A 72089-nucleotide genomic window follows, 5' to 3' on the forward strand; every position below is an offset into this window, starting at 1 on the left:
CATCAATCTCTGTGGGCAAAGGTGGTTTGATATTGGTCCAGTTGATGAAAAAACACGATCGAGTCAGCTTTCATTTAAGCAATGGTTTGACATTTCAATAACTCTGATGCCTTTTGAGGGTGGAGGGGGGAGGGGGCAAATAGAAGAACCAACAAAAACAGCCAATCTGGATTAAAGTGACAAATTTCACTTCTGACACTTCCTGCAGAGTGTACATTTGTGTATATATATGAAGATATAGAACAGTAATCTGAAACTTATCATTTACTAGAGCAAACCAGGACACGTCTAACTGCACACGAGTTGACTTCATACACAACAATCTCTAAACAACACTATAGGTGTATAAAAAGATTCAGTTTTTCAGTATGCCAAGTATTTTCTATTTCCAATGCTCGAACCTCATCATAATTTTAATTAGTTTCCATTTACTGTACAAGTGAGCTGTATTCCTAAATTAGCCAGGAAACAGCCTCCAGACTACCTTATATAACAGATCCTGATACATAAGGTTGTTTAATTAGGTGATTAATTTGATATGTCAAAAGTTAAGCTCAGATATCGGGACTCCCTGACAGGTGTACCCAAGGGAAATGATACAGAGTCCCTTAGAGAGATGGACAGGTGACGAGACAGCTATTAAAGTCCCACCACTGGGTAACACATGAATCTGACAGGCATCGGTTTGCATGAGCAGAAGCAGAAAAACGGCCTTCATCATCTTTAACGGTGTGATTCATGTCGAAAGAAAACTGCCGACAAAAATCTTGCGGTGAGGTGAGGAGTTCTTAAATCGCGGTGACTCTTTTTTGGTGTATCGTGGCCTGGAAAACCTCTGAGCATCATGTCAGAAGGGAGCAAGAGGATGAGCTGGCTGCCGTATCTCTGAGTCTACTCAAAGAGTGAAGAGTTTCTCACTTAGTGTGCTAGAAGTGAAAAATCTGTTCCTCTTCCCCATCTTAAAATAACATCAGAACGACCGTCTGAAAGAGAAACTACCAGTTCTGCCCAGAGCGGTTTACCCTTTTCAGAGTCTGTGATTAAGACATGCTTTTTCTGGTTTTGATTAGTCTATGACTCAACCCGTGTAGATTTCCGCCGGAGACGAGACCACCTCAACTGACGCAACAGCAGCCTTTGTGTGTTGATCCATAATACGCATAATACACTCGACTAGACTGCTCATCTCATGAGAACACTCTTTTCTGTATGCCTATTAAAATGTTACATTTCCTCGGTTCCCAACTCACAAATAAATGTTCAGGTCGATTAATTACGTGTACAATTAAGCGAGGGTCTTTAAATGGATCATTATGCTGCGATGGATGCTGTTTCATTTATGTGTGGATGGGTTAAAGCTGGGGGGGGGGGAGAGAGAGAAAGAGACTATTGACAGCAACACAAGCACACTTGTAGCTCTGTTGTTTTAATGTCTTTGTTGTGCAGCAGCTCTGCTCGCAGGTTTTAAAGTCTAGATGCATCATGTTGTTATGAAGAGCGTGAAGGAAGCATCAGTAATATTATGGGGTGCAAAATGAACCAAACTGCATGAATCACAATCTGACACTGTGAAAGAGTCCCACAGGCGCTAGAAACAGAACAATAACAACACCGCTCAACCTGTTTTATGACAGCGGGTTCCACAAAGGCTGTAATGTGATGTTATAAGTCAGCATCTCACGCCTGCAGTGCAGTCTAGGTGTACATATGCCAATAACGTTATTGATTAGGACTCTAGCCGCTGGCTCAGGAAAGTAGATTCACAGCCAGTCCACATCCAATGCCAGTAGAAATACGTGAATTACCTAGAACCGAGTCAAAATATAAATGGAGTGAAAAATATCAAATAAATCAGACATTTTTCAACCACCACCTTTACAAAAGAACTAAACTATGTTGATAATCTTAATGTTCAAATCAATGTGCAGCTTTAGATTAAACTAAAGTTGTAGCCAGAGTAATCAATTTTTTAAGTCAATTTCCAAGCTGCAACATCGAGATATTTTTTTGTCTGTTAGACTTTTTTGCAAAATGAAATATACCAAATTTGACTCTGGAACACTTTTCCACACTTCTCCTGCATTTTGAAGATCAAATGATGATTTGATTTTTCGTGAAATTCACCGGTCAGTTAACACATGATGGGACAAATCAAAGACATCTGTGGAATTGCTCACCATCTGATTCTAAATGTTCTGTTAGACTCTTGATTTCTCAACTTCAGCAGACACGAACACATCGAACAAGAACTCTTCACACACTAGAAACCTCTCAGCTGTTTAACTGCTTTTCATAAGGTTGATGGTTATCATGGGGTTTTTTTTTGAGTAAGTTAAACCATTTTAACCCAGACTTTAGGAAAATGAAGTCTTATATTACAAATTTTCATTTACTTGTTATGAGTGAGTTATAAAGGTTACAGGCGACTGAGGATATTATTCCTGCTATAAATGCCAACTTGGAGAGAAAATAGAATGGACACCTCATTTTAGGAGGTGAGAAGAATTTGTCATAGTAAAAGAATAACTTGGTTTACTCCTCAACAGAGTCCACAGATTCAGCATAAATTCTGTCACCTTGCACTGACTTTACCGTGTGTTTGTTTTGTGTTCTATTTTAATTTCCAAGCAACAGAAACTCAGATCCTGGTGGTTATAAAGCAGCAGCATCACTGTACTGTACTCTTTGCACAAACGTTTTCACATAATATATATCATGCAAGGGCAAAAGAAAGTCCCACTAACATTAGCACCTGGGAATAAGCGTATGCTTAAAAGTCATTTACGGAGTTGCTAGTCTGCTACCAAACAAGCTGTCCAGTGTCTGATCAAGTTGTCATATTAAATTGCAAATGTAGTTTCCAATGAGATAGCAGTATGAGGAGAAATGTGATGCAGGAAGTTGTGACACATGATGACGCCCCCACAGTGGCTGATCACTGCTGTGGAAGCGCTGATCCATCCCAGCAGTTACAGCAAAGTCTGTGGCCAGATTGTTAAATGAGCACAAGCAATTATTAGTTAGACAGTCAATTATTAATAATGGAGTATTAATCATCGTCTGCATGGCAGTGTTGACAAGATAGGGCATCCTGAGAGTGGAGGTCAGAGGAGAAGATGTTTTAATGGGAAGTTTATGAGGACCCATATAAATTTATAAATCTTACTATTAATCATTGTGTCACTCTCACTTTGGCCTGTGTTACCACTCCAAGAAGCCAGAATATATCTTGATGTACAGCAGTTTTGACAAGAAATTGGGAAGGAACAGGCTTGTAGGATACAGTCTGTGTAGCCTAAACCTGATATACAACTTTATCTCATTAGGCTGCTGTCTGCCAGGAAAGGGTATTAGTGTAGAACCAGAGTTTTAAGGAAGGAAAACACGATGGGTCATCAAGGTTAGACCTATTTCTATTTATTCTGAAGGAAAAAAACCTCACGGCAAGCCAGTCCCATGCATGCTTTGAATCAACAATAGTTGAGCAAGAAGAAAAGGCCGTCCTTATGATATGTTAGCAGAAGGATGCAAAAAGTATTTATCGATTTTAATGAAACTTGATGGAAGGGTCGGCAAAGGAATCCAGGAACACATGACGCAGATTAAATGGGTGGAATTGGATATTTTTATTAAACATTACAAAATTAGGTTTTTTGGACTGTCGCAGTCACTTACTGTCTAGACTAAAACCACAATTTGACTCAAAATCTAGACTAAAAAAACTCCAAATAAAACAAAAACATGGGACTTAGCTGATAAATCATGCTATTCACTTGCCAAAAAAAAGAGAGAGCAACATCAGGCACCAATCTAAAGGAGGAAGAAACAAATAATCTCAGCAGAAATAGTTGGAGGCTGGAATGTGAAACAATCAGGATGGGATAACATCCTGATGGGAGCAGGAAGTCTGGAACAGGAACACAGGTGTGCGACAAAAACAGAAAACACAGCCCCTAAAATAACTGGACTGGAAACTTGTCCTGTGATGCATGATGAGAAGTATAAATGATGCTGGGGTGATAGAGTCGGCACCTATTAGGGAACCACTGAATTTTGGAGTGGATCCAGATAAAGGGTTGAATGCAGAATATTTAAAAAAAACAACATTTTTAACATTTTGTAAAGCTCAAGGACAACTGTTTGGCTCAAAAATGTAGATAAATTGCATGAAACTTTTATCAAAGGTATGCATATAGGATGAGAGGAATCTGTGCAGCAGAACAGGCAATCCTGACTCATTCAGACCGATGACAAAGATTAAATTAGTAGCGTTTGTTTTCATGGTGAAAGAATCTAAACACAGGTGTTTTACATTGAGACGTTCTTGTCAGAAGCTGCTTTCTGTCTCATCGTGGGATTTGGTGTCAATGACAAATTCACATTAGAGCTGCAGACATCTCTTTCAAATGTGCCACAGTGAACAAGGATCCCTACGTCTCTATTAGCAGCGGTTTACCAGGCTGTTTATCTTTCAGGAAAATATACAGAGAGTATTCCAGTATTTATCTGTGGCAACACATGTTTATAAATCTAATTTGAAATTCAACAACTGGCCTGCGGTTTGGATTATGTCGTCAGAGAGCCTATTCATTTTTTAAAAAATTCTATCAGCATTCTCTCTGTGCAGATAGGTTCACGTGTTCTGATTTTATCACAAAATATTTTATTTTTCCTCCACTAACACAGACTATTGATTACAGCAGGTTAGGCAACATGGTTAGATTTATCTTGGCAAACAACAGTTGCCACAACACGAAGCCCGTTGCTGAGCCGATTTTACATTATTGCTGACAAGAAACAGATAAAGGAAATCAGTATAGGAGGCCAGAGGATACTGAATCACATTCCCAGTGTAAACCGAAATGTTTCAGTTAGGCGTGGCAGGAACATGAAATCTGCTTTGTTGGAGATGATGATGGCATAGCACTGTCATAAAACACAGCCACAAATGCCATCACGATGACAGACCAGAAAATATAAGAATAAACGTGTGCACTGATGCATTTTATTCAGAGAATGATGTCATGAGAGGACATAAAGGACATAAATCACAGCGAGTAAATATTACTTGGCCGATAAAGAACTAGATAACAGCAGATCTATATATCTATCTGTTCGTCCGTCCGTCCTTTCGTCCGTCTGTCTGTCTGTGTGTATGTGTGTGTGTGTGTGTGTGTGTGTGTGTGTGTGTGTGTGTGTGTGTGTGTGTGTGTGTGCATGCTGTTGTTCGTATCTACGAATATGTGCAATAGCAAGGCCCATCAAAATAAAGTAGATTGGCCTTGGTAGTAATTCAAGTTTTTCCCTGCAGGCTGAAATGAAAGGCCTTCACGGCACACAGCAGCTTGTTATTGTTCCCACGCCTTTGCCTCTGAAAAATCCATAGCCTTTATTGACAAGCTTCTTCTCCTGGTGGCCATAATCATTGTGAATTTTTAACAGATGGAGCAAACAGCACTAGCAACCAAATGAGCCCCATGCACCTCCTCAATATGAGCAGATGGACCACAGGGAGTTGGATGAGCTCACACGGAGTGAGGATGCAAGACACTGAAGAGGGAAGCTATCTGACTGCCTGCAAGGAGGCAGTTCAGTGATGAAAGGCGAGGGGATATTTGCAATTACAGTACATATTCAGAAGATGATTCGGTGACATTTATTGGAGATGCTCATCCAGAGTAAGAAAATATGCTGGTGCACTGAAGCGTTGCCAACGTAATTGCAGTGATGGAAAACATATTAGCGTTACGTTTGTGTCATCCACACCGTTATGTCCAATTTTGACTTAATCTTTCATGAAAACAGACCGTCCACATTTCTTGCAACACCTTCATCAAGTCAGCACATGATATTGGCAAAACAGCATTGAAATAAAGATATAAAAAATTCTAAAGTAATCTTGTTTTAAAAAAAAAATTCTCTCGTCCAACATTGTTTTTACCCTTAAACCACATGTGACGGAATATTCTTTTTCAATTAAATCTCCATGAGATAATAGTTTCAGTTAGTAGTACATCAAACTCTCATTTTTTCTCACCACATTGCTCCCTCCCCACATGATAGCCTCTGGTTCTGAGATTGTGGAAAAGTTTCCTCCCACTCGCATTCAAAAAAAACCTGCCTCTTATCGGAAACACAGCTCAGACGGAATAATGGCTGGAGTGCTATCAGCCTGACATGGTCATCACTCTGCAAGTGATCCTTAAATATGCATGGATGAATACAAAGTCTTTCACACAGACAGGAGGAAACCCTTTACTATTGGAGAGATGCTATTAATGAAGTTATTTCTGGAGCAAGCGTGGCCTACTTAGCATTTCCTCTCATACTGACATAACACAACTGTTGGACTTCCTGGAATGACCTGAGCTCATGTTATCGAGGTGGATCTGCTCTTTGCCAAATGTTATCATCCTATTTCTCTGCCCCACTCCCTCGCTCATTTTCCTCTACGTGAATCAGGCCCGGGGGGAAGGGGAGGGGGGGGGGTTCTATTTATGTGACAAGGCAGCTGTCAACAGGAAAGCATGGCAGACTGTAAAAGAGGGTGAAATGGGAAATGCTATTTCTGGGACTCCTCAGAGAACAAAAAAAGAAGAAAAAATGACGCCAATAAGTCATGGCACCGGCGAAACATGTAATGGATGTGTAATCAGGGTTAGCTGCTTGAGCCAGTCAGTTCTCACAGTCTTATTGTCATATTTGCTACAATTGAATGCCTCAAATAGAAATATGTATGCTAGTGTGTTCGTGAGAGAGACTGGGACGAAAGCCAAGGGGAAAAAAAGGGAGGGATGGGGGATATGATAGGGAGCAAAAGGAGAAGCGTCAGAGAGGGAGGACTGATATATAGTCACGACAGAAGGGAGCATGAGTCATGTTGAATGCTGACGTAGATAGAAGGGTCAGGTAAGTCGGACCCTCATCGTGTTTTAAGTGGCTCTGCTGCCACAGGCAGGGAGAGAATGTATGACGTTATTCAAGCAATAAAGATGCAAGAACCCCAGATCAATAACTGTTGTAACTTTTGGTGTCGTGTCAATTCACTGCATATTTGATGAAGCCGAACAGAATTTGTCTCTCTCATAAAATATTTACTCACTGGAGAAGAAACTCAAATATGAAATATGAATTTATGATGGAGAGTCTGAAATATAACTCATGTTGTTTTCACATTCCCATTTGTCAATTTTCATATATTTGTTGTTCCATATTCTTCTTGATATCAGGGCTTGTTAGGGTTGAGAGTTGACCACTTTATATCAGAAGTACATTTTTTGGGATGAACTTGAGCAGAGATTCAGATTCTGGCCTCATTGATCAAAGTCGGTGATGATCAATGATTTTGACAAATGCGCAAGTGGATAAACGGATAGAATCTCTGTATCCACACTTTAAAATATTGTGGAAAGCCCTCACAGAAGAGTCACAGCTACACATTCACAATACACTACGTGCAAGTTTTGTCATGAGTTTTATAAACTCCAGTGTGTCAGTTTTGATTATATTTACCAATTTTTTTTTTGCATTTGATTTGATCCTTGCAGCCTCAGATCTTCAAGATTAAGGAGTAATAGGTGACGGAGCGAAAATGGAAAAAGAAATTAGATTATAAAAACAGCTGCTGCCCTTGGCTCAACAACTATGGAGTTTATGATTGTGTTTTTCTGTGGAGAAATGACTGGTATGTACATTTCCTGTAGGCACATCAGATGAAACAGCAGTGGGTCTTGACATAGGGATGGTTATATAAATGTGAAAAGACAGAGTGCAGCAATCCTTTAATGTCCACAATAGTCAAAGGACTGGTTCCTCATCATCTGATTCTTTATGTGATGCAAATGATAAATACTGGCATGTAAAACATGAGGATATATTATTAGATAAGCTTATATGCATATATGTGATGTAATTATATGATGAAAAAGAATGATCCTAATTAAGATGATTAAAGGTATGTAATTGAATATTAATAAATGAAAATAAGTGATTAAAATCATAAAACATCAGATTTTTTTATGTCTTACATTTGATTTAGCGGTCATACAGCAGTTTTAAATTTTGTGTTTGTACAATTAGGCCATAGATGTGGATGAACTACTGCCCATATCTGTGTTTGCATGTTTGTGGGTGTGAGCAAATATTAGCGTTGCTTTATTATTGAATCAACAGGCAAGACAAAAGGCTCATGCACCCACACTGAATAGCAGATGGAGACAAAAGCCACTCACAGCAGCCTGAGAGCGACATTAGCAGAGATGATAAGCCCAATCAGATGGCCAATTACCATAAGGGACCTATTCCATAGTCTGTGACATCAAGATATTATAATGTTGGTTCACGTGTACAAAAGACTCAATACAGCAGACACATAATAACAATAATAATAATAATAATAATAATAATATTAATAATAATAATAATAAATAACCCAGGTCTAGGACGAACGTCTACTGTTTTTTCTGATCCATTTACCAGTGTCTCAAATCAGTAAATCCCATAAATAAAAGACAGTTTCTTTGAGAGTGTCACAGAGTCTTATTACAACTTAATAAAAAAAAAAAAATTGTCTCTTTGGAGGTGTAATATTTCAAAAACAGCTTCTTGCCAGAAGTACTTATGTCATGTCATTTTTTAACCTATAAAAATAAATTTCAATCTGTTTTTGCACAGACTAAAGGAATGAGATGTGAGTTACTGACCGAGTGAGTGTAAGATAGGCTGATGTTGTTCGTTATGGGTCTAGACAGGACATTTGTTGTACACTTCGTCCAACTTTATGTGATGTAAATGTATATATTTTATTAATCCCCATAGGGAAATTATTAGCACACTCTAAATCACAGCGTTAGCTTTAGTCACATGCATAATGCTTTGCAACCTTGGAATATTTTCCACCACATCTAATTTAATACCGCCTCAAGCATCCCACCCCCAAGGAAGAAACAAATGTAAGATTTCAGTGAGCCAGAAGCCTTCAGACGGATCCAAATACTGTAGACCCTACTTAGCCTTTTCGATCGATTGATTTTTTGTGACGATTGCCACAGGCAGTTTTTAGAGTTTACAAAGGGGTCAGCAGAGAAAGGGAGAGGTAGCCTCAACTGCAATCACAATTTTGGTCAAGTACAGTGTGCTAAAAAATAAATTTCTCTGCTACACAATAGTAGCATTTTCAAGATGAACACTGAAATCTGAATCAGGGATTGGGATAGGGATAATGAACCCTATCTGTTCACTATTCCAATCTGGCCCCACAGGTCAGAGGAGAGCTGATGTTGTTAATCCACCCTATTGATAGGGAGAGCTGTTGCCCAACATTGTGTGAATGTAGGGTTCTGTCTCACTATGTCACATTGAGCAGATGACTTCTGACAGAGCTAGGTCCATAAAAATATATCAGAGAAACTCCTATATTAAAATCTGTAAACATGAGTTCAGATCCCCAGTTTTGCAGCTCTTAATGGAGTTGCTTGCCGCCTGAAATGTCATAATGGGAATCTAGGGCAAGCCAGCAGCAACTGAGAGGAGGAGAGGAATCAGACACCGCCAGCTGCCTAACTTCAGGGCACACGGCTGAGGTCACGCCTTCCTCACAAGCTGCACTAGAGTGTTATTGAATAAAAAAGCTCGCTATATGCAGGGAATACCTCGATGTTCACCCCCCCCCCCTCAGAGTATTGGCATTTTTCAGCTATAGGTTTCCGCAGCAGCTTCCTGAAAGATCGAAAGCAAAATCAATTGCGACATGAGAAGCAAATAAGTGGAGGGGGTGCATAAAAGTGGTTGGTTAAATAAGAAACAATGCTATTTTGTTTTTAGACATTTCACTGCACCCTGTAATTATGTCCGTCATTGTAATTTCCAGTTGCCATAGCGATGGAGGCAATACAATCAATTACGATACGTGTGCTGTTCCACTGGAGACAAATGGTTCAATTACTCAGTGGATTAAAGGCAGGAAAAATATGCTTTTATAGCAAAGATAAGATTATATGGCGTTTTTGCGTTGGAAAGCTGACGTCTAATATCCTGAAAACGTGATTAATCCAATGTTGTATTTAATTTTGCTTTATATCATGAAAACGTGCCATTTTTGCTTGTTTTGCCTGAAAGTCTGACTCAAACTTTAATACAGACAACATATCCAGTTGATTCAGAGACACATGTCAACCTAGTCAGCGCCACCTTCTCCATTGTGAAGCTTCTCTACATTAGTGCATGTAGTGAAAGCAGGGAACACAATGTACTGGAAAGAAATCTGAATCTGAATCAGCGCATCACGCTCCCCAGTGCCTTGTGTCTTTATTTTCATGTTTGTGTGACACGTGTGTCTGCGTGCAGAGCTGGAAAACCAGAAGAGACCTCCGTCGTCATTGTCAGAGGACACGAAACGACCGCCGTGGAAACTAACCATGAGCACAGCGAAGACCTCCTACACACACACACACACACACACACACACACACACACACACACACACACACACAAACGCAGATCTGCACGCATTTAATCCAGTCGCGTGCTTACTGCATGCACAATCCTTGCCTCTGACTCTTTGCTCCTGATGGGTCTGTGTTGACACAAGACGCCCCTGATAACTCACCTCCAGATAAGTGATCAGACGGCCTTTTTGCCTCCCCTGAGGGCAAACCTCCTGATCTCCACTTAGCAAGGGTAATTGCACTTTCAGATGGAGGTAATGTAAATAAAGTCTTCAATTCATGTGTGCAGTGCACTAAATCACACACGTCACCATCTCCACCTGTAAGAGCAGACCAAAGTACACCACCCGCCGATGTAAAACCTGCCCATTCATGCAATCACTGTGATTGATGTGGACAAACGACAGCAGACTCTAACAGCTACTTAATGACTTGCATAAGAACTGGTCGCTTTTGATTTGAGGTTGCATTTAAGAGCACAATGGTAAAGTGGATGCCGGACAGCACTCGAGAGCAGGGTGGGTGAAAATATAAAGGTTTCACCGCCCCCCCTCCCCCTCCCCCAACCCCATCCACCACTCACACACAGACTACTTTCGCTGCAAAGTAATTACAAAAATCTCAAGGGGCAGCTGCGTGTGTGTGTGTGTGTGTTTTTGTGTGTGTGTGTGTGTGTGTGTGTGTGTGTGAGCATTGGCCTAACCTGATAACAGCATGTTTTTCACGTGATGTACATATTCCTCCCAACCCCAGATTTTGTACTCCAGTTTGTTCCTTGTTTGCATCGACCCTCCAGTTTCCTCCATTAAATTCAAACTCCCTCCCTACTACATTTGAATATTATTACACTCTCCATGTCTTGGGGGGGGGGGGGGGGGGGGCTCAGCAGTAGAGGGCTTTAGATGTTTACTTGAGAATGGCTTGCTTACAGATGCTGCAGTCTTAGGTTTGTGTATCCAAACGAAGCAGAAAAACATTACTGTATTTGCCAACAGATTATCAATCAATTTAAGTCATCTCAAGAGATTAAAAAAAAATAAAATGCTCCACTGCATTTTTTGTGCTCGGGTAGTTTGCGTTGCAAGAAAATGACAACCTGCGTATTGTTTCATATTAGCTTTAAGTGATTGTCTTCATTTAAGAGGCAACAGAAACAAGCAGACTAAACAAAAGCAACACCAAAAACACGAGGACCATAATTATATCAGGTGATGCAACAGGAGTATTCAATGTTTTACACAGTCAGCAATTACTGTGTCCCCATCAGCGTTAATTACAGCAAGTAATTCTGCCTCTCACAGACCGATCCTGATTGCAGGATGTTAAACATGGTCGACCGGGTGTTTAAGCTGTCATTCTTTATGCAGAGACCGTCCAGGAAAAAAATATCAATCTCTAATAAAATAAATGCATAAGAATTTCATTTATATTACAGGTGTGAAGCAAATCTGTTAGGCAGAAAAAAATATTTCAAAATCTCCCGACTCCCACACCTCCACCGCTCTAGCGGATTTTTTTTTTTTTAAGTCTGCACCACCGTTCCCTCTAATGCCTTTCTCCCCAGCTCTGTGTGACGGTGCCTCCATTTTGCTCTAAAAAGCTGACACCGTCATTCCCTCCAACCATACTGGCCGTTCCACCCTGTGCAAATACAACCATTCAGGCTATCAGGTAGATCAGTCCTTTTCTCTATAGCCTGACACAAGCAGACCAGATGAGTGATGCACATGCTGCCTTGTCAGATTCAGGCTGGAGGCTGTTTTATGAACAGAAGGCACAGGCAAACAGTGACTGGAGATGCTTCAGCTGGAATTAAATGCTGGGGCTGTTTGTGCAAGTGGTTGATGAATCGTGGGACAGAGGATTTTATAATCGATGGGGTTTCTCAGAACCAGAATTCATTTTGAACATCTTTTTTTGGGGTTTTTTTGGTCGATTTCCTGTGGAACGCTGACATCAAAAAGTAGGATTTATCACAAATAAGGGAGAATATAAAAGCAGCTGTGAAAACTATAAAACTGAAGCACAGCTTCAGTTTTATAGCCTTACCCAACAGCATCACTTGCTATAAAACTGCATCCTGATGTTTCTGACATTCAGGCCTATCTTGCAGATTTCTTTTTTTTTCTTCAGGCGTTATATGTCCTTTAGAAAATTGCATGCAATATCATGTGCATGTCATATATGTTGACTGAGCAGAGCCAAAGCCATGCATGCATTGCCCTGTGGGGCCTATGGTTGATGAGTAAATGAGGTTAAGTCTAAGAGACAGCTCCTAATCTGGTCAAACCCGAGCCTGGGTAGTGTTGGGCATGTCACAGCAAATATGACAGATAACACAGGACACGGGATAACAGCAGGGAATGTGCCGAGTCTCTTCACCACACACACACACACACACACACACCGCGAGAGGACGAACCAAACCTTTATCCTTCTGTCTCATCTGCTGCTTCTCATCAGAACATAAGGCCTCGCTGATCAGAGAGCGAGAAAGCGAAAAAGCACAGGGAGAATGCTGCTGCCATCTAAAGTTGCAATGCTTGACATTTCAGACAATCTGTGTATAAAATATAGAAAATGCTGTCAGAGCAAATTGGTTTTTGTTGTGCTTATTCCGCCGGGATGAAAGAAACAACCTCGAAAAGGTAATGCAAATGGAGTATTTATTTTAAATGTCACTATATGAATTTAAATGCTCGCTGATTAAAACTTAACTTGCTAGGTATTTGGTAAAAAAAAAAGAGCATCTAGAAAGAAACACTTCAGGGTCATTAAATATCTGAGTCATTGGCATAATATCACGAATAATTAACAGAAGAACTGCAGGGATTGAAATAAACTAGATGATGTGTAAAAGAAACGATCTGATTTTGAGAACTTGCAGTAACAAAAATGCAACATACATCACTTTTAGGATTAGGAGAGTGCACAGCAGCAGCAGGTGGGTTCAGGCTCCACATCAGCAGGGTCGTGCTGACAGTAGAACAATGTGTGCTGCCTTGTGTGGCCGGCCCCTCGCCCTTTGTTGAATGGCTATTACAGTTGGAAATAAAGCAGGGCACCCTCTCCTTCCATCCTGATTGACCAGAGCAACCTATTCGCCTTATCTCTGTCCCTGTTGTCACCGGGTCACTAACACAAATTGCACACGATTAAAGATCTGCTTTGGAAAATGCTGCTCTGATAGCAGGAAGGGAACAGCTGTAGGAGGGTGAAGGTGGCAGCGATTCCAGACAGGCATCTGGCTAAGAATCCTGGGATGCCTGTTTTTTTTTAGGCAAAATAATCATACCTGAAATTGTTCACATTTCATCCCCCAATGAAAGTCATTTTTTTCCTGAATTTCCCATGGGATCATTAAAGTATATATCTATCTATCTATCTCTATCTATGTGATTTTCATGTCTGTTTTCGTGTCTGTTTCAATTAAACAATGTGTGCATATAGTTACAGATCCTGAAAGATAAATAACACTTTCAGTGATAACTGACGATTACCACCTGATTATGAACAAGGCTTCCAGGGTCATGGTATTAGGAGAGAGGCATTAATTTGGAAACCTAGCAACGTCACCCTAGTATTTTCTTTGCCGTGGGTGCTGAGTGTCACAGCGCTTCACATCAGATACAGCTGTAATATGTTCTGTGATAATACGAATAGAATCATTATCCCAGGAATTATTAGCCTACTAGCTCATCTGTTCAACCATAGAGCCCTTGAGGCATCACCATGGGGTTTTTTCTCATTTATTCAAATCTTAAAATGATTTATTTCAATGTTCTCCAGCGAGTGCTGTCTTGTGCTCTTAAGATTAAACCTAGAGGGGAGGTTCTACAGTCAGCATTGGTTTCCTTTGACAAGAACATATTTTATTTATATTACTGCATTTACATGTTTTACTGCATTCTAAAAGACATTTGACTTTGTTAGTGAATGCAACGTTCTGCATAAAATGTATTATGTCTTATGGAAAAAGATGAGAGCAAGGTCTAACCAAAACCATATTGTTTTTTCATATTATAGAGAACATATTATTCCCTTTATTTTCCTGTCATCTTTGTACTCACAGACATCTAATAAATACATTCTGCACCACAACCTTTGGTATCATCCCACTACCGACAATACTGCAACACATTTAATGATCAAACATTCAGGACACACATTTAATGACAGCTAATCTTGTGTAGCTCCTTACAAAGCAGCACTGCTTATTCCTGTCTGCTACCAAACAACACAGTAAGAGGAAATGAATGAAAAAGAGGAGCAAACACATATCCAGCTGATAACAACTGTGAGAGGTGAAAACACCTTCTTAATGAATTCAAGCCCCTCAGAGTGATAGTTCTCCTGCATGAATGAATGCAATCAGGGTCTTAACATTCAGGCAGAAGCTTATTTAGATTATTCCCAGGTTCCGATTTTCTTATTGTGAAGAACACCGCATGGCACTTCTTTGAAAATGCAGCTCCCAGCGCTTCCAAATATAGAGATATCTGAGATTAGGGTGGGAAATAGAAAGTCTGTGAATGCGGTTTGGGACTCGTACCGATGCGTGAACCAAGACAGGTGTATTTGTCACATTTATCGCACACATATACACCGTAAACCTATCATTAAAATGCTACATTTAATCTTACTTGAGCATCAAGATTTAATTTGTTTCAGCCAGACATGAAAAAAAAAAAAGTCATATTGAGATGCTGTTGAAACAATTAATTTCTCATTTTCCAGTGCTCTTTTCAGCCTTATCTCTGCACTTTTTTCTCCACACTTTCCTTCCATCGACGCCCCCCCTCCCCCCCACTCCCTTTCTCTCTCCTCAGCTATTCTATTTCACAATTTGTCATGCTGCAACGACAGGCTGAGGCAACGGGCACTATGCTGGTGCCTGTGAGCCGAGCCTCTCGGCTTGAGATAAAGCCAGGCTGACAAGCGGGTTCAGCAGCGTCACACTGTCCTTTGAAACAGCCTCAGAAAAGGAGGAAAAACCAAGGCCAGGCATGTTCCTTCAAAGGTGCTCCCCTTAATGCTTCACCTCTTGACTCCTCCTGGCGCTCAGCTGCTGGGTTGCGCCTCCGGCTGCTTCTTTAAATACCACCTTTGTGTTGCAATGGGAACAAAGGGGAAGAAACACCCTGAGGATGTGGTTTTTTTTTTTTTTTTAAACCAATACAACAATAAAAACAGCCCAGCACCATATTGTTAATACGAAGCTTTAATTTTTATGTTGATGCTTAAATTCTACGATTCATGTTTGGTGTGTAGGTGGAGAAGCTGAAGCTGCTTAGCCAGCACCATCTTAAAAATATAATCCCTCCTTCAGCACACACACTTAGGTGTGCCAGCTCATTTATGAACACCTCTCACCATCTGACGGAGACGCACAAATCCGTTCCTCATTTCTATCATCCCCCTACAGTCACTTGCTGCCCATCCCCCCCCTTTAAATGAAGTAGGCCCCCAGTAAATAATTGAAGGATATTCCTACTTCTTCAGCTTCGCTTTTGTGGCACAATATTTGGTTATTCCAATATGTACTGAACACATACTGATTTCTGTTATGGACTGATGCAGTCTCTGAGTCAGAGGAGAAGGATCATTGAATTCAAATGACAAAATGAAATAGAAACATCGGTCTCTAAATGATTTCTCACATTTCCATAATGTGATGCCCTTCAATTTCTTCTGAATGGATTTGATGAGAGATCTTCCTGCCAACTGGGCCGTACGTCCCAACAGGTATCTAATACAATGTGTGGCTAATGATGAAAAGATTCAGCTTTGGGTACTACAAATGATATAAATGATGCATTGAAGCTGTTAAAATTATCCCCACAAATGAAAGCTGCTCTTGTTCTGGAATGCCAGGCTAGCAAATTTCATAATTGTTCTGATCTTTGCAAAAACAATGTAGAAAAACACCCTAAGTTGAGGCAAAATATAACATAGCAGACATAATTTGACTGTAATTGTTAGGATACAAGGGTAGAAAGCTGAAGCTCCTCTATGGTGGGGTGTGCTCCGAGTGTTTGCTGCCACCTACTGTGTCAAAGCTTAAACTTCCACCTCTATGAATACCGCATTCACGCCCACGCACACCTGATAGAATCACCCACACACAGAAACACACACACACACACACGTTTGGCTTGAGCATTGTGTTTTAATAAATAACTTTCTCCAGCAATAAAAATCTGAAGCAAAATTTAGTTACAGCCACGAAATAAAGAAGAGGAAACCAAAGAAGCATCAAAATGGCTCATTTCTTTTAAAACAGTGAATCGACTCGCACCTAACGGGGGGAGGGGGGATTTAAATGGCGACATAAGGCAAAGAGGCTTAAACTTAAATGCCTGAGATTTTTTTCTTTTTAATATATGTACAAGTAGTCCTCAAGATATGAACATTCATAGATACAAACAACCTTGTGCCGCTATATCCGACTACTGCAGTACCCCTTTTTGTCCCAACCCCCCGCCGAGCAGCACCGCAACATCTCCCCAGTTTTTTCTTGTTCATGTCTCTGTGAGCATCTCAGCGCATCAGGCTTGGTACATCCTTGGACACTTTACTGTTTATCAAGACTGATAAAGTAAAGGCTAGTGAAAGATAGTGCTAGTGGTTTTGGCAAAAAGCATAAGGCAAGTGATGATAATGCTAAAGAAACATCATCTCTCCTTTGAGAACTCTGTCTCTCACTGGCAATAATTCCTCCCTCCTCCTCTTCCTTCGCTCTAAAGCTAAATTACATTACAATGTTGTTTTTATGTCCTGTAACAGTTTCTGGTAAGTCTTAGGGAATAGTACTTTCTTATTTAGAGTAGTAATGACATTTAAATGACCCCAAATGGCAATTATGGATTCATCCATCCATCTATTTTCTTCCACATTGAGGGTCACAGGGGTTGCTGGAGCCTATGCCAGCAAACTTTGGGCAAAAGGCATATACTGTATATATGCGTGTGTGTGTGTGTGTGTGTGTGCACGCATGCAATTACAGTATTTTCCGCACCTAAAAGCCTTTAATTTTCTCAATTTCTTATAATCCAATGTGCCTTATATATGAAAAAAGTTTTAAAATAGAACATTCATTGAAGATGAGTCCTCAGATGCGTTTTGTAATCCAGTGCGCTTTATAATCCAGTGTGCCTTGTGTATGATTTTTTTTTTTTTAAATAGACCATTCATTGGAGGTGCACCTTATAATCCAGTGCACCTTACAGTGCCCCACCCTGTAAAATATAAATACACAGCACATGATGTATCTGTCTTAGCTAAAGCCCTACCTTTCTCTTAGCGGGGTTGCATACTATGTATGAGACAAGACAAGATGTTATTCACCTTTGGCTTTTTCAGTGCAAACAAGAATAATGTCAAACAATGGCTCAGACTCAACTGAGGCATCATCCTGCATAAAGTTGAGACAAGAATTATTCTATTTTCATTCTATTATTCTATTCTTCAACTATAAAGTAGATTCAGACAGTTTTAGGAATTAATCTCTTTTCCAGCAATCACTTTTTTTATATGTGCAATTTAGCATGCAGTAGTGGCACGTGTATATGTGGAAATAAATTCAAAAATAATTTCTCTGTTGCAACTTAGAATCATAAGTGAAGCTTTCCAATGTGAACTAAATCTCTAACATACCTCCATAGCCAGTGAGACACTCATACTGTCACACTGTATTCCTAACTGTCTGGAGCAGCAGTCTCTGACCTCTCCTCCTCCATAATGTTGGTGAAGCTTGAAGGCTCAGTACTAGTATTCTGCACCTGAGAGATACTCGGGTCACTCCGGTTTGTTGTGGTGAGTTCAGTGCCCACACAGTCATTCTCTGCAGGAGGAGAAGCAGCGACGATCGTGTCAATAGTGTGGACATGCTCAGACTCCTTGGTGTCTGGCTCTTCTTCCTTTTCCGGTGATGAAGGTCTTTGGTTAAAAGATGAGGTATCTGTCAAAATAAGCAAAAAAAGCATGGGGTGTATCCATGGCAATGAACAAATTGCTTTTGTCATTCGCATTAATGTTTTAATTTGTGGCATTAATTTTGTCATGTACAAATATTAAAAATGCTATTGGTGTTTTAGCTGGGATAAACATATTTTAATATATTGGGTAATAAATATATATGTGTGTGTGTGTGTATTTATTTTGAGTAAGATGTTTTTAAGAATCAACGACAAAGTGATTACAGGAACACAGATACGACAACAGTGGCTGGTTTAAACTGGTTTAGGTTTTAAATGTTTGTCTACTCAGCTACACAATCAATTACTTGCAGAATGCATAAAATTACTTACCAAAGGTACACTGACCACCAGAGTCATCTCCATAATCAGCAAGCATGGAGTCATAGGTGGAAACCATGTCTGACAAGTCTGGAGTCACTGCTTCAGGTATGGTGGAAATATCTGCTTTACAAAAAAAAAAAAAAATTATAATAAGCTACTGTATGTGGGAAAAAAAGAATAAGTCATGGTTATGCCTTTTGAACTAAAACATGTTTACCAAAGTCTACAGCTGACTGTGTAGGTGAGGTCACACACAAGTCTTGCAGAGCTCCTTCAATTTGATTAAAACGTACTTCCCTGGCACTTGAGGGGCTACATTCAGTTACCGAAGGCACCTGAGAACAGATATTCACACTGGGAAAAAATCCAATAAAGGCTTCTACCAAAGATCATTCAATAAAAGAACGTGAAGGCATGCCACAAGCTGTACCTCGGTTTGGTGAAGCAGCTCTATGTTGCTGGCAGACACCGTGGATGGAGGATGATATTTGTTTTCGGTGTTTGGGTGGACTGGGCGTGTTGGGATTCTGTGCAGGTATCCATAGCCAATGCCACAACCCAAGCTGCAACGTAAGACAGAACCATTAAGTGCATGTGTGTGTATATGTATATAAATATCTATATGTATATGTAGGTGGGAAAAAGTATGAGAACCTTTTATAAGTTCATGGTTTTCTGTGTTAATTCATCATAAAATATGACCTGATCTTCATTTAGGTTGAGGGTATTAACAAATATAATGTGCCTCTATACTGAAGGAGTGTTCAATATAGATATTTTTTGTCAATACCCTAGACTTAGATGAAAATCAGGCCACATTTCAGGTCACAAACCATTTCATATACTTTTTCTTGCCAATGTACACAGGTGACAATTATTTCCCAGCTTTTGATAAACCACTTCAGTTCAAAGACGCAGTACCTTCCCTCTCCTCCCCATGCTCCATTTGGAGTCACCACAACCTCTCTGCATTGGTCAGTCTTTGTGTTGTACACCAGCAGCTTCAGAGGTTTCCCCTCATTGGCTTCAATCAAAGAAAAGAAATCCTCTGACTGCAAAGGTTGTGCAGACACAATTTCAGATTATGTTCTCTATTCTGTTTATGGTTGTTTGTTCTTATATTCATTTACATACTGTAAATAAAAGCATAACACAGAAGAGCTTACATCTTGTAACACCTGGTCTGCTCCCACGATGAAGTCATTGTGAGCGATAAGCCCAGCTAAAGCTGCAGGAGAACTGGGTTCCACGTCCTAAAATGTATTTATTAAGAGATATTCATTTAAAACCACTGTCTGTTTTATCTAAAGGTGACATTAATATACAATAATGTGTCAAGTTGGAGGTAAGAACCCTGTGATAACATTATAATAACAAATATTATTATATTTGTTATTATAAAGTGTTCAAGTACATTTGGAATTTCATTTTATTTCTTGAGTTGGAAACAACTGACTGAAAGAAAACATTTCAGCTACTACCTCACAGTTTTTAATCAGTTGTTTAATTACAGGTCAGTAAGCGATTAATGTTATACAATTTAAGAATAGCGTTTGAATAAGGCTGTATTTGTCTTACCAACACATGCCAAATATTCTCATTGGCTCCTTCAAAGCTGCAGAAGCGAACACTTGCGCCCAGCAGACCCTGACCACCCCACATATTACTGGGCACGACCTCCAGCTCCCTCACCCGCAGGGTTTTAGAGTTGTACACTTCAAGTTTGACGGCTTTCTCCATATTTGCTTTCAGAAGGTCTTTCAGCAAGTCGTTTTCTTTATTCTGGAGAAGCAGGGAAAAATGGTCTAACAAATCTATTTTCTATAAAAGAACATGGAATTAGATCACAGTAATAAATGATCAGACTACATCTATCAGACACCTTTTTCCTCCTGAGACCGTAATTTACATCTGACATAAAGAAATGCATACATTCAGGAGTCAAAAAAAAAAAAAAGGAAGTTGGTTAGAAAGCTCCTTAACCACTTATTAGTCCTTTTAATTTATTAAATAACATCACATACAAGCAAAGACAAAGTTAATTATTGTGTTTAATCTCAAACTACAAACTAGCAGCAAACTGCATAGCTGGAGTTTTGCATATATTCTCAAAATCTAACCAATAGATTACCTGTTTCCACTATAAATTATATACTGCTTTCCACTTCAGGATATAAAATAATGACAAATACAGACATTTTTAAAAAAAAGTTAATAACTGAACACTAAACAAAATGATGATAAATGTTTCTTGTGAACTGTTTACAAACGTTTATATTGATGAATAAATTACATTTGTTCAGCTACCTGTCTGAATCTGTTTTCACGCTTCAATATATTCATTTCTTTTTCATAGGTCATTGGCATCTCACTTTGCCCGATTAGTAAATGTGAAAATGTAACCACTTATAAAGAACCATCTTTCATTGGGCAGTATTTATTAAATTGGGTGATGGAAATCCATAATTAACATGAGCTTGACACAGTTGTGTACTTACAAGCCTGGCATTTCCTACTGAGAGAATGAAGTCAAAGAAGGGCTCCAGACCGGCTTTATGGGCAGGAGAGTTCTCCTGAACCTGAAGAGGTTGGGAGGGCAGGAGAAGGGAGGTGGGGGGCACCATAAGTATGTGGTTCACAGTCCTCAATTGTGTTGATACCAAATGTTTCTTCTCACATGGTGAATAGGTTCCTGGCCTCCTTAAGCTCACAATTTACACTTATCAGTCTCTACGTTTAGGACTAAACAATAACAGTCCCTGTGAAAGTTAAGCTTCAACGGTAGTCAAGTGCCACCTCATCATGGGCGGACACCATTGTGTGCTGAGGACTTAACACTAAATTACTGTGTCGCTACACAAGTACCTCCAATATTCGTCAAAGACAAGTGTATTTTATATGTCCGTAAACTGGACTGAAACTACACGGAAGCAAATGATCGAACAGGGTATAGAATACACGAAACTGTATGTTCGTATGTCACCTTTGCGCAAAGCTACGTCTTACCCCGTGAACATGATAGCCACTATGAGTCCCTCCGTCCGACAAAAACGAGCTCTGCGGTATTCCCATTGTCTCGAACAGTTCACACAATTAACGCTGACTAAATTTCACCGAGGTAGAGTAATGTTACGATTCATTACTTAAAGCTACACAGCTACTTCTGGCTACCTAGCATCTTCGGCTATGAACGCAGAGATTGACAGCAGCCGCTCGGGAGCAAGACAGAAATAATAAATAAAGATGACAGAATAATCGAGCGGTGGTGCAGTGTTCGATTACCCGCCCTTGACAAGGTGTCTTAATACGTGTTTACAAATCCAGCGGAAAAACATGATTCATCTATTCATATGTATGTATTAATATTACATGATCACATTTGTATTTTCTAGAATCTTGACAAATGATCTTTTAACCGGTCGTTCGTCAGACACACAAGTTATCTTGAGTGAAAATTTGCGTTAGTCATGAACTTTACACGTCTGGCTGACTTCATTTGCGTATAGATGTACCTGCTATTTTCCCCCCACAATGATAAGAAATGAGAGCTCATTTTTCATTAGGTTCAGTAGATGATATATGCATGCAATGATAATTTCATGTGCCAAATTCATTAGTTATTATTTCAACACAGTTTGAGAGAAAACTATTTTTCACATTGGAATTAGGAAAATTTAAACGGTAATTTGTCCTCAATTGACATAATGGAAAGAGTGCAATTTCCATTTCAATACTGCACATATAGCATTAATATATTTTCTCAGTAATTATGGTATTATATTCATAGCGATAATAACTTAATTTGCATAAGGTAGATGTAATAGAGATGATGCAAGTAAAATGATTCAAAAACAATGTGAAAAAACAAAACTACAACATGGACTCTAATTTTATTACTTATTTGTGGCTTATAAAAGACCACATGTTCCATTACATGTCTTTGCTTCAAAAACACATCTATGCATCTTCTTCTGAAACATGAATCTCTATTACATTATATACAGTTGACTGAATTCTCCCATAACTATTCTTGGAACATATTCGTTTCATATTTCGTTCATCATTTACAAAAGTTATCTATAGGAGAATTTGTGTTTGAGCCAAACTCAACATGTGTGTTCTCATTGATGTTGACTAAATGTGAATGTTCTTGTTTTTTTCCCACCATGATAAGATGTACAAACTCTTAATTCATTCTTCCTGAATTTATTACAATTAAAATGAGTATGTAATGGTACCTATATAATAATAGATGAATTTTGATGGGCGTGGTTGCTGATTACCTGTAGATAATTTTTATTTAGGTGTGTTTTTCCCTTTCTTCAGGACAACATGACATGTTAGAAATTGGATGTGAAATTCTACATGGATAGCTGACGGTAGCAGATAAACATTTTTTGCCTAATAGACGACTTTCTGAAGTTCTTCCAGTCTCAAGTGGGTATATATATGTAGAACTGCCACTGTTCTTCAGTGTTCCAACATGATTGGGTTTCTGGCTTTCCTATCCTGCATTGGTGAGTTTAACTTACAAGTAAAGTTAGACTTTTTAAAGTGCATTACAAACATTCTTCAATCATGAAACTGATGTCACAACTTTACTCACTTTTCATGTTTACATGAAAGGCCTGATTTGTGCTGAAACACCCTTAAACTATGGTGTGCACAATGAGAGGGTCATAGGAGGCAACGATGCTGCACCAGGCGTCTGGACGTGGCAGGTAAAGATTCATATAACGGCATTTATACAATTAAAATCTTCTTCAGCATTTGAAATAACGCTGCTTACTTGGTTTCTGTCTCAGATTTCTCTCCAGCAGAATTTATACGATGATGGTTTATTCTACCACATCTGTGGAGGAAGTCTCATTGATGCTTCTCACATCTTGACAGCAGCTCATTGCATCAAGTAGGGTTTCATTTTGCTCCTCATTCCCGTCAGTAAACAGCCAGCATTTATGTCTGTGGACATAAAACATGAAATTATTGATCAAGAGGTCTCTGATAAGATATCAAAGTGAATTAATTGTCTTCTGGATCACTGGTTGTAAGTACAGTATATTTTTGTGTCCTATCTTCCTGTCAGTGCTGATGCTGACAGGTATCGTGTGGTGGCGGGAGACTACAACCTGTATGAATATGAGGGCAGCGAGCAGTTCATTGGTGTCAAGAGCATTCACATCCATCCTGACTGGAATGGTGACCTTAGACTTGGGTAAAGAAACAGCAAGTTTCATTTTAAAAGGCAAGCTGTTCCTAAATACAGATTTGGAATTTTTTTTGGTCTTTGTTTTTGTCTTATTTATTAGAAATGATATTGCCATCATGACACTGTCTGAATCCGTGTATGACAATGGCTTTGTGAGCCTTGGAAATCTTCCCAACCATGATGAGGCCTTGTCTCATGGTTTCCCCTGTTACATCACTGGCTGGGGACGGATGGACGGTGGGATGACACTCATATGTTATAGGTCATATGTACACATTTACTGTATTTAAGAATGCTGAATAAAAAAATCTTGCACTCCTTCTTCACTCACTCTTTTCACAGACAAAGGAAGTGTTCCTGCTATTCTTCAGGAAGCCATCATCCCAGTGGTGGAACACTCAGTCTGCTCCCAGTCTGACTGGTGGGGCAGCATCGCTCTGGAAAACATGGTGTGTGCTGGAGGGGATGGAGTCGTATCGGGCTGCCAGGTACAGCAAACATACAGTATGTGTGCATTTGTCTAATGCAAGCAGTTTGTTTTTTTTAAATGACAGCAGTTTGACTTTTGTTACAGAGGTATCAACCCTCCAACATCAGAAGTCCAGTTTGATCCATTTAGAATATTTTATTTCCTGTTCCTACAATGTTTTTGAATACTTTTAATTATATTTTCTACAATGTTTCTGTGAAACATTTAAAAAATGAGACTGCCTTTTCATGATCTTCAAACTGGAACTCCTTTTATGTCCCAGGGTGATTCTGGAGGACCCTTGAACTGTTTCAGTGAAGGATTCTGGAGAGTCCACGGTGTGGTGAGCTACGGCCCATCAGGCAGTTGCAACCAACTGACTAAGCCCACTGTCTTCACCAGAGTCTCTACCTTCCATGACTGGATCTTTTCGGTAAGTGTCCTTTCCCCTCCACCATCTGATCATTTCACCATATTTTGTTGGTGTAGTTCAGTTGGCTTAACTTTATTTTTTGAATATTTTCAGATTTTATAAAACTTATGGAAAAGTGTTCTGTCCACAATCTCTTGGGAAACCAGTGCAATAAAATGGATATGATACCTACTGTTTGTGTTTGTTGTACTTTCTTATTCTATCAAAGTATGACCATAGATAGTGATGCTGATGTTAATGTCATTCTTGTTCCTCTCAGGCTTGATGTGCTTCTTGTCATTCACGTACTCTCTCAGTCTGGGAACGGATTTTTCGTTTATTGGAAACATTTTGTGGTAATGCTTAAAATCAATCTGGAAAAAAGGCAGTTTGGTCAATACTACATTGGAATGCTGACAATTTGATCTTCTGCCCTTCAAACTTTGACCAGACTGCATAGAAAATTCCTTTCTTGGATGTTTCAGACCAATGTCAGGACTGGACTTTCTATTTGGTTGAAACTACTTAGGTGACAATGTGGCACTGAGGCAACCCCTTTCGGCGCCAGAATTATTTGGCTCCTCTACTGAAAGACTTAATAAGAACCAAATTAACAAAATGGTAGACAAATGTGAGCAGTCATTGGTCCATCTGGAAATGCTGGATATACAGTATACTTGTGTTAGAAGTCAGAGGACAAGAGATGACAACTACAAAGTAATTGTGTTTTAATCAGCTGACTAAACACCGCAGATAAATTCCAGTGGTTTCCACAGAAAGTGAAGAGAACATCAGTTCACCTCATGTGAGCGTGATTTGTCTACTGCCCTTAAAAATATGAAAGTCACAGGGATTTTAGTTGATTTAAAGTTGAAACCATCTGAAAGCTCTTCACTTCAAAAAAAATCAAGACTATGTAAAATATGCACAGACTGAATCAAATAAGACATTCAGAGACATAAACCTCCACCAGGCTGTGACGCTTTCTCTATTATGACGTTCCACATCAAAGCAATTGTGCCACAATAGTTTGATCCTTATATTATGACTCTTGAAATCCAATTACTAAATATTTGTACCATTATTAGTTTGATAATTCATTCATTCATTCATTCATTCATTCATCTTCTCAACCCACTTCTTCTGCAGTCGCGGGGTCGCTGGAGCCTATTCCAGCAGACTTGATGCGTGAGGCAGGGTACAAACCTGACATGACGCCAGTGCACTGTGGTAGTAATAACAACAACAATATTACTATTACTACTGCTACTACTACTACTAATAATAACAACATCCCGCAATTTATCCTGACGTACTTTCAGGGTAGGTCAGGATAATAATAATACTAATAATACTAATAATACTAATAATACTACTACTACTACTACTACTACTACTACTACTACTACTAATAATAATAATAATAATAATAATAATAAATTAAAATAATAATAAGCTTGTTTATAGGATTTGTCAACTTTGAAGATACATCAACTGACCACAGCCATGAGACAAGGTGTGCACCGGATGAGATGCCAGCTTGTCCTAGGGCCGTACATCAGAGACAACCAATCACTCATACTGACACCTACGTACAATTTTGAAGTGACCAATTCACCTAAGTTGCATGTTTTTTGGAGGTGGAAAAGAAGCCGGAGAACCTATGTAGACAAAAGGACAACATGCGAACTCTGCACAGAATGCAATCAAAACAGTAACCTTATTGCTGTGAGGCAACATGGCTACCCATTGTGCCACCATGCTGCCAGTTTTTATTCATTTTTTTACATTTTAATTAAAACAATTTTAGGGACAGGCTTTTAAGTAGCTAGGATAAAAGAAACAGTTTTCTGGGTCCAGGTTGCTGGCAGCTGTGAGTGGAGGTGGCCCCCACTCACAGGTCCCTGAGGGTACACCTGGATGATAAAATATCCTAGACTGGAAACACAGTGGTAATCTGAGAATGGCCAGAGCTGGCTGTACTTCCTGCAATGACTACGGTCTCTTAACATCAGCCACAAGCCGCTGTCTTTGTTTGATCAGTCTCTTGTCCCCAGTGTACTCTTCTACATTTTGTTGTGCAGAGGAAAGTGAAAGTCAAAGACAGATTAAGAGGTCTGTCAAGGTTGTGGGGATGGAGGTGAACTCGGTGATGACGATGGCTAAAGGACGTTCTCTGAACAAGCGGCTGTGAATCTCCAGCTACACTCCAGCTACCTCTTATTCAGGACACTCGACGGAAGAGGAGCATTTTGAAGTTCAGACTGCTGTCACTGAGATGCTACACAAACAGACTCAGGAAGTCTTTCACCCTGACAGTCATTGGGGTCCCTAACTTTCCTTGACGTGTTACGCCACTAGACTTTATAGATGTTTCCGTTTCCAACCTGTATCTAATGTACAGGTAATGTCTCTGACTGTCCAACTAATTGAGCAATATTGATGACATTTTCCAATTTGTACTTCTTTGCAAATGCATTATACAACACTGTACAAAATGTGCTACTAGATACTCCAATTTTATTTGGGATTAATAAAGTATCTCTAATTTGATTTGATTTAATTGAACATAGTCCATAAATTTTATGAAGAGGACTGGTGATAAAGGGAAGCATTAATACCAAAAAAAGGCGCATTTTATATTAGGTTACAGATGTGGAACAAATGTACGTATAACTTAGTTTCAAAGTGTGGGGAAAGATGTTTCTGTATTTATGGGCATTGGACTGTACCCTATTCCAAACACAGGTCTTAAGTCTACAGAGACATCTTAAAAATCAGGAAAAATTACCACAGAAGCAGTGTTAAAGAAACAAATTTAGCAAGTATTTATACAAAAATTACACAGATGTGACACAAACTATTTTTAGCTATAAGTATTTTATGTCTTAGGGTTAGAGAAATATCCAATTTCAGTCCTGTGTATGTGTACGTATGTAGCACAACCAACGATAAAGCTTACTTTGACTTGACTTTGACTAACAATAAAAATATCACTTGGGAAAAACCAGCAGAAAACAAAACAACAACTCCTTGTTCACATAAAAAAAACCCAAAAAAACCCCCAAAGGGTTGTTTTAATTATTTGCCCATAGGAAAGTGCAAATAAGTACAACTTTGGTTTTATACACATTTACATAAGTCAGACGGCTGCCCCCTAGTGTCCAGATGTATGTATTGCGCCGAGCAATGTTGAATTTATTTTCTTTCACTGCTTCCCAACAGTGCACATATTTTTTCAGAATAACCATAGTTATATAATATAATATAAAGATGTCGAAAATATAGATTTGAAAAACAATTAAAAGTAAAAAACTTGAAAAAGGATTGTTTTACTTGCTTATTTAATGTAAAAAATGCCAGAAATTCCATACATCATCCATTATGTTTGTGCTATAAAAATGAGATATATGCATCTTCTAGAATAAAAACCTTTTTTGCAATCATATGCAGTTATGCATATCATATGTCGGTAAGTATAGCCAAGGAGCCTTTTCATATGTCGTTCATCATTTACAAAAGTTATCTATAGGAGAATTTGTGCGTGAGCCAAACTCATCACATATGGTCTCGATGCTGTTGACTACACGTGAATGTTCTTTTTCTTTTCCCACCATGATAAGATGTACAAACTCTAAATTTGTATTCATATCTGCATTTATTACATACAATTACAATATGTATGTAACAGTAACCATATAAAGATGGATGAATTTTGATGGATACCTGGTTCTTGATTACCTGCATTTATTTAGATTTGTTTTTCCATTCTTCAGTATAACATGAAATGTTGCATATTGAATGTGAAATTCCACATGGATAGCTGACGTTGGCAGTTAAACATTTTTTTGCCTAATAGACGACTTTTTGAAGGTCTTCCAGTCTCAAGTGGGTATATATATGTAGAACTGCCACTGTTCTTCAGTGTTTCAACATGATCTGGTTTGTGGCTTTCCTGTCCTGCATTGGTGAGTTTAACTTACATTTAAAGTTGGACTTTTTAAAGTGCATTACAGACATTCTTCGATGATGAAACTGATGTCACGACGGCTCACTTTTCATGTTTGTGTGAAAGGGCTGATTTGTGCTGGAACACCCTTAAACTATGGTGTGCACAATGAGAGGGTCATAGGAGGCTACGATGCTGCACCAGGCGTCTGGACGTGGCAGGTAAAAATGAATACAGTATAATGATATAGCAATATAAAAAAAATCATAAAAACCACATAATGAAATTTATATGATTTAAAGTTTATTTAGAGTGTGAAGTAACACTGAACCTTCTGCTTACTTGGTTTCTCTCTCAGATTTCTCTCCAGCAGAATTTATACGATGATGGGTTTTTCTACCACATCTGTGGAGGAAGTCTCATCGATGCTTTCCACGTCTTGACAGCAGCTCATTGCATCAAGTTGGTTTTTACTTCACTCCTCATTTCCATATACACCCAGCTGTTGTGGTTATGGACATGTAACATGAAATTATTGATCAAGAGGTCTCTGATGAGACATCAAAGTGAATTAATGTCTTCATGATCACTGATTGTAAGTACAGTATACTTTTGTGTCCTATCTTCCTGTCAGTGCTGATGCTGACAGGTATCGTGTGGTGGCGGGAGACTACAACCTGTATGAATATGAGGGCAGCGAGCAGTTCATTGGTGTCAAGAGCATTCACATCCATCCTGACTGGAATGGTGACCTCAGACTTGGGTAAAGAAACAGCAAGTTTGAACCCTTTTTGATCAATTTCGTCATTAATTTAAAAGGCAAGCTATTCATAAAAACAGTTTTATATTTTTTATTTAACAAATCCTGTTTTTTTCTTATTAGAAATGATATTGCCGTCATGACACTGTCTGTACCCGTTTATGACAATGGCTTTGTGAGCATTGGAAACATTCCTAACTATGATGACGCCTTGTCTCATGGTTTCCCCTGTTACATCACTGGCTGGGGACGGATGGACGGTGGGATGACACTCATATGTTATAGGTCATATGTACACATTTACTGTATTTAAGAATGCTGAATAAAAAAATCCTGCACTCCTTCTTCACTCACTCTTTCACAGACAATGGAGGTGTTCCTGCTATTCTTCAGGAAGCCATCATCCCAGTGGTGGAACACTCAGTCTGCTCCCAGTCTGACTGGTGGGGCAGCATCGCTCTGGAAAACATGGTGTGTGCTGGAGGGGATGGAGTCGTATCGGGCTGCCAGGTACAGCAAACACATGTGTGCACTTGTCTAATGCAAGCAGTTTTTTTCCTGAATAAATCTAGTTTGAATTTTATTTGTTGCTGAGGTAGCAACTCTCCAACATCAGAAGTCCAGTTTGATCCATTTAGAATATTTTATCACCAGTTCCTACAGTATTTTTTGCACATTTTTTACTTCAAAATCTTCAAAATGGATCTCCTTTTGTGTCCCAGGGTGATTCTTGAGGACCCTTGAACTGTTTCAGTCATGGATCCTGGTGGATCCACGGTGTGGTCAGCTACGGCCCATCAGGCAGTTGCAACCAACTGACTAAGCCCACTGTCTTCACCAGAGTCTCTACCTTCCATGACTGGATCTTTTCGGTAAGCTTCGTTTCATCTCCACAATGTGAGTCTGATCATTTCACCATATTTGTTTCAGTTGGTTGACATTTATTTATTTGTATATTTTTCAGATTGAATAAACTGTTTGGGAAAGTGTTTCGTGCAAACTGTCAAGGAAAACCAGTGAAATAAAATGGATATGAACCTGTCGTTTGTGCTTGCTGTAGTTCCTGATTCTGCCAAAGGGTATTTCTCTTCATTCTCATACTCTCTCAGTCTGGGAAATGTTTCTGTTTATTGGACATTTTTTAGGGTAATGCTTACATTCATTCTGAAAAAGGGGTGGCGATAACTCAGTCCACTAAGTCTTGGGCTTTTCAATCCGAGTAAGAACTGGACTTTCATTTTTAAAACTACTTAGGTGACAATGTGACATGGAAGCAACTGCTTTCAATGTTAGGATTATTTTGCTCCTCTAATGAAAAACTTAACAAGAACCATATTTTCTAAATGGTAGCCAAATGTGAGCAGTCACTGGTCCATCTGGTAATTCTGGCAATATGCTTGTGGTTGAAGTCAGAGGAGGACAGATGACGTCTTACAAAGTAATTGTCTTTTAATCAGCTGACTAAACACTGCAGATCATTTCCAGTGTTTTCCACATAAAAACAAAAAGCACATCACCTCATCTCATGTGAGCGTGATCTGTCCACTGCACTTACAAATATAAAAGCCACAGTGATTTTAATTGGCTCAAAGTTGAAACCATCTGAATAATCTTCTCTTCAGAAGTCAAGACTACGTAAAATATGAACAGCCTGGATCAAATTAGACATTCAGAGACATGAACCTCCACCAGGCCATGACGCTGTCTCTATTACATCATTCCACATACAAGGAATTGTGCCACAATAGTTTTTCCTCATGTTATGACTTCTCTCTCATGAATTCCTTCCCCGAGAAAATTTGCGTCATCATTAATTTGATCCTTATTCTAGAATGCCAACATTTTTTAAAAAACTTATTATCCAGATTTGGTTCACTTTGATAAGAAATGAAATTATATTCCAAAAGCATTTCTGTTATTACTAATAAAAGACTGCAAATGATTTGGGAGTGAATAAAGTCCTGAATTCCTGCAACGTCATCCTCTTTGCATGAGTTATCGTGAGTAAAGATTGTATTTGAGTCATGAACGTTACCTGTAGAGTTAATTTTCTTTCTGAGTTCATGTACTTGGTCTTTTCACCCACTTTAATGAGAAATGTGAGACCAGATAACATATAGTAATGAATTAAAGTTTTGCATTCTTAATGCATCATTAACCAGCTTTGTCATTTTATCTGTTTCAGCATATTTTGAAAGAAAAGATAACCTACATAGATAGTAAACTCTCTTGCATCAACACCAAAGAAAGTATGCATTTTATATTAGGTTATAGTCTGATGAAGTAAGACCTGAAATAAATTTATAAATTAGTTTCAAAGTCTGGAAAAAGATATTGCAGGAAAATGGACTTTGCACTAATCCAAACAGCTATTTTATGTGTATAAACAAATTTTAAACATCTAGATAAAATGCCAAATACGCAGTGCTGGAGAAGCAAACTTTGCATAAATTTACATAAAAATAACTTCTTGGGCTACTCTTGAAGAAAATGTATTGGGAAAAATAAATGTTCCTCAGAAAAACTACCTGTCACATTGAAATTCTACATAAATAGAGACATGACATTACATTTTTTTGCAGAAAAAATACTTGTTTACACAAATATCTCACTGCTCACAGGAAAGTGAAAATAACTACAACTTTAGTTTTATTACTTTTATCTTGTTTTTAGTTTAAATTTTCATGAGTCAGACGGCTGCCTCCTAGTGTTCAGATGTAGATATTGCACCAAGCAGCTATTCCAAAATGAGTTAAAATAAATTTCTTTCAGCACTTCCCAACACTGCACATAAGTCCTCAATATATTTTCAGAAAAAATTATGCAAATATTCATAGTAATACTGATTTTGAAAAATAGAGATGTAAAATAGAGATGCTGCAAATAAATAGATTTAAAACAATCAAAGAATGACACTAAAAAGAAACTGTTTTAGTCGCTTATTTGATGCTATAAAATACCAGATATTTCATCACTTTTGTACTGTAAAAATAACATATATTCATCATCTTCTGATATTTAAAGCTGTTTTTCTTTATATGCAGTTGACTAAATTCTTCCATAACTGGTTGTGGCACATTTTCTTTTCACATGTCGTTCATCATTTACAACTCTTATCTTTAGGAGACTTTGTGTTTGAGCAACACTCTTCACGTGTGTTAGGATTGGCTTTGACTACATGTGAATGTTCTTGTTCTTTTCCCACCATGATAAGATGTACAAACTCTTAATTCATATGTTTCCTAAATTAATTAAATACAGTACAGTTAAAATATATATGTATGTAACAGTAACCATATAATTATAGATGGATTTTTATAGATGAATGGTTCCTAAAGTGTTTTTTTCCATTCTTTAGTACAACATGACATGTTGCATTTTGGATGTGGAATTAAGATAGCTGGTGTTGGCAAGTAAACCTTTTCTTTTGTTTGATAAGCCACTTTCTGACAATTTTCCAGTCTAAAGTGGGTATAAATATTTAGAACTGCCCCTGTACCACAGCATTCCAACATGATTTGGTTTGTGGTTTTCCTCTCCTGCATTGGTGAGTGTAATTTACAAGTAACTTGACACTTTTTAAGTGCTTTACAAACATTCTTCAATCATGAAACTGATGTCATGACTGTTCTCACTGTTCATGTTTGCACCAAAGGGCAGATTTGTGCTGAAACACCCTTAAACTATGGTGTGCACAATGACAGGGTCATAGGAGGCAACGATGCTGCACCAGGGGTATGGACTTGGCAGGTAAAAAAAAAAAAAAAACTTTCATAAAATATAATATAATGACATTTATATGATTTAAATTGTATTCAGTATCTGAAATAACGTTCAACCCTCTTTCTCCCTCAGGTTTCTCTCCAGCAGAATTTTTATGATGATGGTTATTTCTACCACATCTGTGGAGGAAGTCTCATTGATGCTTACCACATCATGACCGCGGCTCATTGTATCGAGTTGGGTTTCATTTAGCTTCTCATTCATTCCCACCAATATACACCCAGCATTTGTGATAATGGACATGTAACACAAATTAATTTATGAATTTAAGAGGTCTCTGAAGGAGATGTGAAAGCAAATGCACTAACTAGTTGGACACGAACCTTGTTGGTCCTTGTCTGTGTTTATTGACTGATTGCTGGATCATTGATGGTGAGTACAGTATGTTTATGTGTCTTATGTTCCTGTTAGTTCGGGTCCTGAAAAGTATCGTGTGGTGGCGGGGGACTACAACGTGTTTGAGTATGAGGGCAATGAGCAGTTCAGACGTGTCAAAAGCATTCACATCCATCCTTACTGGAATGGTGACCTCAGTCGTGGGTAAAGAAACAGCATGTTGTTTATTTAAAAGAAAAGAAATTAAAAAGCACACTCTTATGCTCAATGTTTTTTCTTATTAGAAATGATATTGCCGTCATGACACTGTCCGAACCCGTGTTTGGCAATAGCTTTGTGAGCATTGGGAACGTTCCCCACAATGATGATGCGCTGTATAACGGTTTCCCCTGTTACATCACCGGCTGGGGAGTAATGGACGGTGAGATGACACTCATGTGTTTTAATATGTCTCAGGCACACATTTACGTATGAATGATAATAAAAATACTGATGCACTCCTTCTTTATTCACTCTTTTCATAGACCATGCAAGTGTTCCTGCCATTCTTCAGGAAGCCATGCTCCCAGTGGTGGAACATTCTGTCTGCTCCCGGCCAGACTGGTGGGGCAGCAATGCTCTCAAAACCATGGTGTGTGCTGGAGGGGATGGAGTCGTATCGGGCTGCCAGGTACAGCAAACATATGTGTGCACTTGTCTAATGCAAGTAGTTGTTTCCTAAATGTAACCAGTTTGATCTACAAAAGTAGTAATTCTCCAACATCAGAAATCCAGTTTGATCCATTTAGAGTATCCTATTTCCTGTTCCTACAATTTTTTTTCCATACTTTTATACTGTATTGTTCTAAAAATTTCTGTAAGGGTTTAAAAAAGAGACAAAATAAGAAATACATTGCATCCCATTGGCCTTTGCATCATCTTCAAAATTGATCTCCTTTTGTGTCCCAGGGTGATTCTGGAGGACCCTTGAACTGTTTCAGTCATGGATCCTGGTGGATCCACGGTGTGGTTAGCTATGGCCCAGCAGGCAGTTGCAACCAGGCTACTAAGCCCACTGTCTTCACCAGAGTCTCTGCCTTCCGTGACTGGATCTTTTCAGTAAGCCTCCTTTCACCATCAAAATATGATTCTGTGCTCCACGGTACACTGGCATCGGGCCTGAAGTGTCCCCAGCCTCATGCCCCCAGTCGGCTGGGATAGGCTCCAGCAACCCGCGATCCGTGACAGCGGATGTTGGGGGTATAAAAAATGAATGAATGAATGAATGAATATGATTCTGATTATTTCACCATATTTCGTCAGTGCAATTTAGTTGACTGATACTTATTTATTTATTTGTTTGTTTTTCAGGTTGCATAATATGTTTGGGAAAGTGTTCTGTGCAAACAGTCAAGGTAAACCAGTGAAATAAAATGGGATATGAACCTGTCATTTATGTTTGATGTAATTCTTGATCTTGCCAAACGGTGGCGATAGACACCTATTCCTGAATACCAGTCTAGTTCCTCTCAGCCTTGATGTTCTTGTCATTCTTGTACTCTCTACGTGTGGGAAATGTTTTTTGTTTATTGAACACATTTTGTGGTAATGCTTACAATCAGTTTGAAAATAACGCTGTTTGGTGAATACTACGTTGGAATGGTAACAATTTGATCTTCTGCCCTTTGAATTTTGACCAGACTACATAGAAAATTCCCTTCTTGAATGTTTTAAACCAAACTTTCTGTTTGGTCAAAACTACTTAGGTGACATTGTGGCATGGAGGCAATCCCTTTAAATGTCAGAATTATATCTCTCCTGTACTGAAAGACTTAACAAGAACCACATTTTCGAAATGATAGCCAAATGTGAGCAGTCATGGGCCCATGTGGAATTTCTATGATTTTCTTTTCATCACACTGACCAAACAGCACAGAAAAAATACAACGGTTTCCACAAAAAACCCTAAATGAGCATCAGTTCATCTTAAGTGAGCGTGATCTGTATTTTACCCTTTGAAATATAAAAGCCACAGTAATTTTATTTGGGATAAGCTTGAAACCATCTGAATTTTCTTCACATTAGAAGTCAAGGCCACGTAAAACACGCGTAAACTCAAACAAATTAGGCATTCAAAAGCATTAACCTCAACCAAGCCAGTGACGCATTCTTTATTACATAATTCCACATTAAAGCAATAGCCTCACAATAATTTAAATCCTAATATTATGACTTCTTGCTTATCAAATTCTACCACTAGAATATTGGAATCATTAGTTTCATCCTTGTTCTAGAATATTAGTATTTTATTAAAAGCTTGTTTTTAAGATTTAGTTCAGTAACTTTGAAGATACAACTTCCGGAAAAAAAAAAGGGTTGACGGGTAGAAGCCATTGGCTTGTGAATTTCTCGTCCCCTGAATCAACATCTTTTTGCTTGCAACACATTATCAACCAAATCCATACATTTCATGTGACATTCAGATTATTTTATTTTAGTTACATTATTGTTGTGAAAAGTCCATTCAGTCCAATAGACGTGCGTGCTTCATCAGTTCTTGGAGTGAGTTTAATTTTGTGACCAGCTCAACAGCTCCATCTTGATTTAGCAGGCTTTCTGTTGTGATATGATTCAAGCATAATAATACATTTAAAGATTTTGGATCATCAAATCTGTAATATCACTTTATTTTAGATCAGACTCTGATGTATGTTGGATACCATGGGGTTGCCATTGAGTTACCTTTGAAGAATTGAAGGGTTTATTCCTGAAGTTAGAAGCAAAAAGAACCGTCCCTCTCCCGCAATGGTTAAAAAATAATTGAAAAGTGATCAGGATGCTGATCAACACCAAAATATAATGGACTGTTCTTTTCTTGTCTTTGTAATATGTGACTTCTCCAGAAACTGTCATCAAAACCTACTGATATGGTTGTGAGTAAACTGCTACAAGACAAACAAACCAAAACTGGCAAAAACATTTCCCCCTTGGTTGAGGATAAACAAAGGTGCTGTGTAGGAGTATTTGCTCCTCATTTGCCCTTGAAATTAAATGTTACTAAAGTCATGCATTATGCCATGTAGCATAAAGTGCACAAATCACAACAGAGACAAACACTTAGAAAATGTTTTTTTTATTATTATTATTATTCGTAGGGACAGGCTGTCAAATGGCTAAGATGAAAAACTGTTTTGGAACAACAGGTTATTGAATAGTGAGTTATGTAAAAAATAAAGCAGCTTTGTTTGCTCTGCAGGACCGTTCAAGCAGAAATATGTACAACACAAAAGGCAAAAAGTAAGACACGTTCTTTGAAAACAAATTTTTAAAAGCTGTACTGTAATACATTACATTGATAAACACTCACTGTTGCCATTTCTTCATGAGAATTTATGTTTTATACAAGAGAAACAAATGTTTTACTTGCAATTAAAAATGAAATAAACAAAATCAGTGCCCTCTTCATGGCATGAGAACGTATATCGGATGGATTTCAAAGTAATCAAAAAGGCAAAAAGCGAATAATACATTTGCAGTGTGCATCAACACTTTTCAAAGTATACAATTAATCAGAAGAAGTTTTAACAAACAGGACCTGCATGCATAAATTCTAAAGGGTCCAGAAAGGCTGCTGAAACAGCTGTAGAAAGGGTGAGATATGTACAACTCTCTGGTGTTCCAAACCATTCACACAGGTAAGAGCAGAATCACCTTTGAAAGTTCCTGTTCTATAATTAATGAGGCAACTCTTCAAATTTCAGGGTTCAGTGTGCAATAAAAATTGTATAATATATGCAGTTTTTATCCACAATACCCTCTTCATGTGTAATTTATAATATTATTGAACCTAAGTCATAGACTTCCAAAGAATTCAGAACAAGAATCAAATTGATCTTTGCAATTTACTTACTTTTAATGGCATTTTGTTTTGCTAAAATATCAAACCATAAGACCGCTTATGAAAAATACTTCAGAATTCTAGAGATCAATAACCTCCATAAGTATACATTTCTCTGTAATTCATATATTACAAAGTTTGTCCCAGATTGAAAATGACTCATCTCGCCCCCTTAATAAAATATTCAATTTGTCAGTAATTAGAATTCTTTTATCAACCTACATAAATTAGTTACAAAATATTAGTGTAATTTTCTATGGTTACATTGTAGGCAGCGAGACAATAGACCCATAATTTAGTTTCAGTGATTAGGGAGATTCCACAGTTTTCAGTCCCAAAGCTTACATGGAAGCACTGTGCACACACCGTCAGCAGGCATGGCTCCCTTCATAAGCAGGCACATCCAGTAAACTTCACAACACCCCATTTTATTGCCAAAATGTCTTAAATTAAATAACTAATGAAATGATGATGTAATAAGTTACCAAAAAAATGTTAAATGCATAAGCGAATAGATATTAAATATTAAAATGGACTTGTGGTCCCATTTCCCATAACAACGCCTTACTGTGATATGGAAAAAAGGAAGGAAGATTGCACTTTCAGGTGAAAATAATCAAACCACAGTGCTTCTTGAGTGAAAGCAGGCTTTATCTGAAATAAATAAAATAAAATCATAAAGGAAATAATTTAAAACAAAGGTAATAAAGACAATACAGCTACAGCTTTTTAATGGTATGAGCATTATCGCTAGTTACCCGGCTCATAAATATGAAACTCCATCATTTAGCGTTGGACTGTTGAATCGATCCCATACAACCGAAACAATGCCTTTTCATACACAACTATTTTCACAGATAAAGTGCAGATCGAGGAGCTTCTAGAGGGATTTGTTTTGTACCATATGACGCCCTTGGGAGAGATCTTGAGGAGAAAGAGTCCAACACAGGGAGGATTCTGACTGCTCAAGTCACCTGGGTGTAAGCCCAAAGCGAGGGCAGCCACATATCTATGATTTGACTCAGGTTTTAAGATGAAGGCCATCACAGCAATGGTCACCATACATTGCCTCCAAAAGCTAGAAAGCTAGAAAAAATCCCTGAGGTGCACATTCAGCTGTGTTGAGAATCCCAACCTGGCCCCAAATAAGTCTGATTCCTGTTTAGCATATTGTTGGTGATATTTGTTTGGTTAAAGGAGCTTTCTTAGGAATTGAGAGCCACCATTGGTTTTCAAGGGCCTGATCATATTGATGTATTATCATATCTTGTCACATTTTTACACTAGCTGCCATCTCACACAGCAAAATTCCAAACTGCTTTGCTAACATTTTGAAGGCATGTCTGGAATTTGAATATTTTTAGGCAAGATGGAAAACAGTTTCCTCCCAAATAATGCTCAACATTAATTTCTTATGTGCACGATCCCTCCCAAATCCCTCTTTTTTTTTTTTGCACTGTCCATACATTTTCATGTTTTGTCAAACTTTCACAGACTCCATCACAGACAATTTCATGGCTTCCTCCAACAACTGATTGTCTGTAAAAGTGGCAGGAGGTTCTGGGACGGATTCTGAAAGGCCAATCAGCGACTCCAGGAGGCAGGTTCCTGGATCACTCACTGGAGGGAGGCTGGGGTAACTAGGCAGCTGAAATTGAAAAAAGTTGTCCATGTGTTCATACTCCTTGAGGGAGTTGTAGAGTGAGCTGGGCCCCAAACAGGGAAAGCCATCAAAGAATTCCAGGTCTGACTCAGAGGAGAGGCTCAGGTCCATGTTGTAGCTCGCAGAGCGATCTATGGTGGGGGAGGGTGTGCGTGGCACACTACTGCTATGGAATAGGGCATTTCCCTGGTTGGCATTCTCATCTAAAAGTTCTGAGATGGCTGTTGCTCGATTGTCTGTGTGATCATCTGAGTCCAACAGTGCAGCATTTATGTTCTCATTATCATTGGCAAAGTCCACCATGCTAAAGCTGCTGAAGGCTTCCGTAGACAACTGCTGCTGCTGCTGCTGCTGTTCCTGCTGCTGATTTTGGCAACACATGTCTTTATGTTCTCCGTCTTGGCTACTTCTTGAGCAATTCTCCGTGTCGCTGAAACTGAGAATGCGGCTCAGGCCTTTCTCATCCATATCCAGCTGGGTGAGATGCACACACGAACTCTCGCCTGCCTCAGAGTCCTCACTCTGTCCTGAAGAATCAGAGTCCGTCATATTGCTACTGCAACTGTTTTCTCCAGTTGCCACCAGTTCTGAGCTGAAGGGGAATGAGGGCACTACTGGTAAAGAAGTGGCCACTGCTGTGCTCTCCTCCTCCTCCTCGTTGCTAGACTGCTCTTCAAGCCTCTTCTCCAACTCCAGCTTCATGATCGTGTGGATGTAATGCGTCTGTACCCTGTTGGAGTTGAACTCAATGCGACCTTCTGTGTTTCCGCAGCCGTCCTTGGTGCAGCCGCAGGGGAAAGAGGAATGATCCATCTGTGAGAAGCGAAGAGAAGTAGTTCAATTACGTGTGGAATGCAGAAGAGTCTCAGTAGCTTTTTTTTTTTTTGGAGTCAGAGCCCATACTGTTGGACCTTTTCTCAGCTCTTACCTGACATTTGATGCCGGCTAGGCTGCAGCTACACGTCTCGGGTTCGCAGAAGCCCTGGCAGTCACAACCACAGTTTTCCCTGGAGATCCTCAGCTCATGGAGCTGCCTCTTCTCCTCTTTGTCGATCTTTTTCACACCAGCTGCTTTGAGCAGTGCATAGCGATGTTTTGGCGGGTAAGGCTGGAGAAAAGAACCTTCCTCCAAGTTGGCTCCGCTGATGTCAATGTCCTCCTCAGGAATGTCGTCTATGGTTAGCTGCTCTGCCTCCTCGCTCTCTTGGGTTCCGTTCTTAGTAAGCTGGAGAGGGATAGGAAAGGAATTTAACGAGTCATTCTTGAGCTGAATTTACATACTAGAATACTTCATATGTCACATCATCAAAGACACTTTGGAACTTGTTTGCTCACCTTCAGTTTAAGAGCCTCGAGCTTCTCTTCCCTTAGTCTGTTGAAGAGTTTCACCCGGCGCAAGAGCCGCTGCTCTACAGCAAACTCAGCAAGTGTAAATGTCTGGAGCATGCTGTGGCGCTGCATCATGCCCAGTGTGCATCCCCCTCGACTGGGAACACTGGTGAACCCTTGGCACCGAGGGAAGAAGAACACAGTAACCTGGTCGAATGTCACATTGCCCCGCCGTGCTCTCTTCGCTTTCTTAAGGATGGATGTTGCTGTAGAAAAAGAAACAAATTTAGAACACAGTTCAACCAAGGAAAGCAGTTTTATAAGAACAGTTTTGAATTGTCCCAGTTTCCTTTATGTACCACTAGATGGCCTGCTGCCCCGCCAATTGAAGTCATATGATGTACGCAAACCCGGTTGAGCAGAACGTTTAAGGACACTCCTCTGATTCATTGCCCTAGTCCTCAACTCAACCCTTATCATGTAATATGCCCATTCACAGTGCCAACAAGAGTCCAACACACTTGCATCCTGTAAAGTGAAACTTCTACCACCACAAATTCAGTCGGCCTTGTTCTGTTTCCAAGTATACAACAAAAAAACCACCCATCCCAGGAATTTCCCGTTGGTGGCCAACACACTGTAGGAAGTGAAACCGCCAGGATCACAAGCTGGAGTTAATGCTTGGGGCTTCCGAAAGAGGTGGAGGGTGAACAAGTAGCTCTCAGGACAGAAATATCAACTGTCCACCATAATCTCCTTGCTAGATGTGAATTCTCACAAATAGACCAATAACTGACACAAGCCAAAGGCCCCCTTTTCTGTTAAAATCATTCAGTACCTAAAGCAACCAGCCATCCTTCCATACCCAGACAAGCACAATAAAACCATATGGGAATCGAAGTGGAACCACATGTGGGAAGTCCAACAACAACTCCAGCTTTAAAATAAATTCCACTTCCTCTGTCCAGAGATATTCAACACATTTTGAGCCTCACTTAAAAGACAACCAATGTCTTTCTGTTTTTATTTGTGTACGTTTGAGAAGAAAGGGATCCTAATACTCCCCATGTGTTAAACATTAGTCTTATTTTGTGGTGGGAGATTTCCTTGTAGATTCACATTTTTCTTAGCCTGGAAGCGTTCATGGGGTGTATTCTGAACCTCTGCCTGGAAAAGTCACAGAAGTTGCATGGGAAAATCTGTGTACATCTGAGATAACTGAAGTTCAGACAAGGAGAAACAACTCTTTTTTGCCCAATTCAGTTGCAGACAACTTGCTATGGTATCTGATCTGTATATACCTCCTCTCCTCTCCTCTTCCTCTGAATGGGATGGTTTTACAGGCTGTTTGTCCTCCTTCAACTCACCACAGTACTAACTTTCTTTCTGCCCAACACCAACAGCTGATTTATACTGGCTTGCACAATTTGCACTTCCTGACGTCTCTGCATGCCTTCTTTTCCAGATTGTTCAATCTCCCCACCCCCACACCTTTTTGTATCCTTGCACCCAGTCTCTTTCAGCACCTGTGCTGGGTGCGTGCCTGGGCTTCATACAAGGCCGTATGTGTTCCCAGGATTGGCAACCTGCCACTCTTCTCTTCCTGGCTCACCATCCTGGAAAGCTCACAACTGTTTGCCCTTCTACCCTACAATCCCTCTCCAACCTGACCAGTCCCCAAAGGGCCAGCAGATGGACCCGGGTCCAGCCAGAAACACCCTGAAGCTGTATGACCCACATCTACCATGGTAAGGTGAGCCTGTCTACAAGGCTCTGAGTGGAAGGTGAGCCACGGCGATCAGACACAACATAAAATGATTAGCTGTTTTCCAATTTCAGAGTATGCAATTAAAGGTGTACTCATTATAGAAGTTTGAGATAATTTCTCTCAAGTGTTTCATGGGTTATCTAAATGCTTTAACCCTCCCTGACTTTTACAGGTTTATGATCAGATCCTCCAAAGCATAGTAAAAACAAGGCAATGGAATCCTTTAAAAATGCATGGTAACATCAGCTGTTTCTATGATTTATTGTTGCTAGGAGAGAAAACTCACTGTTAAAATTTGTTGCTGGGGAGCTGGGATTGCTGGGAGTGGAGTCCAGGGTGTCCGAGTAGCAGCTCTCCCCTTCAGAGTCCCAGCCTGAGCAGGCAGAGGAGAGGGAGGAGGGTGATGAGTAGCATGGGTCCTCATCCACCTCCTCAAATTTCCTCTTGAGAAGCCCACTCATGGCGTCAGCGTGAGCAGTCTGCAGACAAGACAAAAAAAAGGAGAGAAACACATTATTAGCATGTGTCAGGAATTCACAGCTTTGATCACTGATAATTCATGTTTTTTTTTCCCATCGATGCATTTACAACTAGAGGCAGTGTAACAACATCTGTGCATCGTATGGAAGCTTTTGCACACACAGGCTTTTCACAGCGTTACTGCGACAAGAGAGCCCTGTGCTCAGCCATGTGATACCGTATGCGTCCCAATCTCATGCTGCATTCTGCTCAGTGAGGAAATCAGCCATGGCACAGGAAGCAATCAATCAGGCCTATTCGCATAAGTCAACAATTACCGGACCCTATGCCCTCTTCCAAATCTCATCAGCCCTGTAAATGCATTGATTATTGAGAAGGACCGAGCTCAGAGGTACCAAATCACCTACCCATAGACATTTCATTTCAATCATTCCCTATGGGAAACTTTCACTATCAAATATGTGAACCAAAGCCAGGGCAATTTGCCACTTGTCCTGTTTAATGTGCTCATATGCCTCGCATAATAAATATGAGCAGCTATACTTTGTCAAGATGTTTTGTTATGCAACTCATGCATGTAGTCTTTTGCTCCAGTGAGTGGGGCTGCTGGTTCAGCGATAAAAACAATCAATCCTTTGAGACAGACACTTAGGCAGATAGAGAAAGACAGGGGAAAAGATGATCACCAGTTCACTAGAAGAGGGAACGCCACTTACACATTAATCTTCAAAAACATTGCCTGACATCCATGAAAACTTGTCTAAGTACAAGCTTTGTTCATATCTCTAAATCTCAACTTTATTCAATGAATAAATACTGTCAAAGCTCAAACAAATAACACTCTTCTCTGCTCAGGTTGTTTCAGGAATATAAAAAAGAACAGAAATCATATGACAGGAAAAGTGAGCATGTCAGATGAGATGGAAGGTTTACTGCCACTGTGTTTTACGATTATGAGAAGTAAATGCGTCACGTAGCTGTGACAAACAATCTTCTTCAGAATTTCTTGGAAGCGACAGGGAGTTGTAACCGCGAGACACAACGGGTCATCACCGCAGTTCGTGGGCTGAGCGCCTCCTTATGCAAGGAGGGACGGAGAGGTGGAGTGAGGAAGGAAGTGCGGGGCGAGGGGGAGGCGAGACTGGGAGCGACTCCAGTGCAGACACTCCCTTCGATGATGTGGAATGGGAAATAAGGTTTTACTTTATGCATAAAGGGATCATTTCACCATCAAATTGTTTACAGTCTGTAGAATTATAGCCAAATCAATAGCAGCTGCTGCAACTTGAGCGTGGATGTTTTTCCCATTTGTTTTTTTTTTTGCTATGATTGTACAAAGATTTTCTTGATAATTCCTATAATTTTGTGAAAATGTTTGTAAGGACCTGTCAAAAGACATTTTTGTAAACTGCTGCTTTTTTTGACTTGCTCTAATTTAAGTATAATTGAAGAGTATGGAACTTAAAATTACCTAAATTTATGTTCCAAACATGTCAGTTATTGCAGCAAACATGGCTCAACCACATATGGACACGGTACTGCTGTGCCAACGGGCTAATTTGTCACTGCTGCTCCTTAGAGATTAACTAAATGTGTCAAAGACAAGATACGTCACACCCAGAGATCCTCCATTGGCTTTACATGAGCTTTAACTCCATGTGTCACCTGCACGGCTGCTTCATCTTATCAGGATGTTATGCAAGTGTCAGCACTTGGTGAACAGTCAAAAAAAAAAAAAAAACAGGTATGCAAGGAGGAGGGGTTCATATTCAGCATGCAACATTGAGCAATTATGCAGAAGCAGTCTTCTCTTTTGACAAGGATAAAAGAGAAGTCAAAGTCAAGGGCAAGAAGCTGACACCTTTGAGTACAGTGGGGGCAGCTCTGCAGCTGTTTACAGGGTTATTGTTAGTGCTGCAGTCAGGTATTGTCGTCCCCTGTGCACATATGATGAATGAATCACCTTGCCATAGGTCAAAATGGCTTATACGGTTTTGCAACAAACACAAAAGGATTCCTTCAAACTGGAACCACCTCGGTGCTCCGAGCCTTTTTTTTTTTTTAACCCAGCCAATGAGAGAAGCAGCTGCTCATTCCTCATCAATCAACTTACACGTGCCACAAATAATCTACAAAACATCTTTCACAGCTACTGATATTATCATATCATGGAATTAAACCATTTAGAAACACCTGGGTGCAGCATCTGCTGCTTATGCACAGATCAGACAACAAGTGCGTTTGAAATGTCATAGCACAACAAACCTATTACTGATGCAGAAAACAGGAGCTCTCGCTGGCTCACCTTACATTTTTGCCATCGCTCCCATACCACAGTTTCTCCATAAAAAGAGAAAAGAAAACAAAGCTGTGAGGCATCCTCAAGGGAGTGCATAGCGCCAGCTAAGCAAAGTCTTTTTAATTAAAAGCTGCAGTGAGGCAGAATGGGAGGAGAAGGGGAGAGAGGTGGAGGGGTGGGGGGCAGTGGTGTCAGAATTGGGTCATTGTCTCTTGACGGCAGTCTACCTGACACATTGATTTGTTAATCCTGTTCAACGGGCAGAAACAATGGCGAGAGGTTAATCCTGGCAAGGGGATGGCTCGTAGTCAATCTGGAGTTTCTCAGCCTCCTCAGCCACTGCACCCACAGAACAAGGCCAAGAGAGCAAGGAGAGCGAATGAAACAAGGAGCAGAGGGTAAAAAAAAAAGAAGACAACAATCGAGCAGTGATTTGCAAAAAAAAAAAAAAAAAAGGTGGAGGGGGAGGGAGAACAAAGATAAAAGAGGAGAATTCAGAGTCGACTCCTCAAGAAAGCGATGTCTGTGAATGTCTTTCTCTAAAGGGAGAATGGATGTGATCGGACAGCCGAGTCAGAGAGGGAGCACAGCATGTTTTCAACGCACACTAAATTATGCATCACTGTCATTCCATCAACCACACACAAGCAGGCAGATAAAGGACTCATCCGATGAGGTGCTCCCCAGCGAGCCACCGCAGACTTTGGAAGATAAATCTCAGGTGAGGAGATTTGTCACCAGAAGCACTAGACAGCATCAAGTCAGATGCATAACCATGTCAGTTGAGTTAGATTGTCTTGATAACGCTGCAGGCTGTTAATATGACTTCAAAATAACAACCGATTTCTATTTCATCTGCTTAAGTCACTCACAAATGACATTCAACATCAAACACGCTACTAATTTTGCTCTACTTTCAAATGAAAGTTTAAAAAAAAAAAAGGATTTAAAGGTAAAAAAAACCAAAACTTACCTTCCTATACATTTTTCCACAAAGTAGATAATCTGAGAGGACGCATTTATTTTACCCAAAGAATAAAAATTCAGATGCTATCCACCGTACGGACTGACATCCGTCAGCAGCCTGTTTGAACTGCCCCCGTCTGCCCTGCTGCTCAACACGACAAGTCACAGTTGACTTTGCCCCCGTGCACGGCGTGTCCAGCCCCTCTGCAGCTGATAACGGTGTGGGTGGGAGCAACAAGTCGTACTAAACTTAGCCAGCCGTGAGCATTTGCATGGCACACAGAGAACCCCGAGCAACTTCTGAATGACTGACTGATTGAGCTGAGTGCTCATAAAATGTGATAATGATGAGCCTGGGAGTCCTCCTGCTTGTGTGTAAGTGTGTCTGGGCAGCCCCTCCCCTCGGCTTCAAGGCATTGCACCTCTCACTTCCAGTGCTTGTCGGTGAGAACACAGAGGTAATTGATCAGAGCCATCAAGGTGGCGGCAGGGCTGGATTCCAGCTCCTGCACAGCTGGGGACACAGTGGCTCATTTCTTCGACTCAGCTGTTAATCTGAAGCGCTCCACCTGCTGGAACAATGCAGGGGGAGCTGCCTTCCCCACGTCTATGAGCCTGTTGTTCCCTGAAGCCAAGAGCTTGCTGTGACTCCACCACAGAAACATTCTGTTCCTCGGCTTCAGCCCATGCACACACTGTGTGCAAAAAAGAAGAGGTAGTACGAAGGAGGAGGATGGATTGTACAAAAAAATAAAATAATGTCATGTCTCCAAGCCACAGGAATTCCATTCTGGCAGCATTACACTTGCTGTAATGGTGAGAGAAGAACACAGGCTCTATGCAACCCAGATGTGTTTTCTGCAGCTAAACCACTGGAATGTCCTACTCCCATGAGGCAGTCAGGCGAGCTACCTTACTAGCCACACCTGACAGGGAATTAGCTTGCACGTGAACCTTATCTGCACGTAACTGTCAATAATCTCCTACGCAGACCAAACTGGAATGGCCAGGTGATGCCTGCACAAGCCACAAAGTACAACCCAAAAGTTCATCTTAATACTATTTTAAGGAAACTATGTCTTTGGGAAAGTCTCACTATATTGTATATGAAGTATAGGAAGTGTGATTTTCTTTTTTCCGCAGGTAGTTTTTAATAATCATAAACTGTGTATTGGGTAAAACAAGCCAGTTGACAAACCCTCGGGTAAAGAATTCCATTGCATGACAGTCCATCAGCAAACATGCGCTCTTGGTGTGCCTGCGGAGGAAGGGAGGAGGTGGTTGTGGGTTTAAGGGTCATGCTCCAGTCTGGGACACTTGAAGCATGGAATGTCGGGAGAGGACAAAGCAAGATAGGAGCGCTCCCCGTTGCTGTGTAGGAGACCATCAGCAAACTACACACACACACACACACACACACACACACACACACACACACACACACACATACATACACTCTCCCTTCTCCAGTCTCCATACACAAAAGCATGGGGCGATCCTGTGTGACCAAAATGAAGCAGTCACAGACAACCTTGTCTGAACCCAGTGAGGCTGCTGCCACTGCCTCTTCCAGCTGAGCAGCTGGGGACTAAGAGAATATGAGTCTGGGAAGCACACTGCAGTGGACAGGAAGTGGTCATCCAGTTTATCTGTGCTGTGTCCGACAGTTGTAGGCACTACAAGGTTAGCAGACTACAGGATCATGTGATAAGAGTCAGGAGGTATGGATGGTAGTCATTATTTGTGAAATTCCTCAAAATACTGCACAAAGATTTTGTTGCCTTTGTTTCATTTAACTTAGTTTTTTTTTTTAAAGCAAGGTAACAATCTAAAATTGAAAATTGCATTGTATAAGTAAAGATAAAGATTTATTCAACATTAACTCGTATTCCTGGCAAATGAGATATCCCAAAATGCAAATCATCAAGTGTTAAATTCCCTCTCTGTAAACAAAGGATCATTCAGCTCTCTGTACAGCCTCATTCCAGAGGAGAAAAAAAAAAAGATTCCAAAAATGATCCGGGTGAGGTCGCGCTAGAGACGATTAAACCCATTCAGTGGCTTTATTAAAGGCAGATAGTCTTTAAAACAAGAGCGTCTGACGACGGTGTCATTTCTCTTTAATAACCGCTCGCAGTTCTTTAAACGGAGCGCACAGGCGCGCTTTTCCTAGAAATAAAACAAACACGTGTGCGTCATAATTACCGGTTAGAAGAAGGAAATATCCATGTGTTGTTTTATGGAAAAAAACAATCAAAGTGCTACAAAAAAACAAAAAAAAAATCCATATCCACGCGTGGCTCGATATTATCCACAAGAGGTGAAATAAGAAAAAGGAAAACAATCATTAAACGTGCGCATCGCGGTGTACTCTCTCTCTCTCTCTCTCTCCCTCTCCGGGTTGACCCGATCATTCCTCATGATTAATGCTTATTCCAATGACAGCAGCCCTGTCAGCTGTGTGTGCTCACATGTAGTGCCTTCAGGAGTCGCTCGAGTTACAAGAGGCGCACCAGCACTACTGAGGTGAACAAGAACAACTCTGCACTGGCTGAATACACAAAGCCGACCTCATCAACAGTTCAGACAAATGAATCGTCGGCCGATGACACAAAATAATGAAAAAGTACAGCACACACCGCCCGAGCATGGATGCTCCTACAAAAACCCTTAATAGTTGATCGATATGTCTGAATAGATCGATAAGAGGATTGTTGGAATCTTGTCTAAATCAATGTTATTTCTTTGCAATGATCGCATTGCGATCACCTGTGTGGAACACCAAAGCAGGTTAAAAACTCACCCACTCACAGCCAATAAAACAAAACCTTTCAAATAAAAGGTCAATTAGCGACTGAACGCAAAGTGTGTGTGTGTGTGTTTTTTTTTTTAAAGAGGAAACCCATCGAACGCGTAAAGATCCCCCCCCCGGTAACAACACCGTTTCTCGGACAGACACACATTTGATGGATTTAAATGACCTCCTTTCCGATAAGGGAGAGGAAAATTTAAAAAAAAAAAAAAAAAAAAAAAAAAGAACAATCAAACTATTTGGCTTCGTTTCCCAGCTGAGGTTTTAACACATGAAATATCAATAACCGACAACAGAACTCTCCCTTCTCTGTGTGTACTCACCACCGATTCCAGTATCCGATCACCATTAGTGGTGAAATAGTGGTAAATAAACCGCCGATGATAAGTAATCCAAATGGCACGGCTGAATGGAGCGTTTATCCCCGTGTATAGATAGCTCCACTGTGCTATTGTCTGCGTCTGTCCTCCGCTCGGAGCTCCGTACCAGCTGAAGCGCTTCCCTTGTCTGTAGCAAACTGCCGAGAAGCGCAGCCTTTTTCGTCAGTGGAAAACTCCCTCCTGGCGTCTGGTCTGACGCAGGCGGTGACACAGGGAGGCTGCCCACGCCGCTTCCTGCCCGGCCGCCTCTGTGACTGCCTGCGCGTACTATCTGCATGAGAAAAGCCACATGATCAGCGATCGATTGTATGAAAATAGTAATGACGATAGTAGTCGATAAGAAAGAGAGAAAAAAAAAAAAAGGAAAAGAAAAGAAATGGCACTCCTGAGCGGCAAGAAACCTCTGGTGGCGAGCTCTATATGATAGATAGATAGATAGATAGATAGATAGATAGATAGATAGATAGATAGATAGATAGATAGATAGATAGATAGATAGATAGATAGATAGATAGATAGATAGATAGATAGATAGATAGATAGATAGATAGATAGATAGATAGATAGATAGATAGATAGATAGATAGATAGATAGATAGTATTTGCATCACTGCTAAGATAATATCATGTCTAATAGTGACGTGGGCAGTGAGGTAATGTCCTATTTCCAGGCAAAGAAATTAATAACTATGAAGCTGTATGAAATCATGACTCATTTTGAGGGAATAAATCAATAGGGACGCACAGTTTCAAAGGAAACAACAACTTCTGCTTAGAAACAATCAAAACCACATTCATAAAAAGACACCACGTTTCAGCAAACGAGACTCAGCTGCTATAAAATAGGATTCTTCTAATCGCAAGACAATTGCCTTCAAATTAAATTTGAGTGCAGCACAGAGAAGAGGATTTTTAGAAACAAGTCCTAATATGATCAGTTACTTATCATTTCCTTTTGAAGCTTCCTGGAAGTAATTTAGTATTTTAGGGGAAATGATCTGTGACATTTAGAAGGAAGCTCTTGTGAAAGTTGAGTAAGGGAGACTATTCAATTGCAGACCAAGTTATTTCTCACACCACCCTGTCATGTACTCCTCCCATCTCTCTGTCTTAATTTCCTGCTACTATTGTCTGGGACAGTCCATTGAAATATCAGCTGCTGTCATCATTTGGTCACATCAGTGACTTTATTGTTGGTGTATCAGCTTGTCGCTTTGTTTGCAATGTGATTTTCCCTCTCCTTCGAACTTCTCCTTTATCATTTAAGGGTGTCACAAAATCAACGCCGATGTTGCAGACTTAAAAATTCCAGAGATTAAATTTTTATATAATTACCAGAGTCATACAAAATGAAACTTCTTGCAAAAAATACGGAAAACTACCCATTTTCTACATTATCTCTCTCCCCATGTCACAACATCGAGTTGTCAGTCTAAAGAGAAAAAGAAGATCACAAACACAACATATTGTTCTTTGTGATAACAGAAGTTTTAATTAAGACCTCAACATTTTTAAACTAGCCGAGGCACCAGAATAAATGTTCCCATAATTAAGAGTGAATAATGACAGTAAATGTTTGATTTTACATCAACACGACATTCAATAACTGATTGAGTGAGTTTATTTCTCAGAAGTAGCAGCGTCACATACACTTTAACCCTTCCTCAAAAGTTTTGCCGCCCACAGCCAGTGCCCTAACTGTAACAGTGCTTTCAGTTTCAGCCTAACTTGAACAATGGAATTAAGTTTTCAGCCTAGATACAGGTTCTTGTCTCACATGTGGGGACAGGTCTCCCAAAGCTAATTGTGTCCTGGTAATAAAGGGCCCTTTCCTCACTGGATCACAGAGCCTGAGGGCCCCACTTAGAGCATTACCCTCAGATGCCGAACAAGCACATAAAGCTGAATGACGACAGAAAATAACGCCATTATGGCTCCTATTGTGACCACAGTGTTTCTATTTAAAATAAAAACCCTGGTTACGAGTTTCATTCACCGTGATACTAACACAAGGGTCGGTCTGCTGGGTGTGAATTTACATGATTTTATTTGGCAGCACAGTTTCACTGGAGCCATCAATTAGCATTTAAACAAGAATGATTGGCTTTGTGATAATGAATGGGTTAGATACCAGAGATTATGGCAGGAGACACACTCTATTTGTCAACCCAAATAGATTGTTTCAAGCTTTGGTTGAAATGGGGGGAAAAAAAGTGAAAACAGGAAGATATGATAAGTCATCTTTAAAAGTCTTGGAGGTTTTTGATATGAATATCCAGCAAGTAAAGTTAGTAAAACACAAGATAGAGGTAGCTAGAAGTCACGTTTTCTTCAGCTATTATATAGTTCTAAACATTTCCTCAGAAAACAGTCAGGATCAAGGTATCTATTTCATTACATACTTTTACAGCCTAATTACACTGTCATTAAGGTGAGGAACGAAGAGGCCATTTAAAGTGTTATTGCAGTCTTTGCAACGTTGTTATTGCAACTAAGAGTGGAAGGAGAACGTATAGAGAGTGACTCTCAACATCAAGTCTGAGGAGTAACGAGATCATTTAAAGGAAAAGTGGAAGAAAGAAAAAACACTTTTGTAAACATTTCTGATTCTCTCTGATTTCTGCCAGTTGGGTTCTTGTTACTACTTTAGATATCTAAAAATCCTTCAAAGCAAAATACTAGGAGTAAAAAAAAACTCACACTGATTTTGCTGTTCACAGTTTAGTTTTGGGGTAAAAAGCAACAAAGTAAATGTTGGGTAAGTAATAAAGTAAATAAATAGTAAATAGTGCTGTTTAAATGGTGGGTTATTGTTAACTGTGTTGCAATAATAAACAGTTGGGTTTGTGTTTATGTTTTTCTGCATCTGAAGTATTTAACATCATAGGTGAGGTGTGTGTGTGTGAGTGTGTGTGTGTGTTTGTCTGTGTGTGTGACATAGTAATGCTCTAGTGTGGAGCCTGTGTGTCCAGACAGACTCCACCCAATTAGCTTCCCTGTCGCCCTCCAAGTCTTAAAGACACAACAATGAACCATCCGCCGCACCAGGGATAGCTGTGTTGGGTAGCAGCCACAGCAATCACAGCCATCACTGAGGAGTTATACCCCCATTCACACCAAAACACCCTAATAACAAAAATCATGCACAATTAGCCTGCTGTTGACAAGTCCTCCAGAGCCTGGAGACAGTCTCGCTCGCCGTGACGCTTCTGTGGTTTGGTTCGGCATAAATCCTTATTATAGTCAAAGTGTTGGCAAACATCAGATTACTGACACACCTTCAATAACGTTGTTGTGATGGACAAATATCTGGCTGGCATTACAACTTGTTCCTGCGTGGCTCTTTTTTTTTTTTTTTTGCTCTGTCCTTTGCAATGTTCCTTGGAGATAAATAGGAAAAGTATTGGTTGATGGAGCCTTTTTATGTGGAAACCCCCCCCCCCTCGTCAGATCCATCAATTCCCTTTTTGATAAACAAGAAAAAGTTCCAGGGAGTAGTGCGACTCACACATGTTCGCCCTCTCTTCTAAGAAAAAGAGCTGCATATTTGTGTTTGTGTGTGGGATGGGGGGATGGGAGCCCGAGTGCCAAAGCCACTGAATCAGGCCTGAATACATTAAGGCTACTCTCTTTAAAAGTGTGCCAGAGAGTTCATGGTGGAAGACGCCCCTCCAAGAGTACAATGATGGGCTTCAATGCTTTCCATCTGTGGATGGAGAAAGGCCTGTGACTGCACGTGCTGTGTGGAGTGGACTCAACAATGTATTAATTTATGTCCATCTGAGGCATCATAAAACTCATCTGAAGGTGAACGCTGGGCCATCAAGTGAAATGCCATCGTTAAATAGGCGTGATTAAAGAGACTTCACCACATGCAGGTGTCAGCTAAGATTTAGAGAGACCATCCTTAAATTTGGCCTGGAATTCAAGGATACATTCATAGCAACATTTGGGATGATGGAATTTGAGAGGTGTCCCCTGGAGGAGCATCGGACCAGATGAGGGTCTCGTGTGTGTGTGTGTGTGTGTGTGTGTTGTTGTGATGGTCAGACTGGGGTAGACGAACACAACGGGGCTGGGGGGGGGGGGGGGGGCTGATTGATGGCTCCAGCTGTCCCAGAGGAGAGGAACACAGGCAGACAGCTGGTCACCTGTAGCCCCAGACACGACTGTGATAGAGGAGCATGGCATTGTGTTTCACTGAAGAGGGCAGCCAGTGCAACATAGAGTTCACACCACTGTTCATCACAGCCAAGAAAAAACAAGCAGTGCAGCTAAAGGGGATGAGACTAGAGGATTAAAAGAGCACTTGAGGAAATAGATTTAGCCAAGGAAAGCATACATGAGGCTAATTTAGTGGATTTCAAGCAGCAATTCAACACTTAAGTGTTTTGTTAATGCGATTACTTAAAAACCTGAGCAGAAAACACACACACACACACACACGTACATCATTATCTTGCACGACATCCTCTTAATCATCCAGTGTTGTTTGATACGGTTGGAACATGACTGCATTGATAATAACTGTTGTTTTGACACAAGTTACATGAGAGAAGAAGAAAGAAGAGATGAGCTCACTCAAACACAGGGATTAATCCAGGAGCAAGAGGGAAAGAAGAAGAAGAAAAACCACCCTCCCCCTCTCGCAAGACAGCCAGCCAATCAGCAAGCACAGGAGCTGGTTTTCTTGGAGACCAAAGAATCTGTGTGTAGTGATATGACATCACCAGCTGCCCATTAAAGGAGAGGTCACTTTTTCTTTTCTTCCCCCCTTTTTTTCCTCCACCTCTGTGGATGAGTGAGGAAATGTGATGCAGTTTTCCAAGAGGAACAAAGACCCTTTCAAACATCCACCCCTACTGTGTGTTGTTTTTTTCTTTATTCAGATTACCCACACAAAGCAATTGTTGCCGTTGTCAATGTCATATGCTGGGCTGTCTAAACGACACGCTTCAATAATATTCATGGGTTTCAATTGTTCGGACATGATTCATAAATTCAACAACTTACCTCTGCTGTTTATCTTTGTTGCTGCTGTAGTGAGACAAGAAATGTTCACTTTTCAATGCTTCCATTCATTCAGCAACAAGCAACACTATGTTTGGTTTGCTCACTACATACAGTATGTGTGTTTGCTCTTACTGGTTCTCTGGATGTGTCTTTAGCTTTAGGGAAAGGAAAGCTGCCAGTTTGTGTTTTGTTTACTTGGCAACGTCACAGGGCTGTCTGACTAATGCATTCTGGATTGTCTCTCCCAGGACGTTTGTTCTATGTTTTATTCATTGGTGTGATTTGCGATAGACTTCCCCTGACATAATGTTATTGATTGCCTAATAGACTTATCAAAAGAATGGCCTCACTCAAGGCATCAAGAGTATAGGATACATTTATTTATTTTTGTATGGAGATAAATAGATTTTGAAAAAGCAGCATTCAGTATGATTATTGATTCATCTGCTGATTGTGTATAGGAAGTGATTTATTTTGTGTAATTAAAAAAAAAAGTCAGAAAAGCCTTTGATGTCTCTCATTGAAAACAGTTGCATATGGTTCAGTGTCTTCATGGGGTCCCTCAGGGAGCAGGGTCAATCCAAAAACATAGAATATGACAGCATTTGAATGCTCTCCATCTATGAATTGGTGAAGAAATGCTGAAAAGACCCCTTGGGTAGTGATTAGTTGTTCGATCAAAGATTCCATACATTTTCTTGTAGCTGAGACAACCACAATCGTCTTGTATACAGCTGCTTATTCATCATGCGGGTCACAGGTCTGCTGGTGCCTATCCCCACTGCCCAAGGGTGTGAGGCGGGGTACACCTTGGAGACGTTGCCAGCACATCGCGGGACCACCGATCAAAGAATCAGCTGCTACTATCACTCACTGCTTATCAATTGGTCATAATAAAACTGTCAAAAATCTCAATAGTTGCTGCTTTCCTCAGTTTTCTGTTAATATTTTTGGCATGTTGCTTGAAATGCAACAGATTTCATTGTGTTAAATTGAAAGTAATGTGTTGATTTTTTTTAATGGAAATTGAATGGGCTAACAGTTAATTGATGAATATATTAGTTACAGCCCCAATAAGTTTAAGAAATGCTCACAGATAGGAAACTAGTTCATATTTGGTTTGAAAAATATTTCTGCTGCTTAAAAAATCATTAATCAACCAGTTCTTTCACCTCATTACACTTTTCAAACCTATATTAGGAGAGGAAGAACAAGAAGATCCACTTTATTAATCCCCTAACAAGGAAATTACGTTTTACACTCTATACATGTCTTTTTGTGTTAGATACAGAATTTTGTGCAGGCAGAGTGACGGGCAGCAACTTCGGTTGGCGCCCTAATTGAGCATCTTGTAAGGGGTCAGCGCCTTGCTCAAGGGCGCCTTGGCAGTGGCCGGGAGGTGAGCTGATACCTCCCACAGTCAGCTCACACTCTGAGGATGTCGGATGTCTGGCGGGAGCGGGAATCGAACCGCCGATGTCTGGGCAAATGTCTGGTCATAAGACGTCCGCTCTAGCGCTGAGCCACTAGCGAGTTAATTTTATTCATTTCGTGTGACAGATGGTACGGCATGCAGAATATTAATAGGCTGAATGCAATATTACAGTGTGAGAGGAACAGATAAGAGATCACTAAACAGCAACACCCACTGCACAGGGATCATGTCACAAAACAGAAAGTGAAAGGATAGGTGTGAAAGTTCAATGCCAAACGGTTCGTAATGGTCGACAGGTCAGCGAGGGAGACCCGTTACTATCGCCTCGGTTTCAACCTGGACCTCGCAGTTGGCCTTTATCCTAATCAGATACTGTGATCCCTGCAGAATGCTACGCTGGCATCACACTCTCCATGATTGCTGTGAAACTCCAACATCACTGCTCAGGCAGCAGTGATGTCGAGACACATGTCTTCCAGAATTTACAACTCTCGACAGCTCCTTTCATTGTCGAGAAATCAATACATGGCAACTTCCACTTTACGGCTACACAACAGTTCTAAGAGATGCAGTGTGCGTACAAAGATATTAGCTTGGTTTAAAGCCAGACAAAGAAAGTGAAACCCTTCATCTGCTTATTTTCCTTTGACTGCAGCACTTCCTCATTAAAGTGTTTACATGCAGCACACGTGCTTTGAGAGAAAAGGCAGAGGTCTCTGAAGTAAAGGAAGTGCTATACCAATACTGTCATAGAGCTGATAGCATATTACAATGTATGATTTAACATCAAGCCCAAATAGCAACCATGAGTGAAGAGAAATCCCCTCTAAATCTTGACTAATATTATTTTTGTGGGATTGAACCTATAAAGAATTAACTCACTAATATATGTAACAAGTAATTGCTTTATTTCACGGCTTCAATATTAAAACGATTCTTATCGATGTTATTAGAGACATCATTTACAGGAAGAGATCGCCTTTCCCCAGAAATGCTTCCGCAAATGAAGTTGTCATTCCAGCTCGGTGTCATGGATGTCCAACATCACGTCACACTCTCACTGACAAGAGGAGAAGGAAACCACAAGCTGCTGTGTTTCCTGTCACGAATGGAGAACTTCCTCCTTCTCTTTGTTCTTATTGTCTGTGTGACAATTTCAAAGCATGCAGGTCTTCACAGCGTAAAGTCAGGTGCCATTTGGAAAAATTAAGGTCGGCCTACTGATCATTTCATCATGAAAATTCTCCGGAGGAAATATTTGTGCCTCAACAGCATACTTGCGAAGAAAAGCAACAGATTGAAATTACTCATCGGTTTGTGTGGGTTTTTTTTGAATTTCTTCATCTTCTTTTTACATGCTGGTTGATCTTGTTGACATTTGTGACCATTTTCTTCAGCCAGCTGCTCTCTAACACCAAATACTTTTTAAGTGTCCTTTTATTTGGCCGCATGCACAATATAATACGAAGTTCTATTTTTTTTTTACTCCTGCTTTAAAATGCTAGTTGAAAAGCAAGTCATAAACAACAGCAAATTCAAAGGAACATTCAGCAGAAAAAATCTTCCAACTGGGGAAATCTGACTCTGAAAGAAAGACAAGGCCAACCTATCATGTGTTATTTCACTGTTAAAAGGTGCTGCTTGAGACCTATTCAAAACATGAAATTCGATGCTGATGACACTGTGTTTTATGTCGGGTAGTCAGGCTTGTTCAATGAAAAAAAAAAAATCACAGATGGCGTAAAGGTCTTCTATGCAGCACTATTGAATGATCTCTGTGTATAAAGGGCTGAGAAATCACAGTGTGACAGTAACTTGTCTGAAACCTTAAAGTTACATCAACTCACCTTAAACATGCATCAGCGCACAACAAAATAATCTCCAGCATTAAAAGATGTCTTTTCAACGTCTGGAGATTTGTTTATTGCTAGAGCAACATGAAAAAGTGATACTGGTCTCACTTTTGTAATAAAATAAAGAAAAAAATTATATGTGACATTACATATTTTTCTGCTTTGCTTAAGGATTTTATGAAAAATTTACTTGTCTGTTTAAATCAATCAATAAATAAATAAATAAACAGGAAACTGACCTCATCCTCCCAGAAAGTCACTTCTCACAGCCAAAACAAAAAACAGTAAAGCAAATAAATATTCTAAAAACAAAACCTATTTGTTATTGACCAAAATGTTCTAATTATTGAGACTTTGATGGATTAGGAAATCTGTGGCATCAGTAGAGGGATAATGATTCCCTGTGGACAGAGCTGAGATACCTGCTTCCCAATGTTGTCCAGGCTTGATGCTATGCTAAGCTAACAGGCTCCTGGCTTTAGCCTCATATTTGCATATACATTTAGGATTGAGTTGGTTCTTCCCATCTAACTATTGATAAGAAAGACATTAACAGTAATGTTTTTACCACTATTCTTCCAAATGAGGTGTCCAGATGAAGATAATTAAGAGTGATGTAAAGTTAATAATTTTATCACTTGTGATTGTGCATTAATGTGTTTATAGAAATATAGCTGCCATTATGTGTGTACTGACTCCATTGAAATAATCCTTAGACTAGTTAGTCATCTGAGCCTTAGCTTTCATCTCAGTTGGTTGTCTTCAAAGAAATCAGCCCACGGTATCTAATGAGTGGCATTTTTTCACTTGGGGAAGGACGGAGGACAATATGTCGCTGGTAATAGGGGAACGGTGGCGGGGGGGGGGGGCAATTGGGGTGGCTGGGGGATGTGCAGTTGGTGAGACTCGTAGAATCAGCATCGCAGCATGCTGCTGTTACCAGGGCTACAGTAACATACAGGCCAACTGCAGGTGCCAGGCCGACAACAGTGAGGACCAATTAGAGTCCCTGTGAGAGGGGAGCTAATGAAATCCAGCCTGGGACTGATGTGGGTTAACTAAATAAGTCCACAGCCATTTAGCGCTAACAAAAAAATGACTGGGTGGATGTCAGGTCAGGAAAAGGGGGTCACGGACCCTCAGACTGTAGCACAGATTTGCTGAGTGATCGACCAAGAAATCTCCTGAAGTCTTTGGTTGATGTTGTGTAACCTTCACCCTGTATGGGGCCTGGCTGATTGTGGATGTGAGGGGGTACACACCAGACAAATCACCAGTTTATGGCAGACTTTAAGATTACATTTCTTGCTTTCTTTCACATTTTCTGTCAGTGCATTTCAGCTGAACCACAATCCCTCTGACGCACAAACACTTGGTACAGTACACACACACACATATGGCACAAATACACGCTGCAGCGTCAACCTCCGGGCTAGCCAGTGCTGAGTGGTCTCAGAATGTGAGAAAGGGACAAGAAGCAGTGTTTACTGAGCACTACTGTCCACACATCCGTTCCCACAATGGCCCCATTGAGGGTGGGCCCAGGTTAAAGCCTATTTAAAAGGCTTGTTTAACACTCAGAAGAGGGGCCGCATACCCGAACCACAGGGAAGGGGAGTCGGGGGTGTGGGGAGAGGGATTCGCAGCAGGCTCCTTACCCTCCGCCCCAGCTTCCTCTTGAAAGCTTGTGCCCATGTCGCCCTGACAGCATCATTTTCTCTCACTGCACTTTTGCTTTTTTTTTTTCTTCTTTCATTCATTTCCCTGTGTGTTTTTCTGAAATGTGTTTTTCACATCGGGTCTGTGACCACGTGTAAGGGTGCATGTCGATGTGCCACAGTTGGAGTTCAGCAGAGGACAGGGGCCGACGGAAAGGGAGAAAAGGGTGGGAGTAGTTGTAAAAGTAGATTTTTACGAGGGAAAAGCAGGATGGATGGGCAGAGGGGAGGAAAGAGAGAGTAAAGGACAGCAAGGGAATATTTTCCCCTTCACCCTCCCTCCTTCCCGCCTTTCTGTTCTCCTCATGTGAAGGACAAGCCTGGCGGGGCTGCGGTCTGGACCAGTGATTGTGTACGGCGCCTTGCGGTGCCTCACACAGGAACCCCATTAATCACTGGAGCAGGTTTCCCACTCCTGGACACAAAGACCCCACACACACTGCTGCACACACTTGCACATACAGACACTAACATAAAGAATACATACATTTATGTTTGTGCACGTGAGGAGACCATTGAAAAAAAATAGGAAGAGAGATGACGGGAATTTAAGTGTTTGCCCAGACGTACACGTAATTATTTCTAAAATGTTTTGGCAGTGCTCTTTAGAGGACTGAGAAAAGAATGAGAAATAGTTTGGAGTCATACCAAGACAGCGGTCTTGAATTGGTTTAGGATTTAGTCATGAACTGAATTGATTCCCACAACATAAGAAAGGCCAGTTTTGATATTTAAGACATGCAAACACAAGTTTGTATTATATTGTTCAAAACTACACTAGAGAGATAAAGCAATATCTGATTTAATTAAGCAAGAGAAGGCCTAAACCTGACTCTGTGTCTTGAGAAATTAAATATCAGTGTAATGACATGTAGAACATACACACATATTATCCCACAAGTCAAGCAGGCAATGTTTTCCAGGTCATTTGGTGGAGAAATCCCTTTAGCAATTCTATTTCTATCGGCTGCCTTGAGCTGGAGTCCATGTGTGCACAGTCCGCCTATAGTAGGAACGGAGAAAAGGACACCACTGAGGTCATCCCCTATATTAAGACTGCTGGCTCCTCTTACCCCCAACATGCTCTGCAAAAAAAAAGAAAAGAAAAAAAGACTGACCTTAACAGGTCATTTACACCCATATGTTGTTTTAAAAGAAAAAGAAAAAAAAATCATTAAGTGAGGTTTTTGAATCTTTATTGCAAAAGAAAAAAATTGCATAAAGATTAAAGTGTTTTTTGGTTTTTTTTTACAAAAGTGCATGGAAAAAAAATCATTAAGTAAGTTGATTTTCAGTGTGTGGCTGGTAAATATTGCATCGACTTGCACATCATGTCGCAAGACGTTCTTCCAGTGTTTGAACCTTCTTGCTTTGAAATCAGATTTTTATCAACAACATCTGCACATAAATGTCTAAAATGTTGTTTTTGTTTGAAGCAGGTGCAGAAAATGGTTTATTTCAGCCTGGAAGTGTGCCACATGCTGCATACGTATTGAAGCCTGTGCATCTGCAAACATAAAAAAAAAAAAAAAAAAGCAAAACAGCAAACAGGAAATTGGATTGATTGATAGCGCAATCTGCAGGTGGAGGAGGGGGAGGAGCACTAAAATGCAGTGTTGTCTGGCTTGCGAAGAGACAATCATCTTTGTGTGTGCATTTGTGTGTGTGTGTGTGTGTGCTGCTCCACTCTCAGACATCCCTCCTCTCATACCTAATCCCAGCCCAGCCACTGCAATTTACAGCCCCATCCGTAACTAGCCATCGACAGGGAGGCGATGAGGAAAAGAGAGGAGCCAGAGGCAGGCTGAGGGTCAATGGCTATATTGAGCACATAAACCCCCATGTAATGAACAATATTTGTGTACCAGGAGGAAGGTCATCTGGTTGAATTGGAGTGGGAGTTGCATGTCTTATGCGGACACAGGATTCCATCAGTCAAGAATCTATACTGTATGTGTGATGTGTCTTTGCATATGTATATGCAGTCAAAGAAAGCAAAACCAAATATGAATCTTCTCTTTCTCTTCAATTTCTTCTTGGAGGTGTCATTCATTGTTTTCTGGTTTTAATTTTACCACTTCTGTGTAGCTCATAAAATATTTCCAATCATTATAAGACTAATCAAGACCAGAAACGATGCAACTGGAAATAAAATTCATGCTCAGATGTTGCCATTCTAAAGCAGGAGAGAACTCTCATGTGCGTCAGAATGAATCACTACTCTGATTATGTGTTATTGCATAATCAACATGTTTATGAGGTAGATCAGTTTGGTGTGGTAAAGTGGTAATATAGATGACAGCACTAACACTCTGGGCTAAAATTCCATCGATGCTGGAAATGCATCTATCTTATCTCTAATGATTAAAAACACATGACAATGACAATCCTGTCAGCGGTGAGCAGCTGACCTCAGTCTGCGTAAACACATTTTATGTTTTTCCAAGAGCGCTTGTTTTCGTCTCTGGAAAAGGCTGGGTCTTTGTTCGGAGATTATGGCAACAGATCTTCTGTGTTTTGAGATCTGATGCTCATTGTGACTACTTTAATCACCTCGGTCTTAACCTGACCTCTCACTCTACCAGCATACAGATGTATCCAGACCGATCAGTCCGGTTCTCACCCCCATACTCATTGCTGGTCGCCAAAGCCTTAGTGGGATTGGCTGACATAAGACTGATTGGGGCTGGAATGACAGCATGTGTTTCATGATTTAAACGCTAAGCAGGGAGGCCATCAGTGACCAGGCATCAGCGTGCACTCACTTTTAGGTGAGGTTGTTAATCATCTCAACAATACACTACTCTTCTCTAATACACAAAGGATTCAGATGACAGGGCAATCAGCTCCAGTGTCAGCAGTCATTATGTTAACGACTATGATACCGCTGATAACAAGCGTCTTTTTGGGTTAGAGTAAGTGTTATGGGAGGCCAATCATGAGCTGATCGATCTCTATCAACATGCTAATGAAGTTCCTGATTAATTAAACCGGTAAGAGCAAACAGAGTCTATTTATTTACAGCTTCCAGGAGTTAAATCTTCACTTGATCAGATGTGTTTGAAGGTGTGATTAGAAAGCAATACAAGATGTTTATGCAATCCGGCACCTCAGCACCATTATAAGCAAATAACTTTAGCAAATAACCACGGTTTAGAGGCAGCTGCGTGGACGATGCAGTGAATTTAATAAAAGTCTATTAAGAGGACAAATTCATTAAATATGCAGCTTGTAAATATTTAATAATGTAATTATGAGCAATTTGGAAATTCTTTACGAACCATTTATATGTGTGCTCTTAATTTAAAGCGCTGTTAAAACCACAGTCACCTGAAAACCCAACGCTCAGTTTGCATGAAAACTCTTAAAATTCAGCGAGAAGAGATAAAACTGATTTATGAGGAAGAGTTTTTTATTGTTTCTAGAAATAAACGTATGACCCATGTCCAGTCTATAAAAGTCAACAACAGTGGCTTTAGGAAAGAGGAGGTATTACAGAATAACATGTTTCCTTTCTGCCTGATTAATGCATCACTGACAGATGCCGGAGGGATTAGGTCTAGATTAGTAGCCTTTCCACTGACTCTGTTTTCCTGTGTTTGCCACATTGCCTTTCCAATGGTCCTTTTTAAGAAACAAACAGGATCAGCGTTCCATGTTTGTCATTCTCATCCACTCACTGTTGTTATTATGTTGTTTCTGTCTAGTATGGTGAGTAGAATATCCATTTTTTTCGTTCTTATAAAATGACTGCCGGACATTTACTGCGAAATAAAACACTTTCCTGCTTGTACTGGATGGCTTTTATTTCTCTGGCCTCTAATTTTCCACCCGTATACTTTTCAATTGGGACTTTTTATTTCATCTCTGCTAACCTGACTCATCAGTCTTCTCGACCACATCAAGGGAGGATACAGGAAGGAACTTTTTTTTCTGCAGGAGCTGCCAATGGGGTGGACCGCGGACTCTGGCGCCTGTTTAGCCATCCAGAGATAAAGCTATCAGCGGCAGGGCCTGTTCCCCATTGTTGAGAAGAACGCCCGGATCCTAATGAAGTGCATGTAAGCAGCATAAAGGGACAAGGGTGTGTCTCTTCCTCTCTAACCTAAGTAATGCCTATTTTCTCAGTGTTCCCTGAAACTGCATTCACAAGCAGATGTCTGCTGGCAGGGCCTGCCAGATAATGACAAAGGATTAAACCGCCTGATTCCCACACCAGCAGCCCACAGTGTTTGTCTTCCCTCTTTAGCCACAATTTATGGGCTCTGCAAAGCCGAGATAGATCGACTATAGGAGTTTAAGCCTCAGAGGAATAAAGACGGGTGCTAATCGGTGGGGAATAATTCCAATTCAGGGTAGTGATTTGGGATTAATAAACATGCAAATTTTCTAAGATGTGATGGAATGATTTTTTCATGCTGGCGACATGTTGTGTCAAACAGATATGTTTGGTTGATGGACAGATTGAGGTATTTGCATAATTGATTTTCAAAGCACAATATTTTAAGTGTAAAAATAGGTATTAAAAAATTAGCTGGAATGATTTGACAAATGAGGAAATGTTTGCTTTCATGCAGAGTTAGATGAGCAGACTGATATTGTCCGCTTGCAGGATAAATCTGTAGCTTCATTTAGCATATTGACTGGTGACAAGGGGAAAAAAGGGTAGTTTCAGTTGCACTAAAGATAAATTGTCCCAAAAGCAAAGTGCAAACAAAGTGCAAAGTGCTACTTAGCAGGACTAGCAGTTTCTTATTGTTTCCATTTGTCTTTTTAAGCACATAATGTATATTAGTTGAATTAATCTTTTCAAATAACTTATAACAATTTGATTAAACATATTGTCCCAAAATGTCCAGCTTTTCCATTTTGCCCAACTTTGCAGCCACACGAAACCATTTTCATGGCAATTAATAAAATATATTAATATTTTATTAATATTTATTAATATATTTTATGAAAATTGCAAAAGTTTAACTCACGGTAAAAAAGAAACATCGTAAATTTCTGAAAATCGCAAAAGTTCAACTCAAGGTAAAAAAGAAAGATCAACTAACACATAATCAGATTAACTTCATGTAATTTTCCTTTAGAGGTTGTGAATTTTTCTTAAGCAACAGTCAAAAGAAACCAGAGTAACTATCAATTCAATAATTTGTTGTAATGTTCTTTTCTTACTATCGAGGACTCAAAAATAATATTTTGTTTTTTAAATTGATTGACATATGAACAATGTGACAGAATTCATTCCCAGGCTCCAAACATCTGTTTCCATTGAAAATCCTGTATTTCTGGTACTTTGTGTTCTCTTGCTCCATTGGTTACGGTCGGAAAGCAAACTAATACGATCAATATTTGATCAGTGCTGATAATATTTAAAACTAGTCTGGTTGATATTGGGTAAGCTATCATAAAAAAAACGGTACTAAACCTGCCACACATAATAACATCCAATTTTAAATCAAAGCAGGGATTCCTTGGTTTTATTTGTAAAATACAGAGGTAATTTTTTTGTGAACACAAGGAGGCTTTGGATAAAAACCGTTCATTTCTAGTGGATAATTTGTTTACCATACCAGGCAGACTATCATTTGTGTGTGTGTTTTGGTCCCACTGACTCCTCCAGTTTTGTGGATCGCTCAAAATAACACTGTGTGTTTGTCATTTAGGGATAATGTAGCTGGCTGGCAAAGGAGCAGCAAAGCAACAATTAGAGAACTGTTCTCTGTGGCTGGTGAACAGGAGAGGAGAGGAGGGCACTGTATTCATTTGGTCAGGTTTGCTTGGCCGCAGTGTAATAATCAAACTGGCAGGACAGCACTACAGAGAGGTGAAAGCAAAGCAGGCGTTTCTTACGCCACTCCAGCCTCTTCATTCTGGGAAATATAGTGTCAAATGAATGTTGAGGGGTTTTTTTTTCATCTGTTTACAGTCTTGATTTTGTTGATGTACATTTCTATTCATAACACCCCTAATGCATGAGTTTCTTCTTGTGCTTACACATACACAAGAGGCAGCACTTTCCACCACAGCGTGTGTGACGAGTAAAGTATCCCGACAATCCCTGTCTTTGTTTCCAGTCAACTAAAGCACTCACCTGTGACTGCAGTGGCTTTGGCAGCTATCCAGATGTAATGTATGAATGTGCGTGCATGGTTGTGCAAGCTTGCGTGTGTGTATGTGTGTGTGTGTGTGTGAGTGTATGCTTGTGCAACAAAAAATTTTTTTTTAAAAAGACAAAACTAGGGCCAGTCAGGCGCCCGTGCATTGGTTTGCCTGTTTCCACACAGTCTGGGCCCTGGCAGAGGATTTGCAGGCCAGAAAGGATTAGGCTCCCTCTCTTCACACAGCAGTGATGAGGATAAGGAGTCTGCAGAGCTCAGGAACACTCCATTAATACACAGCAGCAGAAACTGCACGAATTACCTTAAATAGGTGAGTCCGTTCTGTCCATGTTTGGCTTTCAGTGCTCAGCTCCGTGTCATTGCTCATTTATTACCACAACCAGCAATACCCCACATAAAATTTACCATAAACAGCAATTATTAAGGACATCTTCCTTCTACTGAACTGCAGCTGTTTTTATTCTCTTCAGTGTGTGGTAAATTGCGAAACACACACACACACACGCACGCACACGCGCACACACACACACACACACACACACACACACACAAAATTGCCAATGTCACCTATAATTATAACTATCAACGAGTTTTCCATTCATGATCATCAATGGAGCTTATTATGCTTAATTCCTGTAGCACAAAAAATACACAGCAAGCAGCATAAGCTGCCACATTATCCCTGATTATCTAACAAAAACATCAGTCACAATAGCCCCGGTGGGTGGAATGAGACCAGTCAACAGTGAGTTTTCCATACTGGTCTCTCACTGGCGATAGATAAATAAGTGATGGAGCCTCCCAACCCTGCCAGGATTCACGAAACCCTAATCACATTAAGACAAGCCACTTGCGACTGAGTTCAATCTAACGCCAATCTCTCTCTGAGCTCAGATAAGACCTTCCGAGTCGTTCGGAAAAGACAGCAGAAGCTCATCAGGCAGTCTGTTTGCCTCACTTTGATCCACTTACATCACTTCGATCACATCTTTATGGAAGGAAGCCCGAGGCGCACATTATCTGTTTTGCCATTAATTCAACACATATTAAGTGGGTTGTCATCAAAAACAGGTGTTCAGCAAATTTCATCCCGGCCTCCTCTCATTTTTGTCTTCAGAACTTCGGACATCATCTTCTCATCTTGAAATCTCCTCTTCTTACCGCCTTCATTAGCCGCCTCCTGCAGAGAGTATCGATTTCTTCCCCAATCCGTCAGCTTACCTGTCCCACAGAGGCTACCGGGCCTCATCCACTACCAGACATAAACTGGCTAGACCATGTGGCATTTTCCTGCACGCGCTACTTGAATTTGATTATTTTAATTTTATCATATGTATGAATGAACAGAAATCATCATATAAGATGTTTGTTATCATTCTGGTTGGAAAAAAGATCTTTGCATTCGTGAAATGAAGTCAGGTGACGATCACAAAAGTTAGCTCCGTTTGCCACCTCAACATCCACAACGCTCCTGCTAGCATATTAACATTTGACGTAAATCATACAAAGCATAGTTAATACGGAAGGATTTTGCGCTGGTATTAAACTAATCATTTTATGGTTTAGTTTAGTTGTAAATGACTTGAATGGTCTGTAATTATTCCCAACAGGTCTCTCAACTGCCTGTAATCATCCAAAAAAAACCCCCAAAAAAACGTTCCACTTGTCCGACACTAAATCCCAAATTTCATGCCGCCAAATTACTTGGTGGTTGCAGACTGCTGATGCAAACCATTCTCATTGACTGTAAGACGACAAGATTGACGTGCAACCAGTAAGAAGGCACTCTGCAAAGATTTTAGCTGCTCTGGTGTTCAAGATTACAAAATAACCGACTGCAGATATTGAGGACGTCATTAACCAAGGTGTCGGTGCAGAAATGTGCGCAGCAGGGCTTAATTTTCCAACAAGTCTTGATCTGTTCGTCAAAAGCTGATTAGCATTAGTGTTAGCCTTGCTCTGGATCTAAACAGGCACTGAAAGGGTGTAACGGAGATGGAAACCTGTGAAAGGAGAACGAGGTCGTAAAAAAAGTCCCGTTTCCGACACTGAGACCGTTTCTTGTCCTTTACAGGGTCTCTGACTCAGAGGGTCAGGGGGTCTGGAGCGGAGCTGCGTGTCTGGTGGTTATTGAGCGCTGTGCAGCGAGGTCAGACCGCGGTCACGGACGTTTACAGATAGAAATATATGATCTCAGTACAATGAGACGAAAAAAAAGAGTTGACAACTGAGAACCCATTAAACCACACAGCTGTGGAGGGGTGGCAAATTAGCAAAAGGGGGCTACTTTCACTGTTTGTTCTCTGTTCAGCTCACAGTGTACAGACCTGGAGATGGAGGGGAGGGGTGGAGAGGGGAGGGAGGAGTGTGTGTGTGTGGGGCGGTGGGGAGTGGGGGGTGTCGGTCAGCTGTATTTAGCAGGAGAGGCTTCCTGTGTGTGGGCCTCATGGCGCCGAAAGGGGACGGGATCCACAATCCAACTTGCTGTCTCCACAAAACACCCTTTGGTACAAAACACACACACACACGCACGCACGCACACACACAAACACACACGCACACACACACGCACGCACACACACACACACACACCCTCTGGCTCTGATCCTGCTCTCAATTTCCTGCCTGTAATTCTGGCTGCTGGTCAGAGAAAAAGCAAGTTGCTAACAGTGAATGAACCCGGACAATCATTCGCTGCTTGGGATCACGTGTAAATAGTGGCTGCTCATGGGCCAAAGAGAGACGCAGAGGAAGCGGATGGAGAGGAAATGTGATTGAGACTATTAGTAACACTCACAGAACAAATGTATCGATTCCTGGAAGTAATCATTGATCTCAAACTTTAAATAAGGAAGGATCATGAGCTATCCTCAATTAACCTTGCGGCTTTTTTTCAATTTAGACAGACCAGAACCCACCATAGGGCTCGTGTTTTACTTCAAATTCTTGTATTCAACAATGAGTATGGATTTCCCCTGAACTACAGGATCCATGTCAAGTCAATAAAAGGATTTCCCTAAAGGTGTTCTAATCATTTGAATAACAGATCCAATGAACTGGATAGATCAGGTTTGTGTGGGTTTTTGCAAACAAAGTGGAGCAGAAGCTGTTCTTAAGTACATTTTAAGAACTTTCCAATAGCATCACAGCTATTTTATCAAATCTTATAACATGAAAGGAGAACTAAAATATTGTTCATTTATTCACTAATGCTGATATAATAGAGAGAGCCTTGTCGAGTCTTGATATAGACACACAAGCCAAAACTCAGAAATACAATTTGCAACAGGAGGCTTTATAACCGTTTCAGCATACAGAACTTGTACTTTATAAAATCTATACGTGAGGCTAATATGAATCAGCTCTGCAGGTTGAAATGAGTATATTATTATATTCTAATGATGGAAATTGAAACTAAACAATACCACCTCTCACAATGTACGTACTTCTGCAATCCATATTCAAACACAAAACTAAATAATGTTTAAAGACAACCGCAAAGTGCCAAACCTCTAATTAGCCTGGCCTTTAGTTCTCACCCATGATAAACTAACCAAGAGCGGAGAGCCTTGTAATTAAAAACCTGAGAAACCCTGTGTCTGCATGTTGTAAAACAAACATTTATTCCTTTAGCATCTCTGACTTTACGGACCTAAGCTGCCCAGCTCCTCTCAAATAATTCCTAATTCATGTACATTACAAGACTCAGAGGATGTTCCTAATTACAAGGCACGTGTTAACCAAACCAAGCCGGTTATCCCTGCAGGGGAAAGAACGCAGAATCATTAGGCGAAAAACCAGTTTTAGTGTTGTTGAAAAGGCTGAAAAGAAGAGCATAGAGGAAGTCCTAAATCAATCCCACTCACCGTGGGCTTCACAATAGGAAAAAGGCTGTCATCAACAGGAGGTAGATCTGTCACGATCAATTACAAATCCACAGGGAACTGACCTGATGAATTTTGGTACCAGCCTGTAGCTCTCTACATTTTAATTTTAGAATTTTTCTTTGCTGACTTGCTGACAAAGTCAGTTCATTTCTATATTTAACATAAACATAACCCTTTCTTCTTCTTTTTTTTAAATAAAGTGGCATATTTAGGACATTTTGTTGTCGGAGTTCTTTGGTTCCTTACTTGTCTGATATATAGAAGTTTTTATGTACCTAATTTATGAAAATGTTTCAATAGAATTTTACACGTCATCTAAAGCACAGTTATATTTAATAGTTACAAAATTTTATTGAGTGTTTTAAAGATTATTTTAAGCATGCTAATTTTTAAACGCTAAGAACTAAACATGCTGTTTTGAGCAGGCCACTCCACTAGTAACTCTTACTATCTGTGTTGTCAGTCGCCAATGCCATGTGCATACACATGAGATACCATCTGACTCTCTGAGATGTAATCTGTGCAGTCATGTTAATACGGCTTAAAGAAGGATGACGAACACAGTGTTAAAACTACGTAAGTCTGAGGCCTGCATGCAGCTGCTCTGAAAAGTAGCTGACGCAGCCAACCAGAGGGAATAGACCGTGAATAGCAACTTAACTCTGCTGATGTTCAGACATCAGTCAAGAATTTAAACATGAAATGGAAATAAATAAAATAGAATTTTCTAGTTAGAATGTCATATAGTTAGACACTTTAAAAAATACATTAAAATTTTAAGACGTCAACAGGTTAGAAACAAAACCAAATCAGCATGTTTATCGCGGTCAAATATAAAATCTAATTTCAAGCTTCTCACGACAATAACAGCAATTTAAAAAAAAAAAAAATCATCCAACAGGACGGTTCCGGTGCCAAGTGCAAGGACATTGGTGTATTGATTCTTGCAAAGCTTTGCCAATGTTCTCCACAAATGTAGGTCAATAAGGCTGTACACTCGCTCAAGTGCAGCTTCAGTCAGATATTTAGGTCACACCCCAATTACGGCTTGGCAGAGAGATGAGCTCTGCAGGGGAAACATCTTTATGGAATACAGCCATTTCTTTGAATATTATTTTATAGTTATTCTGAGACTCAGTCCTGGCAGGAGAGTTTGAAGCAACAAGCAGCAGCCGCAGCAGCATGAAGATGACAGCTCGGGTGACTGGGTCTGAAAGTGGACCTGTCTAGCCTCTATGCTAATGCACTGGCTCCTAGACAGTCTTCTGTCGGCGACACTCTCTCAGGCATGCTCCAACCCTTTTCTCTTACATGACATTACTATTCATACAGGAATGTTGACATCATTGTGAGTCACAACTGCAGACTCATCAGTCTACAACTTGTGCTGATTTGTGTGGACGTTGCCATTAAATATGCATATTATCACCACGGATTCAATTCTGTAACAATTCCATAAATCTGTCCCGCATGTCGAAACTCCACTTGAGGTTTTTACAACAGGCAAAGGAATGCTGCCTAACCTATTTTGAATCTCCAAAGGAAGTCCTGGGAGTGTAAGCAGGCTGAATGTAAAGTCAATACCATCATAGACAAGCTCTGCATGTGGTCTGTGTCAGATCAGCACTGGGAACAACTCTCAGCAAGGGGTATGGAGGGTAGGGCTCATTCAAAATCCTTTGAATTCACAAAAGAACTCAAGCAGCTATGCTGAAGTTTGCACTGAGAGAAGACAAAAATGCTGCTGCAGGTGCTGGGAAAGGAAAGAGAAGCTGCATGGACAGGAAGGGATGCAGGAGAAGTAAAATCACAAATACAACATGTGCTGTAACTGGCATTATCCACTTTTATGTATTGTTATTTTTCATAGATGCAAATGTTCTTTTCTTATAAAGAACACAAATGTGGCATAACATACTTGCATTAAAATGTCACCCACATTTGGCAAACAACATCAATTGTCTTTACTTCATTCCCACCTGATGCTCTACCATAAAAACTGGTCCAGGTGCAGAGTCAGGAATCCCCTGTCTGGTGCAGAGCATAAATATTCTGCTAGATCAAACAAATAACACACTGCTTTAAGAAGAGATTTGAATGGGACAACCTTAAAACCGGAGAGCTGAGCCATCACAATTTTAACGCATTGCTTATTTGCATGTTTCAAAAACAAGTTTAAGGAAAGTCCCTCTTATTAGATGAGACCAAAAAGAAGCTCTCTCCTAGCTGCTGCTGCCAAAGTTTGAATTTCATGGGCACTCCAGTCACAATTATGTTAGGAGGTTGCCTATGGGGATGGCAATAATGTTGACTACTTGGTTCAGAAAGAAATGAAAAACCGGGGAGTTTACAGACAACTGTTTCCTCCAGAGGATGAACTGTCTGACTTTTCTTCCAGCACCACCATGAGCTCAATGTGCATCTTATCTGTTGCAATGACTGAGGTTTTCCACCTGTCCATTTAGTGCAACTTAAGCCAACTTTATCTGAAGTCTCATTAAAATGCTAGCATTCTAAACAGCCCGAACCGAGATTGTGAACATGGTTGGTCAGGCATCATGTTAGATTTGTCAGTATGAGCTTTTATCATTTAGATAAATACACAGCTGTGCACAAGTAGTTTTACAAAAATGCTAGCAAGAATATTAACGTGACCTGCTCTTGTTTAACATTTTAAGAAAATCCATCTAGTTTTACCATTCAAGTCTACTTGCTTACATGTGAACACAATGGTTGTGCACCCATATTGTTACTAAAACATGTGTGACCTGCATTAAATAATGCATCATGTGTAGCCACAGACTGTCACGTTGAAGCTTCT

The 72089-nt window shown here is 40.1% G+C and overlaps 4 protein-coding genes and 1 pseudogene across 5 annotated transcripts; 3 read left to right on the forward strand and 2 right to left on the reverse strand.

The window, feature by feature from the left end:
- Positions 1-16605: 16605 nt before the first annotated feature.
- LOC137587601 (Golgi reassembly-stacking protein 1-like) lies at positions 16606-21955 on the reverse strand. 2 transcript variants are annotated; one of them, XM_068304120.1, is made up of 9 exons: positions 21752-21955; positions 21244-21324; positions 20324-20527; positions 19912-19998; positions 19667-19797; positions 19176-19308; positions 18963-19080; positions 18755-18865; positions 16606-18405 (listed from the first exon to the last, which is right to left on the reverse strand). In XM_068304120.1, the coding sequence occupies exons 1-9, from the start codon at positions 21815-21817 to the stop codon at positions 18143-18145; spliced, it is 1194 nt and encodes a 397-aa protein (XP_068160221.1). In that variant the 5' UTR covers positions 21818-21955; the 3' UTR covers positions 16606-18142. The 2 variants fall into 2 exon arrangements, with proteins under 2 accessions (XP_068160221.1, XP_068160220.1); XM_068304119.1 differs by having other exon boundaries at positions 18755-18868.
- A 1273-nt stretch (positions 21956-23228) lies between these two features.
- On the forward strand, positions 23229-25121 carry LOC137587884 (chymotrypsin-like elastase family member 1). The gene is made up of 8 exons (XM_068304567.1): positions 23229-23262; positions 23372-23466; positions 23551-23654; positions 23832-23960; positions 24055-24191; positions 24297-24442; positions 24707-24856; positions 25116-25121. Exons 1-8 carry the CDS (start codon positions 23229-23231, stop codon positions 25119-25121), a joined length of 801 nt encoding a protein of 266 aa, XP_068160668.1.
- Positions 25122-28769: 3648 nt separating this feature from the next.
- LOC137587885 (elastase-1-like) lies at positions 28770-30517 on the forward strand (annotated as a pseudogene).
- Positions 30518-33057: 2540 nt separating this feature from the next.
- LOC137587886 (chymotrypsin-like elastase family member 1) lies at positions 33058-34980 on the forward strand. Its single transcript, XM_068304568.1, has 7 exons — positions 33058-33091; positions 33200-33294; positions 33400-33503; positions 33739-33867; positions 33948-34084; positions 34188-34333; positions 34612-34980. The coding sequence occupies exons 1-7, from the start codon at positions 33058-33060 to the stop codon at positions 34861-34863; spliced, it is 897 nt and encodes a 298-aa protein (XP_068160669.1). The 3' UTR covers positions 34864-34980.
- A 1779-nt stretch (positions 34981-36759) lies between these two features.
- Positions 36760-49377, reverse strand: csrnp1b (cysteine-serine-rich nuclear protein 1b). Its single transcript, XM_068343652.1, has 5 exons — positions 49181-49377; positions 42587-42779; positions 40539-40798; positions 40132-40428; positions 36760-40016 (listed from the first exon to the last, which is right to left on the reverse strand). The coding sequence occupies exons 2-5, from the start codon at positions 42759-42761 to the stop codon at positions 39021-39023; spliced, it is 1728 nt and encodes a 575-aa protein (XP_068199753.1). The 5' UTR covers positions 42762-42779; positions 49181-49377; the 3' UTR covers positions 36760-39020.
- Positions 49378-72089: the final 22712 nt, after the last annotated feature.

The sequence above is a fragment of the Antennarius striatus genome, chromosome 20 (assembly GCF_040054535.1).
Source record: "Antennarius striatus isolate MH-2024 chromosome 20, ASM4005453v1, whole genome shotgun sequence".
Lineage (NCBI taxonomy): Eukaryota > Metazoa > Chordata > Actinopteri > Lophiiformes > Antennariidae > Antennarius > Antennarius striatus.

Bases quoted from the DNA above. Each gene is read 5' to 3' on its own strand.
- csrnp1b (XM_068343652.1), bottom strand. From the start codon at position 42,761: ATGAGTGGGCTTCTCAAGAGGAAATTTGAGGAGGTGGATGAGGACCCA. The intron at 40,429-40,538 runs GTGAGCAAACAA...ATCCCTCTCCAG, and splicing joins TCGAGGCTCTTAAACTGAAG to CTTACTAAGAACGGAACCCA. The intron at 40,017-40,131 runs GTAAGAGCTGAG...CGCTTCTCACAG, and splicing joins TAGCCGGCATCAAATGTCAG to ATGGATCATTCCTCTTTCCC.
- LOC137587884 (XM_068304567.1), top strand. From the start codon at position 23,229: ATGATTGGGTTTCTGGCTTTCCTATCCTGCATTG. The intron at 23,467-23,550 runs GTAAAGATTCAT...TTTCTGTCTCAG, and splicing joins CAGGCGTCTGGACGTGGCAG to ATTTCTCTCCAGCAGAATTT. The intron at 23,961-24,054 runs GTAAAGAAACAG...CTTATTTATTAG, and splicing joins AATGGTGACCTTAGACTTGG to AAATGATATTGCCATCATGA.
- LOC137587601 (XM_068304119.1), bottom strand. From the start codon at position 21,817: ATGGGAATACCGCAGAGCTCGTTTTTGTCGGACGGAGGGACTCATAGT. The intron at 21,325-21,751 runs GTAAGACGTAGC...CAACCTCTTCAG, and splicing joins GTGGCTATCATGTTCACGGG to GTTCAGGAGAACTCTCCTGC. The intron at 19,309-19,666 runs GTACTGCGTCTT...CTTACGTTGCAG, and splicing joins GCATGGGGAGGAGAGGGAAG to CTTGGGTTGTGGCATTGGCT.
- LOC137587886 (XM_068304568.1), top strand. From the start codon at position 33,058: ATGATTTGGTTTGTGGTTTTCCTCTCCTGCATTG. The intron at 33,092-33,199 runs GTGAGTGTAATT...TTTGCACCAAAG, and splicing joins GGTTTTCCTCTCCTGCATTG to GGCAGATTTGTGCTGAAACA. The intron at 34,085-34,187 runs GTGAGATGACAC...CTCTTTTCATAG, and splicing joins CGGCTGGGGAGTAATGGACG to ACCATGCAAGTGTTCCTGCC.